The sequence below is a fragment of the Chiloscyllium punctatum genome, chromosome 27 (genome assembly GCF_047496795.1).
Source record: "Chiloscyllium punctatum isolate Juve2018m chromosome 27, sChiPun1.3, whole genome shotgun sequence".
In the NCBI taxonomy this organism is placed as follows: domain Eukaryota; kingdom Metazoa; phylum Chordata; class Chondrichthyes; order Orectolobiformes; family Hemiscylliidae; genus Chiloscyllium; species Chiloscyllium punctatum.
In genome coordinates, this window is record NC_092765.1 from 27,021,401 (window position 1) to 27,093,489 (window position 72,089).

Consider the following 72,089-nt stretch of genomic DNA (forward strand, 5'->3'; position numbering starts at 1 on the left):
TCACCAGTGAGGAGATGTGTCACTGGGGGCAGGAATACTTCCCGTTTGACTTCAGGTAACCTGGCAGACAAGTTAAACCTCAACAGGTCCACAGTTTGGGAGGGTAGGAGAGGTGGGAAACCTCACAATCTTTAAATAGTGTGTGGCGAAGCCATTGAAGTGTCACCACATTCAAGGCTGTGGGCCAACTGCTGGAAAGTGGGATTGGTGGAGATAGATCGGCACAGACTATACAGGCCAGAGGGTCTTTTCTGTGCTGCATGACTCTATGAGTTTTCCTTAACACATTATGCTCTCCTAAACCTTGGCCTTACTGCTTTGCACTTGTTTGAGTGAGATGTGGTCCGTTGAGAACAATTTGGAGGTGTTGGTGTTGGACTGGGGCGTACAAAGTTAAAAATCATACAATACCAGATTATAGTCCAACAGGTTTATTTGGAAGCACTAGCTTTCAGAGCGCTGCTCCTTCATCAGATGGTTGTCCAATATAATTCATAATGGACACAACCACCTGATGAAGGAGCAGCGCTCCAAAAGCTAGTGCTTCCAAATAGACCTGTTGGACTATAACCTGGTATTGTGTGATTTTTAACTCTGGTAGAGAAGGGTGCATGCACTCTACTACAGGTAGAACAGAAAATTACAGCTGCCTGAAGGTTTCTCAATAGTTGGAACTGCAGACGTTTAATGATGGTTTGTGGTTTTTTTCCATTACAAACAATCAACTTCCAGTACTTAATGCGAACGTGAATAATTCAACACCCATGCAAGGTGAGGGGACTGCTCCTGCTGATAGTCTCCAAGTGGAGGTGATGGCCTATTGGTGCTATCACTGGGCTGTTGACCCAGATACTGTTCTGGGGACCTGGGTTTGAATCCTGCCATGACAACTGATGGATTTGAATTCAATAAAAGTCTGGAATTAGGAGCCTATTGGTGACAATGTATCCATTATCAGGAGAAAACCTATTTGGTTCATGAATAGCCTTCAGGGAAAGAAGCTGCCTTTTTTACCTGGTCTGGTCCACATGTGACTCCAGACCCACAGCAAAGTGGTTGACTCTTATCTGCCTTTTGGGCAATTTAGGATGGGGAACGAAACTGGCCTAGCCAGTGACACCCGCGTCCTGTGAATGAATAACTTAAAAAATGTTGACTCTTTCAGGAAAGGAAAGAATGATGCATGTGTTATCATGTCTAGTATTTTGCCCTATATCAAACTGATGCCAGTACATGTCCAAAGTATCATTTAATGATCAAGATAATATTCCAGCAACATTCATTCTGGTTTCTTTGATAATCTACATTATCACTTTCAGTGAAATGAACCTTCCAGCTCAGCGAGCAAACCTACATCCAAAACCTCAACTTGAGCTACAAATCTTCTCAAAACTCGCTAAGACATATGGGCGCAAAATGCTAAAACAGGCCCGAAAATGGGAAACGAATGCCATCCGACAGAGTGCCACCCGCAAACAGCTGTACATCCTGCACAAATGCCAAAGGAAACGGGTACTACCTAAATGTCTTCAATGAAAACCTCCCCTTAACACCTGACTAGCCATAAGAATAGCAGAGCAAAACAGCTGCAGAATGCTTCAAGAAATGATTAATGATGCCCACAACAGACTTGGTAAATACAACCGGGAAATTTTGCGTCGAAAAATCTTTACTCAGTCATGCAACAGACCATGAATGGGTATACACAGTACAAGCCATAGATATTAGACAACGACAAATTCAGAAAATGAAAAAACTAGACCTGCAGAAAAACTAGACAAATTTACACGAAGTAATAACACTGACAACACAGAAGCATGGATTAAAAACCTTATCTGACCGAACCTTAACAGACACTGAAAAAGCTGTCTTAGTAAGAGAATAAAATTACTACTTCCAGGATGCGGACAAGAAAGATTTCTTAGCAGCATTAGAAACAACACTAGAAGACAACCAACTCTCAGAAGAAACCCAACAATCCATCAGACAGGTAGTCGCACTAACATTAAGCAGAAAAAAGGAAGGAAACACACTCAATACACAAGAAAGGAAGGCACTGGAAAGACTAAAAAAAGATAAAAACATTGTTACCCTACCTGCAGACAAAGGATGCTTGACAGTTATTCTAAATCAAAGAGACTACATTGAAAAAGCAAACGCAATACTTACAGATACCAACACTTACCAAGTGGTGATAGACCCAACCCAACCGCTAGAGAACCGAATCACAGCCCTACTCAAACAACTTCAGAAATCTGGACAAATAAATAAGACCGACCTCCAAAATAACTGAAACCAGACAGATCCAACATACCACGCTTCTACGGATTACCCAAAATTCACAAACCAGGAGTCCCCCTCAGACCCATAGTCTCACTACCTGGAAACACCAACCTACAGACTGGCCAAGGAGCTACACCAAAGACTAAAACACTTAATAGAAGACTCACACCACTCCATCCAAGAATTTGTGAAGACCAAAGACACTAAGAGAGAAGAGGATGAAATAATGGTCCTCTTTGATGTGACAGCCCTGTTTACTTCAATCAACATTAACCTGGCCAAGGAAACACTGACTACACTATTAGAAGACCCAAAGACACATACACCATACACCACTAACTTCATCAGCAAGGACAGTATTGTCAAGTTAGTGGACCTATGCCTTACCACCCACTTCACCTTCAACAACAAAACTTACAGACAAATCAATGGAACACCCATGGGACCTCCGATATCAGGGTTCTGAGCAGAGGCAGTAATGCAGAGACCTGAGCAAACAGCTCTGCCAACCATCCAACCCAAACTCTGGGTCCGCTATGTGGATGACACCTTTGTCATCACTAAACGGAACAAGTTAGAGGAAACCTTCAAGACCATCAATAATACCCTTACTGGCATAAAATTCACTAAAGAGGAGGAAAACCACAACAAACCGCCATTCCTAGATGTCACAGTAGACCAAACAGCCAATGGGGAACTTCAAACCAGCATCGAAAGAAAAACAACCCATACAGACCAAATATTGAACTACAGGAGCAATCATCCCAACATCCACAAACGAAGCTGCACCAGAACATTACTCCAATGAGCCACCACATACTGCAGCACAGAGGAACTATGCAGAGCAGAGAAAAATCACCTATACCGTGTATTCAAAATGAATGGGTACCCTATGAACACAGTCCGCCGATTTCTCAGCAACAAACCCAAACAAGCAGACAAAACACGTCTCTCCCCTACACTCTCCCCTACATCAAAGACATCTCAGAAATGACTGCCAGACTACTCAGACCCACAAACCCACCAACACACTAAAACAGCAGCTAATGAACTTGAAAGACCCTGTACAGACAATGAGCAAAACTAATGTCATTTACCAAAATACCATGCAAGGACTATAACAAACACTACATTGGCCAAACAGGCAGAAAACTAGCCACCAGGATACATGAACACCAACGAGCCACAAAAAGACATGACCCTCTCTCTAGTATCTTCTCATATGGATGAGGGAAGGACACCACTTTGACTGGGACAATACATCCATCCTAGGACAAGCCAAATAAAGACATGCACAAGAATTCCTACAAACATGGCATTCCAACCAGAACTCTATCAGCAAACACATCGAGTTCGACCCCATCTACCACCTCCTGAGAAAAGGAACAGGAAGTTACTTCACCACAGGAAATGACATCACCAACCCAAAGAAACCCAAACATATAAATAGAAAGCAGGAATTTTCAGTATTGCTTCACATGAGGTCTACTGAAGATGTTACCTAGTAAGGTAACAAAATGTCTGGAAATGGACCTTTCAGCTCAGCGAGAAACCTACATCCAGTGCAGATATATATTTGGTAGTGCCAAGAAACATTAGATTGCATAAATAACCAGTTGCATTGGAAGACTGAGGGTATTTTAAGACATTCTATTTTTGATGAATGCCATTTGTCATAATGAAATAGTATTATCACACACGAAAGTGGCAGGACCTATCACATTGTTAGAAAGACTGCCCTCTGCTGGCTGACCATAAAATCTCATTGATAGTGACCATGAAGAACCATTTTCAAACTGGTCAGAGTGGGTTAGCTAATCTCAGCACAGAGTTTAAATAAAATGGAGAAATAATGAGCAGGAACAACTCGACATGTTTGCTTCGGCCAGACAGCTGTGGTGATTGAAATCAATCAGGAGAAATCAGAGAAAACGTTTTCACCATAAATACTTCTTACACGAAAGCTAGGCTGAATTTTAGGTGCCTACACTGGGTAGGTTTTTGGTGGGTTGGCAGGGACACCAACTAGCTAGCTCACCTTCTGTGCACACCCAAGATCCCCCCATAATATGACAAGTGGGCCTGCCATTCTTAATTTAATAAATCAAGAGCCATTGGAGTTGTTTAACAAGGCATTTGACCTGAATAACACATTGCCTGTGCTAAAATACAATCCCCGATGAAGGGCTTATACCTGAAATGTCAACTCTCCTGTTCCTTGGATGCTGCCTGACCTGCTGTGCTTTTCCAGCACCACACTGTTCGACTCTAACTGTCCGACATTTTTCAGTCCTCACTTTCTCCAAAATACAATTGGTATGGGTGGAATGGGCAGGAGTAGGCAAACTATCTTTAATAGCACAGGTGAGAAATGGCAGGAGGCAGGTGGCTCCTCATTCAGGACCCAACTGCCAAGCCGTTCACCCCCTCCCTGGGTCCCCCAGGATTTACCTTCCAGAGCCATGATCCTTTTTGGGCCTCTGCCTGCGTTCCCAGCAACACCCAATGCTAAGCTCTGGCAATGCAAGGAGTGATGGAGCGAGGGTGGATGTTTCGTTTGAGAGAGGGGTAGGATTCCCGCTGACAACCAATTTCACTTTCCCGCAGCATGTTGCAGCCGCAGGATGGACTTGTCAAGAGTGAATCGGCTCATGGTCAACTTTCCTGCTGGGAGATGGTGAGCAGTTTACCCTCCCCCACCCCACTCCACCCCAGTTAAATGCAGCCCACTGCACATCGATTGTATTGATCACTTTTGTGTCAGTGCTTCTGATAAACTGAATTCACAGAAGATATTTATTCCCATGACAGGAAGTTGCATTCCATCAGGTTATAACAACTCAGATACAAATGACTTACTACCGGTTTCGACTCTTTCATTTGACACTTGATAACACTTAACAACTGGGCATCTACTCAGAGAGATCTATCACAATGACATTCGAAGGCTCAAACATCTCATTATTGTGTGATGTCCTTGTCATTAGCAGGATGTTAATGATTCTATATTTCCTTCTTCTATACCAATGCATGAAAGTGAGAGAGCAAGACAATAACCAAAAAAATCAATTATCTCCATTATCAGTTGAATTTCTGATGTGTATTGATAGTGATGTTTTTTAAAACAATAGGAGTAAGTATTTAATTATAAAAATTATTTTAGCATCCTTTTGTTTCATTACCTATTTGTTTCAATTATATTCTTAAACTAAATGAATGTTGAATTGAGGGAATGAAGCTTGGCAGGTGGACAGAGTAACAGTGAGAGAGGATGGATTTGTGGGAATGATAACAGAGCTCAATGCTCAAGCCCTTGCCTTTTTGTAGTTTATGTTAATGATTTAGACTCCACTATAGGGGGCATGATGTTTGTAGATGATTGATAGATCAAAGGCTTGGTTGGTTAGACAGGAAAGTGGATTTTCATCTGGGAGACATGAGGTGATGCATTTTGGGAGCTGTAACAAGACAAAGAGTACACAATACACAAGCTGGTACTGAGAAGTGTGAAGAAACATTGAACTGATTGTCCACAGATCCAGGAAATTAACTGGACAAGTCGATAAGGAAGTTAAGATGACATAAGACATGCTTTAATTTATAAACCAAAATAGAGAAAATAAAAGAATTGTGATTATGCTAGAACTTTATTAAACATTCTTTCAAACACAACTCGATTTCAACAGACAGTTATGGTCATCGTCTTATTGGAAAGACTACAGAGTGTTCTAAAGAGACTGACAAGAATGTTGCCAGGACTGGAAACAATTAGCCCCAAGGAGAAAAGATTGATTTAGACTCGGGCTGTTTTTCTTGGAACAGAAGAGGCTGAGAATGGCTTGATTGAGGTCTATAAAGTTATGTGAGGCCTAAATAGAGTAAATTGGAATGCACAGCAGTCAAAAACTAAGGGGCATGGATTTAAAATAATTGATAGAAAATGAGAGGTGAGATCAGGAAATATTTTCTTAAGGTAGAGGGTGGTAAAGAAGTTCCTGACATTGACAGTATGAGAAAGGTGAACTATCAATAAATATGCAATAAATCCAAAATAATGCATGGCCTTCCATTTGCAACCATTCAATTCCCTCCCATTGTTCAGTTGAAACTTATTATCCCCCAGAAAATCATTAAAAACCATATTGATATTTCAAAGAGCTATTACCATCAAACACCTACTGCTTGTCTTGACAGCAATGTTTATATTTTAAAATGAAAACATAGATAGAATCATGTATAGATCAAGAATGTTTGTTTCTACAATTGGAAAATCAAAATTAATACAGACTTAACCCATTTTTAATTCAATTTAGTGCTTAGTGCTGGAAATTCTTAATGCTGGTGAGGTTGGCATTTTACACATTGATTTATTTATGCTATTATTAAAATGTAATATAGGACTGAACATGAAACTGGGAAATTGTGGATTATTGTTCTCTAAAGCTGAATAGTAAGCATACAATCTGGATACAGTGAGAAATGCAAAAGTATCTCTTTCCTCAATTTTCCTCAGAAACAGTTTCCTCTGAAGAATCTTCAAAATGTAACTTTTACATGAAAGGCACAGTGAATTCACTTTGTAAGCAATGGACTACAAGGAACAGGAAACTGATGATACATGTCATAAGCCCTTTTCTTAGGTATAGGAGCAGATTTAAGACATTCAGCCCATCTAATCTGCTCTACTATTCAATCAGAGCTGATATATTTTGCGACTCTGTTCTCCTGCCTTCTCTCTGTCATCTTTTGATCCCCATTCTAATCAAGAACGTATCTATCTTGTTTTAAATACAGTCAATGACTTGGTCTCCACAGGCTTTTGTGACAGTGAGTTCCACAGATTGACCAGCACCTGGCTGATGAAATTCCTCAGCATCTCAGTTCAAAAGGGTCGTACCTTCATTCTGAGGCTGTGCCATAGGTCCTGGTCTCTACTACTGGTGGAAACATCTTCTCCATTTTATTCAGACTTCTCAATATTCTGTAAGCTTCAATAATATACTCTGCCTCCTTCTAAACTCCATCGAGAACAGACAAAGGATCCTCAACCATTCCTCACATGACAAACTCTTCACCTCCAGGATCATTCTTGTGAACCTTCTCTGGACCCCCTCCAATGCGAGCACATCCTTTCTTAGATAGAGGCCCAAAACTGCTCACAATATTCCAAATGCAGTCTGATGAGAGCTTCATACACCACCAGGACATCTCTGTTCTTATATTCTAGCCTTCTCAAAATAAATGCTAACATTGCATTTGCCTTTATAACTGCCAACTGAACCATGTTAACCTTAAGAAAATCCTAAATCCCTTTGTGTTTCAGATTTCTGAAGCCTTTCCCCATTTAGAAAATAGACGTTTCTATTCTTCCTACCAAAGTGCATAACCTCACACTTTCCCACATTGTATCCCATTGCCTGTCCAAGTCCTTCAGCAGCCTTCCTTCCTCCCCAAAACTACCTAACACCACCTTCCCCGCCTCCCCCCTCCCCACCAGCCCACACCTATTTTTGTGTCATCTGCAAATTTAGTGACAAGGCCCTCTGTTCCTTTGTCCAAAATGAACGTACTTTTTAAACAATCTAAAACATACATAAAGTTTATGTCATAAGTAAATCATGACTTTTTAAAAATATTTAAATCCCTTTCTCTTGCTCCACTGGGTTTGTACCTTCCCTTTCTGCCACTTACTGATTTTCACTTTTAATTAAGCATTTTCACCACAATGTTGGAAAGTAAATTCCAAATTGCTTGTCTCCTAATTTACCACAGACTTAGAGATTAAGCACTTTGTAAAATCTCCAGCCTTAGAACAGCAAGTGGATTTTTTAGTTCCTCAAATAGCGTCTCCTTTACGCTGAAAGCATTGTTAATTTTCTAATTAATTTTAAATAAAAACAAGATGGATAATATTGAAGAAAAACATCTGGTAATTGCCAACAATTTGCTTACATCAAGAATTTGCTTATCAGGATTGCACAAAAGGTGAATTAATTTTGTGTTTCAGGAATTTACAGTCTCAATTAATTTGGCAAAATGTCTCATCTAAATTTAACAGATGGTCAAAAGACCATAAAAGACTGACATAAATACCAAATTGTCCTCGGAATGACAAAGTGTTGGCTTTGGCCCAGTTACATTCTCAGCAGAAACAAGCAGCTGCTTTCCGAAACAGTGCCAATAACAGAAGTTCTGAGACTCACAGGTCAATGACAGGCAGTTTGAAAACTTCAAGTGCTTTGTCATTTGATCTGGAGCTGCCCATTTCCACAGGAGATTTAGTAGTGCCTAATGTGAATGAATAACAGAGCAAGTGATTAAGATGCCAAATCTCACCTCATGACATAGCGGGAATAAAATGTGACCGTCAATTGAGAACTAATCATACAATTATTTTTCTTAATTTTTCCTGGGATGCAGGAATCACTGGCAAGGCCAGGATTTGTAGCCCATCCCCAGTTTCCCATGAACTGAATAGCTTGCTCGACCACTTCAGAGGGCAGTTGGAGAGCTGGGCTGAGGAGTGGCAGATGGAGTTCAACCCTGCCAAGTGTGAGGTTGTCCATTTTGGAAGAACAAATAAGAATGCGGAATACAGGGTTAATGGTAGGGTTCTTGGTCAGGTGGAGGAACAGAGGGATCTTGGGGTCTATGTACATAGATCTTTGAAGGTTGCCACTCAGGTGGATAGAGTTTGTAAGAAGGCCTATGGAGTATTATCGTTCATTAGCAGAGGGATTGAATTCAAGAGTCGTGAGGTGATGTTGCAGCTGTACAGGACTTTGGTTAGGCCACATTTGGAGTACTGTGTGCAGTTCTGGTCGCCTCACTTTAGGAAAGATGTGGAAGCTTTGGAGAGGGTGCAGAGAAGATTTACCAGGATGTTGCCTGGAATGGAGAGTAGGTCATACGAGGATAGGTTGAGAGTTCTCGGCCTTTTCTCGTTGGAACGGCGAAGGATGAGGGGTGACTTGATAGAGGTTTATAAGATGATCAGAGGAATAGATAGAGTAGACAGTCAGAAACTTTTTCCCCGGGTACAACAGAGTGTTACAAGGGGACATAAATTTAAGGTGAAGGGTGGAAGGTATAGGGGAGATGTCAGGGGTGGGTTCTTCACCCAGAGAGTGGTGGGGGCATGGAATGCGCTGCCCGTGGGAGTGGTAGAGTCAGATTCATTGGCGACCTTTAAGCGGCATTTGGATAGGTACATGGATGGGTGCTTAATCTAGGATAGAAGTTCGGCACAACATCGTGGGCCGAAGGGCCTGTTCTGTGCTGTATTGTTCTATGTTCTATGTTCTATGTTCTATGTTCTATTTTTTTTGTGGATCTGCAAACACATGACCAGATAAAGACAGCAGATATGCTTGCCTAAAAGACATCAGAGAAATAGATAGGTTTATTTTTACAACAATCAACAATAGTTTGATGGTCACCATTCCTGAGACCAGCTTTATGTTGTATTGACTGAATTTGAATTCCACCTGCTGTCTTAGAAAGAAAAAATGAAAGTACATGATATAAGGTAAGAAGATCAATAAGATTATATTTAACATTATCTGTAGCAAAATGCCCATTTTTCTCCACTTTATAACTTTTAAATAAAAATATAATTGCGATGTCATACAGGCAGAGCAGAGCTATCCCCTTTGAGGGAAGATCATATCAATAAGGAATTGGGTAAAATAATGAAGTTGTCTCACTGCTCCTATAAAAGAAAATAAGTTTCCAGTCATCTATGCTATCACGTTCTACTCTTCTCATTTGGAAACTGGCAGGATCCCAAGAGTCCAGGCTATTCAAGAAACAACGCTGATTATAACCAGAAGTGGAAATTGCGATATTTCTCCACCAACACCGACACAGAACACCAATACCATTTACAGCCTGAGTGGGCTCTCTCTGAATTAGCAAATACATCACACCCTGAAAATCACATTGTGTAATTCTTTGAAATACAATATAACCTTCTAATTGCATATACATGCTTTCACAAAGGTCACTATACCCATCTCTGTAACATTGCCCTACTCTACCCCTGCCTTAGCTCATCCATGCTATCTTTAGACCAGACTGTTCTAATGCACTCATAGCTGGCCTACAACATCCTACCTTCTAGTGCTTGAGATTATCCAAAATTTGATCTGTTTACTCCACCCATCATCTGACTCATAAAGTATAATAACTTAATAGCTCCCACTTAAGCACATCTCAATTTTAAAATGTTTACCCTTGCTTGCAAATCCCTCGGTGGCCTCATCCCTCTCTAGTTCTGCAATCTCTTGAAAACATGCATGTCTATATTTCAGGAATTTTGGCCTCTCGAGCATTTCTCCACCCGTGGTCAATTGTGCCTTCAGCTGCCAAGATCATAAGATTTGAAATTTCCTTCCTACATGGTTCCACTTCTTATAATCTCATTCCTCATTTGGGATATTCATTAAGACTTATCTCAATGACCCCACTTTTACTCTTCTCTCCCAAAGTATCATTGTGGCTTTGTCCAGTTTTATTGGATAACGCTCCTGTGAAGTATCTTGAGACTTGTTGCTATGCTAAGGATGTTGTACAAGATTTTTGTTCCTGTTATAGTGTATTTAGAAACTCACCATAATCCCATTACTTCTTAACAAAGAAAAAGTAGTTTTAGAAGATTTGGTAGTGAATAAAAGAGGTTTGAAATAGTTAAGTAACTTTCTGTTCTTGCAATTTGTGGCTGAAGGTCAGATTGCCATGTTGTCACTCAACATTTTGCATTCAAAGACCTTGTCTGGTTGTATCACATAAGTCCTGGTGAAAGAATAATTTGTCCTTCCAAATTAGAAATTAATTTATCAAGGTTGAACTGTTGAAGGATATTGTTACAATAATTCAAAGACGTGCAGTCAATAGTGTCCTGACCATGGACCATAACTAGATCACTTATAGACACACTGAACTTTTAATTACAACATGTGCTGGTTAAATAAAAGGATATCCAGCCAAAAGATGATTGCAACTGCAAAATCAGTGGCTGTGTAAAGGGCTCTGAAATGTACCTGATGAGGTGTCAAGAAAGCTTCAAAGCGACAGACTTAAAAGGGAAAAATACATTACAAACTGATCTGTAACATCCTGGGAATTATTTCAGACAGTTAACATGATGGGAGAGAAGACAGTCAATCTTTAGAGTGTTACACTTTGAAGAGTACATGAAAACCAGTCTGTGTGTGCTAATGGAAGGAAGTGTGTCAGTGAACTGAGGTATCTCTATGTAGCAGAGTGGGTTCAGACACTACAGTGCTGTGAAAGTCACAGTTGAAAAACCATCCACTAGACATCCTGCATTGCAGATAAAAGACTCTGTCACTCCGAGTGTTAGAAGCTAACTAGCCAGCAAGCCAGTCAAAAGGAAACAGGGCAAAGGACGGATTATTTCAGTCTGACTGCTGCCAACCAGCCATTGTTGAAAAGAATCACAACAATTTCAATCAACTAGCAAAGTCAAAAATCTTGAAATTGACTGCTCAACTATCAATGTTCCACTATTTACTTTACATGAATGACATCAATTATCTTTCCTTCAATTTCATCATTCACACATATTAGATTTTCTGACCAGATGATTGCAATGTATTAACTTAACTGCACTCTTATCACTTGGAACAGAACAGTGAATACAAATTTCATGCTCATAATTAATCTTGGAATATTTCTGAATGTAAATTTGCATCAGGGTACCACTATTCTCCCCGTGTTGGTGTGGGTTTCCTTCAGGTGCTCTGGTTTCCTCCCACAGTCCAAAGATATGCAGGAAAGGTGAATTGGCCAATCTAAATTGTCCATCGTGCTAGGTGCATTAGTCAGAGGGAAATGGTTCTGGGTGGGTTACTCTTCGGAGGGTCAGTGTGGACTGGTTGGGCCAAAGGGTCTGTTTCCACACTGTAGGGAATCTAATCTAAATTAATCTATTTATTAGATTTTAGATGCATACTGAAATATATTTTCTTAGTATTTCAGCAAAACATTAATCCAAAGCATCGGTGTGACTGACTCAACACCTCCATATTGTACATATTATATAAAGAGAAAATATTTTTAACTTGCATTGTGTTTGATACATTGTAAACAAAGGAAGACTTTTTATAACTTAAACAAATTAAAAATAAATATTCCTACATCATCATTTAAGTCTAAATTACTTCAGGCAGTTGATCTTATGAAAACATTTTCAAAGATTATAAAGAAGACATGGTTGATATAAAGCAGCACTTTAAGGACTTAAAATGAAGTGTGGTAACTTACTAAGCAAAACCTTAGTAAGTTCATGAGAAATGGTACTAGGTAGTCAGTGAAGATTGAAGCTTTGGTGTTGAGAGTTGTGGGAGTATTAAATATGATCAGCCAAATGTAGAGCTTGCTGCAATACCACATTACCTTTCCAGCTAGAAGAATATTTCTAGTGTTTGTTTTTGATACTAGAATCCAAATCCATACTGCCATAAGAAAATGTAGGCAGAGCTTTTTAAACTCCCAATCATGTCATTTGGAAAGTTCTTTTGCAAGTAAAGGTATACATCATACCAAACTTGACCTGCAAATGCGCAATGATTTTAGAGAAAGATTTCTGTCATCGATCATTGTTTTTTCAAGGGAGGGAGGGAGTGTGTGTGTGTGAGAGAGAGAGAGAGAGAGCGACATGGATAGAAAGAAAATAGGAAAAATACTAAAGTGAAAATTACTTTTTAGAACAAAAGTGATTAGCACAATAAACGGAGAAAACATTTGGGATAAAATGTTGAGAAAGGGATAAAATGCTGAATGCAAGTTTGAAAAAAATAAGCTTCGCAAATACATCATGAAACATTGCAAAAGCTAAGAATGAAAAATGTTTTGTGAACAACCTGCACATACCACTTAACTTGTACATCATTAATTTCTGTAGGCTCTCTCTTCAGACTGCATACTTCTGTGGCAGAAACTTGGCAAGGACGTACTGTAGGTATTTTGCCACTTGGGTCAGAAATGTCACTGCTCAAAAGGTTTGTTCAAAATAAAATTAAGTCATCCTGGTCAAGGGTTAATTTTTGTTCTATACTTCTATGTCACAAGATTAGGACAGCTGGCTTCTCCTCATCAAGAAAGTCAAAGAGTCCAAGGTTTTTTAAGAAATGCTCTGAAACTCTAGGAAGAAACATAATGAACATTATGTTCTCAGTGAAACAGATTCAAGCTGTTCTCGACTGCAGAGTAACAATAATGAGTAAAGCCACCGCAGAGATCATTTTTAACCACAAAACTATTTTGCAGCAACTTTAAACTGAACTAGAAATGTTATTTAATACTTTAATAACTGACAATTGATAGATAATTAACTCATTACTGGTTTCATATGGCATTTTATCATTGATGCCACAATTCTAGTTACTATTATTAAACCACAGAATATCACATAGCACAACTCCCTTAGTAAGTTTACATTTTCAATTCACTATCAATCTAGGAAAGACAACCGTTATCTCACCAAAATCAAATGAAGCTCATATAGTCTGTATGTTTTGAAAAAAAATTCAAACTTTTTTTTGTAGATCTCTGCAATATAACATAGTTATATTCATCATAATTGAAAAGTGGGTCAGAGCCCTCTGTACACATGCAACTGTAATTCAGTCAGGACTATCAACAACAATACCAGGCAAAAGGCAAGATTTACATAGATTGCCACAATATATGAATTTTATTGATTTTTATAATGCCATTCTTCCTCTGCCACCTATTTAAATGGTGGTAAGAAAACTATATTCTGTGCACATTGAGGATTGTTAAAACAATGTAAGAAATCAGAATTCACATGTAGGAGAAGTTACATGAAGATTGAAGTTCAGAGATGTGAGACATTAATCTCTGCACTTCAAAATTGTGAATGCCCTGTTGTATATTCAATTAAAATGAGGTGTTTATTATATTCTAATATTTATGCCTTTACAAATGCTACTATAGAATTGGATAGTAATAGATTTTAGTTCAAGGACTTGAAGACACTAGTGATAATAGAAAATAGTGCATTTACACAATAGCCAAATGGAATTTCTTCCTTTTTAAAGGGGAAAGAATCCTAGTCAGATTCTGGAAGAGCAATTCTTAAGCACTAAAATGTAGACTGTGCATGCTACATTGTACAAATACGACTAGACCATTCTCTACGTGATTTTGTTTGCAATCATACATCCGTCTTCCAGCAGGGAAGTACTCCTGCTGACAATTATCTTACAATCTCCAGGCAGTACCTGAGGATTGGAGAATTGCAAACATCATATCCTTCCCAGAAAAAGGTCAGAAAGATCAGTCCAACAACTACACAGTAATCAGTTTAACTTCAGTGGTGGCGAAACTTCTCAAAACATATGCTCAGGATAGAATTAGCAGTCACATGGAAGAATGTGAATTGTTTCAGAAGAGTCAGTATGGGTTTATTAAGTGAAAATTATGTCATATCTAACTTGCTGGAGTTTTGTGAAACACTACTGAGAGATTTGATGAAAGAAAGACTGTTCATATGGCATACAGGAAATTCCAAAAAAGTTTGATACAGTGCCATACAAAAGAAATTTATAGGCCACGGAATAAAAGGGACATTGGCAACATGAATATAAAAGTAGATGAAGTATAGGAAACAGACAGAAATGGATAATGAGTGCTTTCATACTGGAAAAGGATTTGTAGCGGAATTCCCAGGGGTCGGTATCAGGACCCTCACTTTTCCTGATAGATGTTAATGATTTTGAACTTGGTATGGCAAGGTATTTTACTTTGCAGATGACACAAAACTTGGAAGAATTGTAAACTGAGGAAAACAGTATAAAACTTCAAAAAGGCATTGACAAGTTGGTGGAGTAGGTAAACAGATGGAGTTCAATGCAGGGGTGGGGGGCATTGTATTATTGAAAAAGGAAACCATCACCACAGTAAGGAGGGAGGATGTCTTAGAAGCCTCATTTAAACAGCCTATCTGGACACAGCTTAGATATGAAATAAGTGTAATCACAGCAAATGATTGCCCCTGTTATAATATTTGTTGGGATTATAGGCCTCCCAACAGTCAGAGGGACATAGAGGAGCAGATCTATAGGCAAATCACTGAAAGGCGAGAGACAAATACGATAATAGTTGCAGAGATTTCAACTTTGGTGACATTATCTAATTGTTTCTCTGTGATCCAAGTTAATGTGGAATTTTTAAAGATGGGGCAGTGGTAGACCTAATCGTAGGGAGTCAAGTCAGTGGTTGAAATGTCAGTGGGCAAACAGTTTGGGGATAGTGACCATTATGTAAATCAATCAGATAGCGCAAAATTTTAGCACCTACATTGAAATTGGCCTTCCACCAATACCATTAGAGACAGGATCCAGCAAATAAATTGGGAACAGATATTCCTGATGAAGGGCTTTTGCCCGAAACGTTGATTTTGCTGCTCCTTGGATGCTGCCTGAACTGCTGTGCTCTTCCAGCACCACTCTAATCTAGAATCTGGTTTCCAGCATCTGCAGTCATTGCTTTTACCTATTTGCAGGTAAGTGTACATTTGGAAAATGAGAGTCTCTTAAAAGTAGTAGAGTGAAAGTTCGGGCCAACATGTTCCTGTAAGATTAAAGGACAAGTGTAGCAAATCCAGGAAACCCTGGATATCACAGAATATAGAGTTTGGTAAAGAAAAGGGAAGCACATGTTAGAACCAGAGCATTAAAGACAAGGGAGATCCTTCACAAGTATAGTGTAGGCTGTGCTTAAAAATGAAATTAGGAAGGCAAAGAGGGGCCCAAAATATCTTTGGTAGACAGGATCAACAAAAACCATAAGTACATTAAGAGTAAGAAGATACCAGAGAAAGTGAGGAGCCTATTAGAGACCAAAGGGACAACCTTTATTGGAGCCAGAGGATGTGGGTGAGGTGATAAATATTTCTCATCTGGATTAACAAAGGAGAAAAACATTGTGGCCAGGGATTTCAGCTGGGCATTTTAATAACGAGGAGGTACTAGATGTTGTAGTGGGATAAAGTGCATTAAGGGCCTGATGCGATGTATCCCAGGTTGCTATGGGAAGTAAGGGAGGAGATTGCTGGAGTTCTAGCAGAAATACTGAATACTTCGCTGGCAATAAGTCAAGTGGCAGATGACTGGAGGTTAGCTAATATGTTCCTTTGTTCAAGAAGGGCAGCAAGGATAGACCAGTTAGTCTGATGTCAGTGATAAGAAAACATTGAGGGACATGATTAATCAACACTTTGAAAGGAAAGGATTGATTGGGGCTAGTTAGCACAGGTCTGTAAGAGGGAGATCCAATCTGATTAAGTTCTTTTTTAAAAAAAAACAAGTGCCAAACTACATTGAGGAGGGTGATGCGGCTTGTGAGATTTACATGGATTACAGCAAGGTCTTTGACAAGATCCCACATGGAAGGCTGGTCCAAGAAGTAAGAGCCTATGGGATCTTGGGCAAGTTGGCAAACTGGATCCAAAATTGACTAACAGAGTGACAGTGGAGGGCGTTTTTGTAATTGGAAGCCTGTGACAAAGTATACAAAATTATGAGGGGCATAGACAGGGCAGATTGAGAGAATCTTTTCCATAGCAAGGCATTTGTAAGACCAGAGGGACTAAGTTTAAGGTGAGGACTAAGTGGCTTAGAAGAGATCAGAGGAAAAATGTTTCACCTAGAGGGTGGTATAAAGCTGGAATACTGCCTGAGACAGTGGAGGACATAGATACTCTTACAACATTGAAGAAACATACACATTTCAAATCCCCAAGGCATAGTAAGTGGACCAAGTGCAAGTAAATGGGATAAGTAGTTTGGTGTTTGATAGTCAGCATAGACATGGTGGGCTGAAGGGCCTGTTTCTATGACACCTCTGACCTTATGGATGAAGGGTCATTGAAACAGCTGAAAACAGTCTGGCATAGCATATTTCCCTGAGGAATTAGGGCTCTTATGGGATAGTGGTAATGTCTCTACCACTGAGCCAGGAGGGCCCAGTTTAAGTCCCATCTGCTCCAGAAGTGCATAATAGCATTTTTGATCAGGTAGATTAGAAAACAACTACCCTGAGCCATTATGGGCTCTTGTGGCGTGGTGCAAGTATATCATAACAGTTTGAACAGATTGTTTAGAAAAACACGTATCCTGAGGAATCCACTTTATTGCCAACACTCTGCATAGTCATTAGCCAACTGAGCTAACCAACCCCACATTTTAAAAGGATTGCTGTCTCATTAAACAGAGATAACTGGTAACGGTTTAACCGGAGAATCACCACACCTCAGACAAGGACGGGGAGTCGAGGAGAGTGCTTCATGGTAACCTCAGTCATTGCAGAAATGTAACACTCTCTCAAACCAGACATCTAGCCAACTGAGATAACTGACCTCGCCACATAGGTGCTGCCAGACCTGCTGACCTTATCTGGTATTGTTCAGTTTAGCAGAGTGTTGCTGGATGTAGTGGAAGAGGAGACTAATGAGCAGTCAACATTAGATTAAAAGGGCAACTCAAATGCAGAGGAGAAATATTTTAAAAAAACAACTTTTATTACTCTGAAACATTTCAAAGAGAAACCAACAATACTTCCTTAGTATGGGTCATTGTTATATACAGTTACAATGAAATAAATCTTTGAGCTCATAATCACAAATGATCAACCACATTAGAAATACATTTTAATATTCAAACTCCAGTTTTGAGTTATTGTTCACTGGAGATGGACTTTCCTACATAACCATTTTTTAAGAATTTAAAACACAAAGTAGACAATGGCACCACACTAGACCTACACCTATTCTCATCACTCTACTATTCTCGACTTTATACAGAAATAATTTCAGACCATCAAGCCTGTTTTGGGCAAGCAAACCGCCTTCTGAAGTATTTACAATCTTTATATACTTCTTTACACGACCCTAGGACATCTCAGAGCACTTTACAGCCAGTGAAGTATTTCTGAAGTGCAGCTACTGTTGTAATGAATTAAACACAGCATAAATTTGTATATGGCAAGGTCACACAAAAGAGAAGTAAGGTAATGACCAGATAATCTGTTTTATTGTTGCCGGATGGGGGAATAAATAAGACACTGGAGAATGTGACTTCTTGTTTAATTAGGGCCCGGGGATCTTTATTGCTCATCTGACAGGGCAGATGAAGCCTCAGCCTAATGTCTCATTCCAAAAGGCACCACCTACAACAGTTAGCATATTCTTGTAACAGAGGAGTATTAGCTAAGATGTTGCATTCAAGTCTCTGAAGCACAAAACACACGGCAAGAAATTAATCATTTGCCTGAAGTAAATCTAAGAGATATTGAATGCTGGCAAACCACAATACTTCTTCCCACAAATCATTTAATTTAGTGCTTCCTTCTTCAATAAACTCATGTTCTGTTCTGGTACTGCAAATAATTTCAGTACTCATTTCAATAATTGAGAAAAGTGTTAGAAGCTCTAAATCATATGTATATTCACATGGATGACAGAATAAATCTGAAATTTTAATGTACACAGCAAAGCCAGTGATTTCCTAACTTCTGAAGTGCATCAAGTTAAGGAAGGTAAAAAAAAAATACACTATTTTTAAAGGTTTATAAGAAGGGGCTCACTCTATAAAGTGGGATTACTAAACCTATAAGAATCTAGGTTAGTTAGTTAAATGTTGTGTTCATGTTTGAACATGCAATTTCTGGAAATGGTTATAAGCACTATTTATTAAAATGATGCCAGGGTTGATTTAAATACAGAGCAGTTCGAAGGAAACTGAGCCATTTTCAACAGTACAGAAAAAGCAGAGAAAAGGGAATTTGAAATTCCAGATTATGAACAGCTTTGATAAATCAAATCAGAAAAAGAATGTTGGTTGGCAAGTGATAAAATCATTTTTTTAAAAAAATGAGGGAGAGTGGTTAGCACACTATTTCAAATGCAGAATGTTTAAAACATGAATCACCAACACCAAACCTCAACCTCATTCCCATACCAGAAGCTGTGAAGATACCTATCAGAAAAAGCATTAGAAGAATCGGTTCTGATGAATTGATGAGAAATCTGAACTCTTTCTATCCACAGATGCTGCCTTGACAGCTGAATACTTGCACCATTCTGCTTTGTTTCAGATTTCCAGCAAACACAGTAGTCTGCTTTGTGCATTGTAGTGTTGAAGCTGAATTTAGAACAGATACATTTGAAAAAATTAGAAGTCTTGTGAAGTTATTGTAAAATGCAAAGCTCTGGAGGAAAAGTTCCAGCACTGCAAAACTGATTGAGTCACTATCTCACAGCACCAGGCACGCGAGGTCGATTCCACCTCTATGTGTGGAGTTCTCCTAATAGCTGCATGGATTTCCTCTGGGCACTCAATTTCCTCCTCCAGTCCGAAGAAGTGTACGTTAGGTGGATCGGCTATGGGAAATGCAGGGTTATAGGGATAGGGTAGGATGCTCTTTGGAGACAGATGGGCCGAATGACCTGCTTCCACACTTTAGGGATTCTAGGATTCACTAACATCTTACAAAGAAAAATCATCAGAGTGATAAAACAAAATCTCTGGTGATTTTAAAGCGGAATGGACTGGTAGGATATTTGCTCAGTTTATTTGTTTGAGAGATTTAGTAATATTACCAGCCACACTAAGTTTGCCCTGCATTTCTAGGCAGTCCATTGGCACTTCAGTTACATTTTAGTGCCCAAACTGTCCTTTGTCTAGCTGCCATTTAACACAGCATGGATGATACAAAGCAATGCTGCAAAAAATATTGATTTAACATCATATTAGCAAATAGATCTGCAAGAAAATGCATTCCATCATCTGGATGAGATCAGATGACACCCAACTCCAAAATAGCTCCATGAAACTAGCAAGCAACCAGCAATAATTTAGTAAAGACAATAGAAAGATCAGATTCAGCAGTGGGGGTCATCATATTCAGTCTGTTAACCCAATATATTGGCTATACAGATTTTAAATAATGATAGCACATTCATGAATTTATCCTTGAAAATGCTGCAACAGCTGCACGACTCAAGGAATAAATAAAGGAAAGCTACCAGTATTCATCACATCGTTAATTTGGCAAGACCATAAGACAAGCTCTGTTTAAATAAGAAAGTTTGTACTATTCATTCACTCCTCACTCGAGGTTGAGCCAGGTAAGATATTAAACAATTACAATAGAAGCTTCTTTAAATCAGTTCAGCATTAAAACGATTTAAAGTTAAAAACACTGATACCTTGAAACAGCCAAACAGTTTTGAGAACAAAAAACACAGCAAGTTTCAAGAATGAATTGAATTCAAAATGACCCGTTTTGTCATGACGACATTTTCAATTTTGTTATTTATATTTTCAATAACAAGTTTCCAGTCAATTTACTTTATCCTGTTTTTAGAGAGAGGACATGAGGTGACTGCAGTACAAGTCACGCAGTTTTTCCCCAAAATAATCTGTATCTTTATAAGCTTCACAGCTCTTCCACCAAGAGTGCGGGATATTATCTTTTCCATAATAAGCCCCAGCAATTGCTCCAGCCATAGTAGCAATCGTATCAGTGTCTCCACCAAGTGAAATGCTGTAGATTATTGTCCTTTCAAGTCCATTGTAGTTTTCTGGAATTTCAGGATCAGGGTCCATGCATCGCAAAAAGGAATAAATAGCAGTTGGCACAGATTCAAAAGCGGCTATTCCATTCCCTAAAAGTAAGCAAAAGAAAGGATTTAAATTTTATTTTGATTTAGATATTATTGTCACCTGTACTTCTGTACTTGAGCACAGAAGTATAATGAAAAAAGTGTCTAATGGCACCCCACACAGCACCATCTTGGGTGCGAAAAACTCAGGTACAAGCAGTAAAAGAAACAAAAAATTAAAAAGTTAAGCATTACAAACATTCAAATCATATCAACCATGTAAGCTCCACAGATAGATATGGTATCCATGGATAGACATTAAGAGTACATAACTCATAGCACTGTACATCGTATACCCAAGTGTAATACTGCTGGTTATTTAAAGAAGTTAAATTTGAAAATTCCATGAGAATTATAAAAGGATTTTATGCCACAGCTTAAAGAGAAGTGATTTTTTTTTGTCAAACCATTATTCCTATTGCAGCATGACTTTTTGGAAGAAAATGAATATCTCAGAGCATATTGAAAAAGCGAGTACAAAAGTTTAACATAAAAGATATTATAAATAACAGCCCAAAAAAAAGAGGGACGATATATTTACTGAATAGTTTCTACATGAATGAATATTGATATTCAGATATTTTTCTTTTTCTCCTCAATCATAAAGAAATAATGGAATTAGACTAGAGCTGATTAGCTAGGAAGGACTTAAAAAGAGAGTTAAGAAAAGCAAGGAGGGGACATGAGCAGTCTTTAGCAGGTATAATAAAAGGAGAAACTTAAAGCTTTCTACGTGAGGAATAAAAGGATGACTAGGGTAAGAAAAGGGCCAGTCAGAGACAGAAGTGGCAAGTTGTGTGTGGACCCTGTGGAGATCAGAGAGGTGCTAAACGAATATTTCTCATCTGTTTTCACCCAGGAAAAGGAAAATATTTTAGAGGAGAAGATTTGGATACAGGCTATTAGACTAGAAAGGATGGAGGTTAACAAGGAGGATGTATTATCAATTTGAGAAGGTGTGAAAGTAGGTAAGTCCCCTGGGCCAGATGGGATTTATCTAAGGATTCTCTGGGAAGCTAGGGAGGAGATGGCTGACCTTTGGTCTTGATCTTTGAGTCATCATTGTCTACAGATTTAGTACCAGAGGACTGGAGGATTGCAAACGTTGTGACTTGTTCAAGAAGGGCAGTAGAGATGACCCAGGTAATTATAGACCAGTGAGCCTTACGTCTGTTGGAGTAGTAGGTTTGGAAAGGATTAAGAGATAGGATTTATAACCATCTAGCAAAGCAACAATTTGATTGAAGATAGTCAACAGTTTCATCAAGGGCAGGTCGTGTCTCACAAACTTCATTGCATTTTTTTTTGAGAGGGTCACCAATTATGTGGATGAGGGTAGGACAGTTGACATGCCGTACATAGACTTCAGTAAAGTCTTTGATAAGGTTCCACATTATAGGCCTTTGGAGAAAATGCAGAGACATGGGATTGAGTGTGATTTAGCAGTTTGGATTAGAAACTGGCTTTCTATAAGGCGGCGGTGAGTGGTAATTGGTGGAAAATATTCAGCCTGCAATCCAGTTACTAGTGGTGAACCACAAAGATCTGTTTTGGGACCACCACTTTTATAAATTACTTGGATGCAGGCTTAGGTGGATGGGTTAGTAAGTTTGCAGATAACATTAAAGTCGGTAGAGTGGTGTATAGTGTGGAAGAATGTTGCAGGTTACATGGGGACTTGGATAAACTGCAAAATTGGGCTGAGAGGTGGCAAGTGGAGTTCAATGCAGATAAATGAGGTGATTCACTTTGCTACTGCCCAAGTCATGAAGCGTGCAAGCACAGACTGCTTCATTATATGAAGAATAACATGAAGGCAGATTACTGGGTCAATGGAAAGATTCATAGCAGTGTGGATGTGCAGAGGGATTTTGTGTCCATGTACATAGATCCCTGAAAGTTGCCACCCAGGTTGATAGTACTTGTATTAGGTCTTATTGGTAGATGGATTGAGTTCTGGAGCAGAGATGTCATGCTGCAACTGTACAAAACGCTAGTGCAGCCACACTTGAAATGTTGTGTACAGTTCTGGTCACCCCATTACAGGAATGGAAGCCATGGAAAAGGTGCAGAGATTTACCAGGATGTTGCCTGGTCTGGAGGGAAGGTCTTATCAGGATTGGCTGAGGGACTTGGGTTTGTTCTCATCGAAGAGAAGGCGGCTAAGAAGGGATTTAATAGAGACATACAAGATGATCAGAGGATTAGATAGGGTGGACAGTGAGAGTCTTTTCCTAGGATGTTGTCTTGTACAAGGGGGCATAGCTACAAATTGAGGGGCGATAGATTTAAGACAGTTGTTAGAGGCAGGTTCTTTACTCAGAGAATGATAAGAGCGTTGAATGCCCTGCCTGCCAATGTAGTTAACTCAGCTACATGAGGGGCATTTAAAAAATCCTTGGATAAGCATATGGATGATAATAGGATAATGTCAGGGGATGGGCTTAGATTAGCTCACAGGTCAGCGCAACAGAGGGCTGAAGGGCCTGTTCAATGTTCAACGCAACTGTTGCTATTAGGAATTTTGTGGCTGACTTCAGTAAAATTTCACTTCAATGGTAACTTCCAGAATGTTGAAAGTGGGATTTCAGTGAAGCAAATGTTATTGAATATCAAATGGACATGGTTAAACTCTTTGTCAGAATGATCCTTACCTGGCAATGTGGCATAAATGTTACTTGCTACTGTCCAAGTCATGAAGCGTGCAAACACAGACTGCTTCATTATATGAGGAATGCCAAACAGAACTGGTTTGAGAGATTGACAGTGAACATCCCCACTTCTTACCTGAAGTAGGTGAAGTGGTCATTCATGAAGCAGAAGATAGTTCTGCTAAGGACATTAACTTAATAAAGTCTTTGGACTCTTGTAGTGCAACAGCAGAATCGGAGACAGAACGCCTGGGTTCAAGACCTGCCTGCTCCAGTTGGTGTGTCATACCTTCTCTGAACAGATGATTAGAAAATATCAACTCCGAGAAACTCAGGACACTGGCTCAGTCCCTATGTCAGAGGTAGTGCCATTGAGTCTAACATCAGCCATGATTGTATCCAGTGGCATGATTCTTGTTTAGAGTTTCATCAAGGGTTTAGATTAGATTAGATTAGATTACTTACAGTGTGGAAACAGGCCCTTCGGCCCAACAAGTCCACACCGCCCCACCGAAGGGTAACCCACCCATACCCCTACATCTACATCTACCCCTTACCTAACACTACGGGCAATTTTAGCATAGCCAATTCACCTGACCTGCACATTTTTGGACTGTGGGAGGAAACCCACGCAGACACGGGGAGAACGTGCAAACTCCACACAGTCAGTCGCCTGAGGCGGGAATTGAACCTGGGTCTCCGGCGCTGTGAGGCAGCAGTGCTAACCACTGTGCCACCGTGCGCCCATAGATTCTAGATTCAAATCCAAGAAAAATATTCAGGGTGTGGGATGAGGCTGGAGAATGAAATTCACCAATTCATTCTTTGCCTCATTAGGCACAGGCACTGGCACTAATGAATCAAATACCTTCCTTATTAGATGTTTTAATAACCTTTATGCCAGATAATGACATCATCCAGTGGAGAGCTTTGCCCGAGTTCCACTGATTCCAACTTCACTAGGCCTTCTTGCCTTAAAGTCAAAGCAATTATCCTCAACTCGACTCAGCAATTCAACTGTTCTATCCATGTTTGGATCAAGGCTGTAATGAGAACTGGAACCAAGTGAAGTCAATAAATAGGTGAAAGTTGAATAATTCATTTAAATGCTGCTTTCAAATGCTGAAGAGACAGACACAGACATCAGCAGGAAACAGCTTCTATCCTGAACTCCTGGTACAAATGATCTTTCTTCCAACTGGCACAGTTCTCTTTCCTCTCATTTAACACTATCAAAGTTAAACAGGCTGTCCAAAAAATAATGAAAATTAAGGCTCAATACAGAACAATGTCAAGGAAATAGAAAAATCAACTCTTACCCAATTCATTAACCACCTCTTCCTTTGAAACATCTCTTCGAGTTAAAAATGCTTTCATTTTCTTTAGTCGACTGCAATAAGGGAACTCTTGAAAGCTGAAAAAGGAAGAAGATCTTTTAATATTAAAAAAAGGAATCCAGTAGGGAAAATTCAATTATTCAGACTGAAATTCAGGCAAGCCCAGCTTGACTGTTTTGTACAAGTACTGTACTGTATTTAAATGTCAACTTTCTGCCCCACAAGTATTTAGACTCAGCACAGAACACAAGAACATAACTAGGAGGAATAGCCCCTTGAGTTTGTTCTGCCATTCAATACCATCATGGCTATTTAATCTTGGCCTCGACTCCACTTTAGCAAAGACAGCAAAAACGTAAATGCAGTACAGCAATTGTAATGTTATTTTTAAAATGTAGAACTAAAATGATCACTGACCTACTTTTAAATCAGGCCTCCTAGTTGTCACTTCATTGTTACAACTTCACGTTTAAAATGCCTGCAGAATGCAGTCAGTAATCGTATATAAAACTCCTTAAATGTTAATTTCATGAAAGGGTGACATTCCACTTGTGACAAACACTCCAAGTTAAGTACATTATTGGAACACCTCTTTCATGTCAAAGCAAAAGAAGAATATACCACAAACTACAAAGGAATTTAACACATCTACGTAGTACAGGGTTAAGGCAGGCCCCAATAGCTATGCAGAGATCCCTCTTTCTAACACCTTGGACTAAACAGCAAATCAGGTTGAACAGTGCTGCTTTGAGCACAATAACATTCCACAAATAATCCAAAGATGCTTTTGCCAGCTTTTCAAGGTTGCCATTTTAAAAGTCAAACTTTTAAATCTGGAATAATCTGTCATATAACATAAAATATAATTTTAGACATTGTGTTACATCAAGATAAAAGATACAAAAGCTGTGATTTGAAGTGCTTCTGAATCTGTTACCAAACATACACCACATCCACTCTCAAAACCAAAAATACCATGTACCAGGTACTGTACTGCATGAATCCACTCTACAAACGTAAACATAGCAAATAGGAGCAGGGGAAAGCCATTCAGCCCTTCAAGCCTGCTCCGCCATTCATCATGATCGTGACTGATCATCTGACCTAATAGTCTAATCCTGCTTTCATCCCAAGTGCTATATCTAGCCGCCTCTTGAGTACATTCAATGTTTTGGCATCAACTACTTCGTCTGGTAATGAATTCCCCAGGCTCACCACTCAGTGAAGAAATGTCTCATCTCCATCCTAAATGGTCTACCCAGAATCCTCAGACTGTGATCCCTGGTTCTGAACATCCTTTCTGCATCTTCCTTATCTAGTCCTGTTAAAATTTTAAAAGTCTCTATGAGATCACATGCATCATATCAGCCCACAGTTTAAACAGCACTTTATATTTGCACAACAGTGCTATGTCTTATTCTAGCCGTGTAAAATACAATAGGTCATTCAGACCTTCACAACTGCTCCACCATTTGATAAAATCAAAAAAAAATTCAATGGCCCTGCTTCCACAATTTAAAGAATTCCACCGTCTCATGACCCTCAAATATTTTCTCCATTTTTCAGTTGTAAATAGAAGACATTTTAAGCTGCGTTCAAAAAGTCTAATCAAGTCCCTTCAGTATTTTTGATACACTTAAGTGAATAGCATTTGTTTACCATTGTACAGGTTTTTAGGAAAATATTTTGCTGGAGGGAGGAAGAATCTAAAATGCAAAACAAATTTATCATCATGCCACAATCAGTTTTTGGGATCTTGCTCTGTAAATTATTCATGTCTCTGTTCCCACTCTATTCGAAAATATCATTTATTGCCATTGTTGAACATTTGGTAAAGTTGAATAAAGGTTAATTGCTTATTTAAAAACAATTTTGAAGAAGGACATCATGAAAAGTTAAACAAACACACATTTCGCAAACCATTTCTTCAAGGTTCTTCCAGAACTTTAACCCTGGAATGTTTTGAAAACAGTACATTCTCTTCTAAACATTGCTTTCCCCCCTCTCAAGACTGAATCTCAAAAACAAATTAAGTTTCTTTTCTTAAGAAGCCTTATCTTCAGAATTTCTGATGACCTTTAACTGTTCAAAATAATTCAACAGATTAAGATTCAAAATGAGTTTGAACTCAGATAAATCTGTTTCCCTACTTCCATGTCATATAACCATCCCTGCCTCTTAGGACAAATTAAAGACTATTGCTAACATCATTCTCTCTTCTATCAGTGATCATGCCCTCTTCTGTACATATAACAAGCAGGAATACAGGTTTGCACCCATTAAAACATACGATCTTTATCCAAACTGCAAATGTGTTGCTAGAAAAGCGCAGCAGGTCAGGCAGCATCCAAGGAGCAGGAGAATCGACATTTCGGGCATGAGCCCTTCTTCAGGAGGGCTCATGCCCGAAATGTCGATTCTCCTGCTCCTTGGATGCTGCCTGACCTGCTGCGCTTCTCCAGCAACACATTTGCAGCTCTGATCTCCAGCATCTGCAGTCCTCACTTTCTCCTAGATCTTTATCCAAAATAAGGGACCTCGATACATACAACTCTATCTAGCTTATCTTGCAACAATTAGGTGCAGCAATCACCAGTACGTACTTTAATTTTCATTTGAGTTAATGGTTTGGACAATCGAGAGCATTAGGTAAAATTAGTTACATGCATTGCCCAAGGATATAGTTAAAAATACCAGAACTGTGAAATCTTACGTATGCTATTTGGGACCCAATTCGTGCAGCTAAAGACAGTACAGCAAGCTTAGAGAAGATGATAAATGAGTTTACTGGCAATCCATTTTCCAGAATCAGACTAGACCTTTAATTTGAAAAAAAATCAAGACAGTCTTTTTTAAAAAAATATATTATATTCATATAGAAGACATGGACGAAATTGACTGGACTTCCATTCGTTGACTATCTGTTATTGCCTTGAATCGAGCACTTACTAGGCCATTTCAGAAGTCAGAGGTCAATTCAAAAAAAGTCATATTATTGCAGAACAGGAGTCACATGTAGATTTATTTCCTTTCAGAGCACTACTTCATCAGATGGGTATTTACAATGAACAAGACTAGTATTAATTCTGGATTTTTATCGTATTCAAATTTACTATTCATCATGATAGCATTCAGAACGCTGCCCCTACAACATATATCTACAGCTCTGGTTTATAGCCCAGTATCATTACAGCCACACCACTACATTCTTAGGAAGGAATTAAAGTTCATTACAAATTATGAGTTTTTGGAAAATTTTCATACACATTTTGGGGACAATCCAGAATAAAAAAATTACAATATTTATTTTTCATAACACATTTTTGGATTTGACAACAATGGCAATTTAAAGAGCTACATGTGCAGTAAAACAAAAATAAAACTGTATATTTTCAAAAGACCTGCTACATTCACAAGCTTATCTTCGGTTGGCACAGAGATTCAAGGATCCAGGTTTGATTCCACCCTTGGGTGACTGTCTGTGTGGAGTTTGCACAGAGTCTACCAGTGTCCACATGGGTTTTCTCTGGGTGCTCTAATTTTGTTCCACAGTCCAAAGATGTGCAGGTTAGGTGGATTAGCCATGTGAAATACAGAGTTATAGGGCAAGGGGGTGGGTTTGGAGTGGGACAATCTTCAGAGGTTCAGTATGGCCTTGATGGGCTCAACAGCTTGCTTCCATACTGTAGGAGTTCTAAGATTTGTTTATGCCTCAATGATATCCCCACCAACCAACCAACAGTAAGTTGCACATATTGGAAAAGAATACACACAATCTCAGCATTCCATAGGAAGGCTCTTTTTAAAAAAAAACATTTGAATCTTAACGCAAATTGACATACAGTTGTAAAAACAAAACATCAGATATCCCAGTAAAATTCACAATCTGACAGAAAATTAGTGTTAATTCCTCCCTTAATGCTAAATTGACAAAATTAATAGTGGCCAAGTCTCTTCTGAGCTCAGACAAGCTGAGCAGTCAAAGGCACTATAGAGAAAGGTTAATCCAGCAGATGCAGCATAAACAAAGTATGCCATTTTACAGGACACAGCAACTAAAAAAACATTTTAGCAAAACAATTTACTTTCTTTTTCAACACATTTCAGCTATACAAAATCTTTTGCATTAGCTGAGCAAAAGTGGGAAAATCAAAGACTCAACATTAAACTTTGCCAGTCTTCTCGCACTCAAAACAAAAAGGATTTTAAAATGACATTTAAAAAGTCCTTAATAAACTTCAACTTAAATTAGAATTTCCAAGTTTGATTTCCAGCACGCGCAGAGTTAAATGAATCCAGGTTCTGTATGATAATATAGCACAGAATGGAAGCCATTCAACCAAGAGTCTGGGCTGATCAAATTGTAAGACAGGTTGCTACAATTGACTGAGACATTCTGGGTTACAGGGCAAATGGAGCGAGGTGTCTTGAACACACTACAGTAAATTATACACCCCATTACATTCCAATAACTTGTCAATATTTGTTGCCTAAAATTATATATGGAAGGCTTCATCACTAGAATGAAGCACCGGTGAGGGAGGAAATGCGGGAGCAGAGGGTGCATACATGAGGATCAGTGGTTGGCACAACATCGTGGGCTGAAGGGCCTGCTCTGTGCTATACTGTTCTATGAGAAGTGAAGAGAAAAAAATGCTTGCTAGAGAGTAAACATCAAATGACATATCTTTCATGATTCTCACTCAGTATGAAATTTATGAGCTGATAGAAATCTAAGTTAACTAGAGAAAAATTATGGTAATAAATATCTTCTACTTTATCTTACAGTCTTTAGTAGCAGAAACAATATTTCATCTTAGCACCTTAATATTCGATGTTATACAAGTAGAATATAATTAAAAGGTCAATTCTTGTAACATATCGATAAATATATACATGGATAAAACCATAAGATTTTCATATCAAGTTATCAAAAGATATGAAGCCATTAGCCACCAGAGGCCACCAGAGGCCTGTACTCACTCTCGTGCATCTGACAGAGATTTTTCATCATTCTCCAGCAACTGCATTTCTCCAATGAGGTAATCCAAATAGTTGTCCTTCTGTAACTCCCCTTGTAGAGCGTGATGAACAGCAAGGGCTTGCAAGATAGCACCGTTATAACCCAGTGAGGAAGCATGCGTCACTTCAGCATTTTTCTTTGCAAACTATTATTAAAAAAAATTAAAGTTAGCATAGACAGATTATAATAACATTCTTCTTTAGCTGATGAAGTTCATGTATACACAGATTGTATTTTGAATTAAAATACTGAGCTGATATTGTACTAATGTGTCTCTGGCCAATAATAATTGTATAGCTAACTAAATACTGAACATTTGTTCCCTACACTTTAACTTTCAACACCTCATCAAATCGTCAAAAATATAACCCTTTGATAGTAGTTTTCCAAATGCAATCCCTCTGTTTGAGGCGCTAAAAAAAAATACATTTTACTGGACTCAAGTTTGGAACTTAGCTTTTTGACATGTTTTCAATTTAGCTGAATATATAATACAAATTAAGTCAATCTTTCACTAGCATTTAGAGGTTATTTTAAGTTAGGATGTACTATTCAAACGTTCACCTCAAATCATTAAATGAATGACAATGTGTTGGCTGTGAAAAAAAAACTGACTAGTATTTTGTATTTGAAAACAAAGTGCTCCTTTTAATAGCATAGAAATATTTGTTTAAATATAGCTGGTTCCATTCTGAACATCATGTTTGGGATTCTTCAGTGTTACTATTCATGAGTTGAATAGCCAAAAATAAAAAGAACCGTCAACTATTTGGAGCTGAAACACTATTGTCACCATGATTTGAGCTTACAAGTATATAGTGTTCCAGGTAGGGACTCCTGTCTTTCCCTTTAAGATGACCAGTAGTATTCATCTGTCATGTTCACTACAGTGCGCACCCAAAATTCCCAAGAATAAAAAGCTGAATTATGTTATTTCCACACCCCTCCCCATGTAATATTTCTGTATAATTTAAATATTATGTTACCAGATGTATACCTATTTTTAAATTTTCTAGAGTTATTTCAACAAACCTGCAATCAAAGATCTTAATTGAAAGAAAGCGGACTTTAATAAGGTCAAATATGGTTTGGGCAGACTAGACTGGGAACCTGAAAGTATGTCTTGGAATAGTGGGATGTATTCAAGATGGAAATAAGGAGAGTATGGGCCAACAGGTTACAATAGAGAAAGAGGGTGGGACCATCAAATCCTGTGAACCCTAGATAGGGTGTTATACAGCAGTGGATTAAGAGAAAAGGGGAAGCTTACGGTAAATGGAGGGTTCAAATAGCAGAGGTTCCAGAGGAATGTAGAATGTGCAAGCGGGAACTTAAAAAGAGAGCCAAAACAGGAAAGGATACTAGTGGGTAAAATAAAAGGAAAGGCCGTATGGTTTTAGAGAAGTATTAAAGGCAAAAGGATAAGGGAAGAGTATGGCACATTAAGGATCACAGTGGAAATTAGTGGATGGAACTAGATGTAGGTGGGTTCTAAATGAATACTCGTGAGGGGGACAATATGGGTATAGAAATCAAGGAGAAGCTCTGTGAAAACAATTTTAACATGTGCAGAGATAGAGGTGGTTCCGAGGGGTCTGGCAGGCTTAAAGGTAGATAAGCATCCAGGACGAGATGAAATGTATCCTAGGTTGTTGGATGAGGCAAGGAAGGAAACAGCAGAGACATTTGCAAAAATTTTCAATTCCTCAGGCCACAGGAGATGTGCTGGAGTACTGAAGGACAGCCAATGTGGTACCATTATTCAAGAAGGGAGCAAAGGATAAATGAGGAAACTACAAGCCAGTCTAACCTCAGTAATGGGGAAACTATTGGAAGCAATTCTGAGGGGCAGAATTAATCTGTATTTTAATCAAGAATAGCCAGCATGGTTTTGTTAAGGGGAGGTCACGTCTGACCAACTTGACTGAATTTTTCACAGAAGTGATCAGATGTGTAGATGAAGGTAATGCTTTTGATAAGGTCAACTTGGACTTCAGCAAGGTTTTCAATAAAGTGCTACACATGGGAGACTGAAGCAAAGATAAGAGCTCATGGGATTCAAAAAAAATTGTCATAGTGGATCCACAATTAGATGAGCGGCAGGAAACAGCGGCAGGGGTTTTTTTCCAAATGGAGTTACGACTCCAGTGCAGTCCCTGAGGGATCATAACTGGGGACCTTGCTGTTTGTGGTTTAAATAAAAATGATTTAGACCTGAATGTAAAGAGGGTTGATCAATAAATTTACAGATGATACAAAAATTGGTGTAAGGAATAAATAGTGAGGCGGAGAGCCTTAGATTGCAGGAGGATATAGATGGGCTGATCAGTGATAAATGGAATTTGATCTGGATAAATGTGAGATAATTGACTTGGGCAAGGCAAGACTTCAAATATATGATGAACTGTAGGGCCCATGTAAGCACCGAGGATCAGAGGAACCTTGGTGTGGATGCATACTAGTATCTCCCCCCCCCCAACCCCAAGGAATCAGGGCAAATGGATAAAGCGGTTAAGGTGGCATATGGTATACTTGCCTTTATTAGCTAAGGCATAGGACTTTAAAAGCAGGGTGGTTAAGCTGGAACCATAAAGTGCTAGTTAAGCTATAGCTAGAGTATTGCATGCAGTTCTGAAATCCACATTATTGGAATGTGACAGTACTGGAGAGGGTGCAGAAGACAGTATGCTGCCTGGGATGGAGAGTTTCACTTGTGGATAATTGGACAGACAAGGAATAAACAAAGAACTGTGAACGTTGAAAGTCTGAAACAAAAACAGAAATTGCTGGAAAAACTCAGCAGATCTTGCAGCATCTGGGGACAGAAAGCAGAGCTAACTTTTCAGGTCCATGAGGGTGAACAGGCTGGGGCTGTTTTCCCTGGAGCATCAGAAGCTGAGGGGTGATGTTCTGGAGGTTTATAAAATTGTGAGGGACATGGATAGGGTAAATAGACAAGGTCTTTTCCCTGAGGTGGGGGAGTCCAGAACTAGAGGGCATAGGTTTAGGATGAGATGGGAAAAACTTAAAAGGGACATAAGGGGAATCTTTTTCACACAGAAGGTGATATGCATATGAGCTGCCAGAGGAAGTGGTGGAGGCTGGTACAATTACAACATTTAAAAGACATCTGAATGGGTATAAGGTTTAGAGGGATATGGACCCACTGCTGGCAAATGGGACTAGATTAGGTTAGGATATCTGGTCAGCATGGACGAGTTGGACTGAAGGATCGGTTTCCGTGCTGAACATCTCTATAACTCTATGCTTCCACATCTGGTGAGTTTCTCCAGTAATTTCTGTTTTTGTTTTGTACAGACTAGGATTGTTTTTCCTTAGAGCAGAGAAATTTGAGGTGGGACACGATTGAGATGTATGAAATTACAAGGGACATAGACAGGTTAGGCAGGAAGAAACTTTTCCCCTTGATGGAGGACTCAATGACTGGGCATAGAGTAAAATAGGGACAGGAGGTTTAGAGGAGAGGCATGGAAAAACTTTCACCCAGAGGGTGATGGGAATCTGGAACTCACTACCTGTAAAGGGTAGTACAGGCAGAAATTCTCATTTAAGAAATATTTTAGATGTGCAACTCCAAAGAATACAAGGCTATGGGAAACAAAAGAAATTGCTTCAAAACCTCAGCAGATGTGGCAGGCACCATCTGTGGAGAGAAAGCAGAGTTCAAGTTTTGGTTCCAGTGATCCTTCTTCAGAGGTTGGATCTTTGTTTTTGACCAGCGCAGACATATTGGGCTGAGATGCCCTTTTCTGTGCTGTAGACTTCGATGACTGTGTATCATTGCAATCACTAAACGGACAGGTAAACTAGTGATATATTAAAATCAGTGAATCTCTCAAGAAGTTGCTTAAGGCACATCAGGAAAAAAAAAGTACTATAGCAAGCAACGCACATTAAGGATCTATGACAAACTGGACAAATGTAACAATATCAAGTTCTCTATAAAACAACTGAAAAACTAAGATAAGGGCTGCTAAGAGCTAATCAGTCTAGACAAAACATGAAAACTGTAGTCTTTTACAATCCGTGGATTTAATTCTGGCTAGCCGACGAATCACAAACTTTTTCGGTTGATGCTGATGCCGTTCCCCTCAACAAGACCGGATCTATATTCTTCAATAAAAACCAACTATGTACCCACTTTTGACCTACACTATATTTTTTTCTCTGCGCCCACTAACACTCCTTTTGCCTTTTATTTTGTGTCAGTTCTTCTTTAATCCCCCTCACCCTCTCTTCATCCTGACCTTTCCTTCACTTCCACTTGCCCCTCTACATCACTTCCTACAATATCAAATCCATCACATTTCAATCTGTTTTCGCTTCCAAATGGTCAGATTGGACTTGAGAATATTAACTCTGTGTCGCTGCATGGACGTAACAAGAGCTACTGGTTTCTCCAGCACTATGTTTCAATACTGTCTAAATTTTTGCAAGAGAAAAAAGGTATATCATTCAGAACTCAAGGTTGTGAAGATTGCTATGTAAATACAATTTTTCTTCCTTTGTTTTGATTAGGAAGCTCCACTGAACTCTCATTAGCCTTTGCTCCATTGCTTGGAGTTCGCAGATAATATACAGGAGGTGATAAGTTGCCTTTGTTCTTTGATGCATAGGTTTTGTACAAGATTGTTGCCTGGCTTCATACTTCCTCCTAAGAGCTTTCAGCTATCTCAGCCTGGGTTGATACCCTGACAGAAGTACTGAAGTTAAAACATACTGCTGTGGAATTTAAGTACAGGAACTGATTTTGTTTCTTAAGTATGTGGAACAAAGATAGATAAAGTATTAACATGAACTTTTTAGGATTAGTTCTCTTAGTAAATATTAATCCTGCTTTTGCTTTCCAAGACTTCAGCAAATCAAATTTTAATAGCTCCCAGTTATCTATTTATATAACTAGCAATTGTTTAGTTACAGAACTCAAAAGTTGCTAAAAAGAGACAATGAGGTTAAGCTGTTTGTCTTGCAATATGACAAACAGCAGACTGAGTAAAAAGGGACAACTGAAGATGTCAGTCAGGTTTGCATTATGATTCAATTGCACTTGCTAGAAGTTACATATATTAACACACAGGACCCTGTTTAAGTAAGTAAAAGGAATTTGTACAGTGTAGAATTTTCATGAAATAAAAAGGATCACGGACACTGCCAATCTTTATTGTATCCCATGGCAACACCCTAACCAATCAGAATCTACATGTCTGTTCTGAGAATTAAAATTGACAGTTAACTGCTCTTCTGCAATTCAATGTCAACGATGGCCTAACATCTGTGCATCCTGTGGATATAGGAGCCCCTTCTCCCCATCCACCAAAAGTCTTTAGTGACTGCATGACAGAAAGCTGAAGACTTATTGCCTTCTTTTAGCAATGTTTAAGTTATCCATTAACATGGGGCTACTTGTATTCAGTTTTCCAGAAAATCAAATCACTAACTTTATTGTCAGTGGTCAGATCCAACAAACTTCTCAAACTCAAACTATGAACGTGCTCCTCTCCCTGTAGCTTCTGTCCATTTCACCAGCACCACCTCTAATTCACTATTAGCAAAAACCTGTCAAATTCATGGATATATAAAAGTACAGCTTGGTTCATATCTGTCACAAAGCCAAGATCAGAGTGTGTTACAAACATAGAACAACTTTTAAATTTTGAGTGTTGCTGGCCCGGAATAAATAAGTTCAAAGCATTTCCTAATCTGCAATTATAAATTCAAAAGGAATTTGCAATTTTTAAAATCGACAGTGGCACTAAACAGCAATTAGACTTAGCATCACAAAGCTCCTTCTTATGTTAGTACTTTGGGTATTACATAAAATAATGTTCCTAATCCTCAAAAGACAGACCACCATCTAACTTCCCATAAGCAATGCCCCAGGTAATCCACTGGTCTAGATAAACTCTGGCAAGCGAACAAATGCATAAGGGTACAATTAGTTCAAGATTAATTGTAAAAGGTCAACCAAAGGAGTTTCACTCTTTTCCTGCAGCTGCCACTCCACCATACGTGGCTTCCATAATTGTCTCAATCTCATAATATGTTACAGGCTGATTGACTAAATCCAAATTGTACCAATAATTAACTAAGAGATGAGTGGCAGGTGTGAGAAGAAAGCAGAGTTAATGCTTCAAGTCCAGTGCCACTTCATCAGAGCCATTAGTATCTAGCTGAAAGGGAAAAGAGCTAAGAGTGAGCATGTGCTGAATGCAACCCATATAATGTGATAGTGAGCTTAGGAGTAATTGGGAATGGAGACTGTGTTAAAAGCAACCCATGTCATAACAGGACAGTGAGAGAGATTGGCCCAAAAAAACATGTGGAAGGATGGAATCAGGCTCTGACGTTACTGTATTCAACGCTGAGTCCTAGACGCTGCAGGATCCCCAAACAGAAAATGAGATGCTGTTCGAGCTGGCGCTGAGGCTAGCTGGAACACTTTGGCAGGTTTGCTACAAATATTAGGAGAAAGTGAGGACTGCAGATGCTGGAGACCAGAGTAGAAGAGTGTGGTGCCAGATTATGGTGCTACATTTGTAGCAAGAAAAGCACAGCCGGTCAGCCAGCATTCAAGGAGCAAAAGAATCAGGAATCCTGATGAAGGGCTTATGCTCAAAACTTTGATGCTCCTGCTCCTTGGATGCTGCCTGACCGGCTGTGGTTTTCTTGCTACAAATGTTGACATGGGAACACAGTGGAATATTGAAGTGCAGGCAATTGGAAACTTAGGGTCATTTTTGCATAAAATGGGCTGGACGAGTGCTTGACAGAATGCCTGCGCCCTGTCCATCAAAATGACCCCAAGCTTCCAGTTGCCACCGCTTCAACACACCACCTTGTTCCCACGCCAACGTTTTCTAACTCATAGCTCTTACTATCACTTATTCAGCCTTTCTGCTGTCCTGGACTACTAACTATTGCTTCCTTGTTTACCTACCCCTTTTATCTCTCTCTCTGGGTTTTGATCCATCTCCATCTCCATTCACCCTCCCCCAAAACTACCAAAACTTCTCTTGAAGAGTCACCAGCTCAAAAATACTCACTCTGGTTTCTTCCCACAGCTGCTTGCCAGTTTCTCCAGCAATTTCTGTTTTTGTTTTAAATCGAGAAAAGTAGAATTATCAAGTGAACAGACACTTGGAGGCCAAGGAAGATTGTGCGGTCATGATAGAGAAATGATGGGAAAAATATTTAAACAATGAATCTTTATGCTCTAAAAGATGGACTATTAATATTAAGGGGGCAGTGGATGGAAGGAATAGAAAGTAAAAATCAATAATAAAATCTCTTATTTGAACAAAACTAAATTACAAAAGCTCCATCAATCTGACCTTTTTAACATCCTGAACATCAGGATATGCCAGTGCTATTGGGGCAATCCTCATCGCACCTCCATTTCCGTAAGAACCCTTTCCTTTAAACTGTTCCCTTGCTGGTTTAAAGACATCGTTACAGTTTGGATTTAGAAGTTTCTTAAATACACGAATGACACCATTTCCATACCCACGGTCCGGCTGTTCTTTGTATTCTTCAGCAAACCTAAGGTAGTAAAGACAAAAGTAATGCGTTCCTTAATTTTTTTTCATAAACTTCAAACAGTATCTCATTCGTTATTGAAAAAAAAATCAAAATATATATTCATCAATAAACGCTTTTTCAAATCTCATCTCGAAGAGGGATAATCAGAACTGGCAATGCTCGAACTTTCTCAACCAAAAAGTACTGGAAAACTTCAACAGGACTGGGACCATCTAAGGACAGCAAAACAGTTAACATTGAGTCTCAGTGAGACTCAATGAGACCGAGTTACTTCTTCATTCTAACAGTTTTGGTTTTTATTTCACATCTCCAACATCTGCAATTTCTGCTTTTATATCACATACTTTTCTTAGATCATCACCATATCAATTTACAGTACACTTACCTAAACAGCAAAATTATCTTCCTAAAAGTTCACTCCAATAGTATTTACCTTGTACGGCTACCTCAGACAAAGAATCCTGTATCCAGCCTCCTGATAGAAACCAATTTTCTTTTATTATCAGGATGAAAAGTGATAAACTGATGCAGAGTGCTTTAGCTGGTCCCATCTTTCATCCACTTGCAATATGACTGAACGGTTCATGCTTGTTATTCCTGCTTTATGTGGAACATGCCCGACTAGAGGGGATCATTATAGCCATAATAACAAGTTAGTACTTAATCTTCATTTTAACTGCCCATAAGCAAGAGTTACTTACATGCAGCTGCTCTAAAATGACATTCTTGGCTACTAAGTAACTGCCAGATCGTAGAACTAGACCATTCAGTTTAGGCCTGTACTTATACTTCACATGAGCAAATTGTTCTAATCAGAATTATTGTCCTGTTGCCAAATCACTTCATTAACTACCTGATCTAATCTTGAATATTAAATGGCTCCTGCAGCAAATACCAACTCTGGACATGATTTCAACAGCCTTGCAACTATTAAAGAAATTTATCTTAACCAATCTTAAAAATATCTTAAATCTGTGGCCTTTGATGTTAGATCGGTCAACAACTGAAAATTATTTATTCACTCTATCCCATCCTTTATATAAACATTCATCTGTCATTCACCTAGTAAACTGCATTATCCTGAACCAAAAAGGACCCAATTTTGCAAGTCTGCTTTCCTATTTTTATTTTCTACATCAGGTAACAACTTAATATTCTGCAAATTCACTAAAGTTTGACAACCTACCTATAATGTGGAGCCCAATAATGCATGCAACACAGATCTTAAGATTTTTAAAGCTCATCATTGATTGCCTCTTGGCTTTTATATTCTATGCCCATTGATAAAATCTAATATTCAGTTTGTATTAACAGCCTTATCAATGCAAGGGAATGACCTTAATGTACTCTAAACATGAACAAGCAAATTCCTTGTTTGCATATACTGTTCTTTCCACTATATAAAGTTTGTTTCAATTCACAGAATACCACCTGTTATTTTTTCCTGTTCAAACATTATTAGCATTGAGTTCTATTTTCACGTTTTTCACCCATTCCTAGATAGTCAAAAATCTTGCACAGCTTCCTTTCATCACCTAAGAAAAGATTATACCTATGCTTGTATCATTGCAAATACTGACATTATTCCTCTACAGTGTGTAGCCAAACCACTGAAAAAATTATTTTAACTGATTTCTCAGTTCTCAATCCTATATGCAATCCCAGACAATTCAATACTGCAAACCTTTCTTGTAATTTCTTGGATCGCACTTTACCATCCACGACATATTCAAAGCAATTCCCCTATCTACAACATTGATCATTTCTTCACTGAAGTTCAATCATATCACCTAAAATTCACACTGATTGCTAACCATTGTTTTCATATGCTAGATACACGGGAATTTCAAGTTTATCTAAACTCTAAAACTTACTCTATCACTAATATTAAAAACTAACTGGCCGGTAATTGACTATATTAACTCAGTCTCTCCAAAGATCATGTACTAGATTAGCCATTCCTTAACACACCCATACAAAGCCCTGAGATTATGATTTCTTGCTTCATTTCCCTTCAGATTGAAAAATATTTTCCACTAAGTCCTAGCACAGTAGCTTCTCTAGATGATTCATCTTTTCTATATTGCTCATCATACTCTCAAGATTCAATTCTCTCTAATATCTTTCCTTTTTTAAGCGAGAGATGTGAAATACTTCAATACTATTCCATTTTATGTACAAAATTGACAATTTTTCTTTCTCCTGAATACAACTGATAATTGATAATTCCATTTTTTAAGCTGATATAATTGGAAGTTACTTTTCTGTTTTTTAAGACAATTCCTGAATTATTTCTCAACTTGCCTTATCTTCTATTTTCAAATTATTTTTCTAATCTCTATAGATTTATTGTTCCAAATAAACTTAGCTTCTAACCTCTAACAAAGGCAGTGGACCCAGCAGCAAACCTTGTGGCACACCACTGGTCATGGTGGAAAGTTTTCTCGCTTAAAACTGAGAATTATAATGTTAAATGCTGCGCCTCCACAAATCTTTTATTCAATTTAAAAACTCCACTGTCACTCTACAGTCAAATACCAAGCTTAGCTTCCATCTCACTGAACTCATTCCTCACCAATCTAACATTTGTCTCAATACTATTTCATGCTGTAGTTTGTGTTATGGATTTCCCTGTCTAAAAATGGATAATTGCCTCATGTCACTCGTCAGTTTCCTGTTTAAACAACCTCCTTATTCTCCTATGTAATCATTTTAGTTGTACAGTGTTAACCTCAGTCCAGATGTAACCAATCCTTGAAGAATGACTGCCATCTGTTTCAAAGTCAATGTCACTATCCAAAGTGGAATCCCTTTTCTGACATCACAAAGTCATCTTAAATAGATTTCTATGATCTTTCTATCTATTCTAGCACATGGCTGGGCAGGAAATCCTTAGTTTACAACCTGTAAAATCCTGTGCCTGAACTCATTTAGTTGGGCTTATTTGATTGTCCAGAACCCCTCAGATTGCAAAGGCTTCAAATCAGAGAGAGTGTATGCATCTCTAGCCACTCTTAACATAACTCTCACTTCCCATCTTTCTGTATCCTCACAGTCATCCATTTACCTTCCTCTCCTGTCTCTTACTTGTGTGATTATACTTGAACTCGTTACAAAAACACTCCCGCCCCCATAATACCACATAGTCTTCATCCTCTTCACAGATTCTGACAGCTTGGGATTGAGCAATTGAGCAAACTTCCCAGGAACAGTTTGCTTGAGTCAACAGTTATTACTAAAAACACACAATGAAATTCTCTTCCAGTATTGCCTCTTTTAACCTGTTCTTGGAATACAGGGATAATTGGATATTTGGATACAGAACTGGCCTAAAAGGTAGGAGACAGAGGGTGGTGGTGGAAGGTTGCTTTTTAGACTGGAGGCCCGTGACCAGTGGCGTGCCACAATGATCGATGCTGGGTCTGCTGCCTCTTATACCTCAGAGTATAACGAGACCTTGATCAGATAGGCCAAGGAGTGGCAGATAGAGTTTCATTTAGATAAATGCAAGGTACTGCATTTTGGAAAGACAAATCAGGGCAGGATTCATACACTTAGTGGCAAGGTCCTGGGGAGTGTTGCTGAACAAAGAAATCTTGGAGCCCAAGTTCATTGTTCCTTGAAAGTGGAGTTGCAGGTAGACAGGGTAGTGATAAAAAGCGGTGTATGCTTGCCTTTATTGGTCAGTTCATTGAAGAGAGGTCATGTTGTGGCTGTCCAGGACATTGGTAGGCCACTTGCAGTTCTGATCTCCTTGTTATAGAAAAGATGTTGTGAAACTTGAAAGGGTCAAAAAAAATTTACAAGGATTTTTTTTGGGGTGGGGGGGGGGGGGGGGAAAGAGAAGCTGTTGGCCTCTAGAGAGGCTGAATAAGCTGGGACTACTTTCTCTGGAACGTTGGAGTCTGACCTTACAGAAGTTTAAGGTCGCGAGGGGCACATGTAGGGTGAATAGTCAAGATCTTTCCCTCAGTGTAGGAGAGTCCAAAACTAGAGGGCATAGGTTTATGGTGAGAGGGAAAAGCTTTAAAAGAGATCTAAAGGGACAACTTTATCACGCAGAGGGTGGTGCGAGTATGGAATGAGCTGCCTAAGGAAGTGTTGGATGCTACTGCAATTACAACATTTAAGAGGCAAATGGATGGGTACATGAATTGGAAGGATTTAGAGGGACATGGGCCAAGTGTTGGCAAATAACTAGATTAATTTAGGATATCTGGTCAACATGCGCAAGATCGACTGAAGGGTCTTTTACCACGCTGGACATCTCATTGACTCTAGAACACTTCTTTAACCAATAAAGCGTATTACCCTGCCCTCCCACATCTATACCGTTCCCATTCTAAAAGTTCCAACATGTTGTCATCTGTCACTTAATCTATTATCAGGTCACTATGACATGCTTTGTCCTACACTCCAGAATGGCCTGCATATAATCAGTTGTTTCATTACCCTTGCTTCTGTGATATAAATCAATTGTCTCCCATGCAACATGCTTCATGTACAGTACTTAATCATTGTTAATAATAGAACACTAGGACCTAGTTCTAAGCCACATGAGAAATAGGTTATAGTCAGGGGTATTTTGCAGAAAGAATTTTACCTAGTTTCTCTGTAAAAAAGCCAAAAGCAATGTAGACCCAAGTTTTTGTTTTAAGTATCCTAATGGCTTTATATTCTAAAATGTAAAATTAAATCGAGGGGAACATCATTGAACAGCCACCAACTTACCTCCAGAAAAAAACTAGCAAAATAAAATAATTAAACAGAAGCTTATGCTTACTTTTTTTGAAAACCGGACAATATTGTAATGCATATTTTTAAGTGTAAAATTTGAGGAAGGAGTTAGAAAAGAAAGTGAGGATATAGCTGTGGGACAGTTTTCTGTCATGAATCAGACATTCAGGAATACAAGTCCCACTTGAGAAATTGGAGCATAAAAATCTACACCAAAACCCCTTTATTTCCTCTCCCTACCCTATTCCACTAAAACAAAAAACGTTTTCTGCTTTGGGAAGAGTAAATAAACTGAAGAAGCCAGTGTAGAACGTCTCTGCATGGCTTATAGTAAATATTTTCACAGCCATTTCGCTAATCTTAACAGCCCATCCTAATCCTACAGCACAGCAAATCCAAGAATGATTAAGACTAGAAAAACACCTTCTAAAAGACCCGGGTCCTCCAAAAGAAAAAGTAGTTTCAGTTCATTAAATGTAGAAATATTAACAAATGCCTGCCTTTGTGATAAATGAAAGAAAATAAAAAAAGAGGTGACCGGTATCATCTTTGAGATTACTTAGTGTGGAAACAGGACTTTTCGGCCCAACAAGTCCACACTAACCCTCCGAACAGCAACCCACCCAGACCCTTCCCCTAACACTACGGGCAATTTTAGCATGGCCAATTCACCTAACCTGCACATTTTTGGACTGTGGGAGGAAACCCATGCAGACACGGGGAGAATGTACAAACTCCACACAGACAGTTGCCTGAGGTGGGAATTGAACCTGGGTCTCTGGAGCTGTGAGGCAGCAGTGCTAATCACTGTGCCACCATGCCACGTGCCCCCCTTCCCCACCAATTGTTTCATCAAAATATGGGGACTGCACTATGTAATAAAATTCTCTAAATCTCTGCTAGTTATCTGTAACTTTTAGTTATTGACCACAATGCCAATGGAATCAATTTCTTCCTAAATATTCTGACAAAATCCTTCTGCACAATGTCCTAATTCTTCAGTGTTAGGACCTATCTTGTACACTCAAACATATCTAATACGCTGGACACTGAAGTTGTTGACTTTCAATTCAACAGTTGGTACACTTCCAATGCAGAATAGGACTGAAAAAGAATGATCCAAAATTGTTTCTTCCATCACAAATATTCAGTGCAGATAATGGTCTCTGAAACGGTGACCAAAATGGTTCTTCAAAAAGAGTAGGTCTGAGGAGCAATTTTAAAGCGAGAGAGAAGTAGTGAGGCACAGACATTTAGGGAGGGAATTACAGAACTTAGGGCCTGGGCACCTGAGAGTATGACCAACAGTAGCAGAGTGAGGAATCCAGACATACAAGCACACAAAATATAAATACATGCAACAGGATAATGCAAAAAACTACTTTGTGTTAAGACAAACTGTCTTTCCACCAATATGTTTTCAAGTCCTTTCTACATAAAAGATTATAAATTTCCAAGATCATAATGTCATAGTAAGTAAATCAGAGCAATAAGCAAAGTATCACAGAAAATAATGAAGGGGATGCAAAGAGTTCGGTATGTTTGCAATGAATTTAGGTTTAAGTCATAACACTTTCATAGACAATTTAACAAGATCTCCACTGTACGGTACTTTAACCCTTTAAATTGAATCTATTACCTTTTAGCCATATCAATTTCATCAAAGTCTTGTTTTATAATCAGCGACTGTGCCACACACCTCGTCATTGCTGTGTCATCTGAATACATTAAAGAGCCTGAAAAATAAATTCATTGTCTAAAATAATACACTGTGATAAACCAAAACATAGAAAATACATAAATATAACAAATAGCTAAAATCAAGCATTAGCCTCAGGGTACTGTAGCAGTGAATACTTGGCCACAAAACAAAAACATTCACCATATCCATATAAATAGCAACTAACACTTGAAGCATTCATGCAGGCTGACAAGCACAATTGCAAGAAAGCATTTTGCTTAATGTATTGTGTTACTAAATAAAACAGAAGTCAAGCAACAATCTAAAACAATAATTCTGCTCCATTCAATCTTCAGGTGCTACCGGAGGTACTGAATATTTCCCACATGGCATTGTGTTAAAAGCATTACAACCCTGTTCGATTTCAAATACCAACACATGATGGTGGCATTCTAAGCAGAAGAAAAGCAAGACTGCCTTGTTTGGTTCTCAAGGTCAAGAAGCTAAGCATCGGAGATCAGTATCCACGACCCACATTATTAATGTATTTGCTGGTCTATAGTAAACTCAAGGATATTGATGGTAGGAGATTCAATGATGGACATGCCACTGACAAGCGCAGCACGTGGTCAAATTTACTTTTTTTTGGAGATGGTCATTATCTGATAGTTGCATGGCATAAATGTTACTTGCTACTTATTACCCCAAGCTTAAAAATGTGTTGCTGGAAAGCGCAGGTCAGGCAGCATCAAAGGAGAAGGAGAATCGACGTTTTGGGCATAAGCCCTTCTTCAGGAATGAGGAGGGTGTGCCAAGCAGGCTAAGATAAAACCTCCCTCCTCCTTTGGCACACCTTCTCATTCCTGAAGAAGGGCTTATGCCCGAAACGTCGATTCTCCTTCTCCTTTGATGTTACCTGACCTGCTGCGCTTTTCCAGCAACACATTTTTAAGCTCTGATCCCCAGCATCTGCAGTTCTCACTTTCTCCTACTTATTACCCCAAGCCCAAATACTGCGCAGGTCATGTCACATGTGGATGTGGACTATTTTGTTATACAATGCTGTACAATCAAACAACACCAGTTTTGACATGATAATGGAAGGTACATTATAAATGAAGTAGTTGAAGATGGTATAGCTGCAGGAGTGGCTCTGGGCTACATCCTAATGATGACTGACATTCGTCAAACACAAACATCTGCCTTTGTGTTAGACTTGACTCTGACCAACTGAATATTCACCCCAACTCTCATTCACTTCAATTTTATCTGATGCCAGAATTGGTCACAAATTGTTTTTGACAGCACGAGTCATTCTCTCCTCACCTATATGATTCAATTCTTCTGTCCATATTTGGAGCAAGGCTGTAAATGCAGTTTGGAGCCAAGTGATCTAGATCAACCCAAGCTGACGTGATGAGTGACAAGCAAATTATTGGTACTTGCTGCTTGACAATAGCACTGAAAACATCTACTATCACTTCACCAATGAGCAAGTGCAGGCTGATGGAGTGGTAATTTGCTTATTTGGCTTTATGCAGCTTTTTGGGAATGGGGCAAACTGGGGTAATTTCCTATCAGGTCTAGTAGCTATACAAAAACAGTTGCCTTGAGGCACAGCTAATTCTGCAGGATGGCTCTTTAATACTACAAATGACAACAGGCCTTTGCTACATCTAATGTGCTCAACCAATTCTTTATATCACATGGCATGACTGGAGTTGCCTGATGAGGGACAACTGGGATTGAAGGAACTTCAGGAGAAGCCAAGATGGACCATTCACTTGACACACTGACTGCAGGTGGCTGAAATCATTTAGTTTTGTCTTTTGCACACACGGATCTGTGGTTAATTTTCCATCATTACTCAGGACTAATGCCTCCTCCGAGATGTGTGATCACACAGCAACCTAAAAGTTTTCAGAGAAGCCAAATAAGTCAGCTTGTTTCTAATACTGTATGTGTATGGTTGCACACTTAAATAAACCCAAACAGCTAGAAAAGAAAAGCACTTTATTTTTCAATTAAGTGCCATACAATCTTCTAGATTAAGTAATGAGTTCAACAAATCTAGACCATCACCTCTATCTCCAATTTTCTAGAAAGCATTTATTGGCTATTCTTCCATTTGTCTCCTCCATACACATCTGTTGTTCCTTTAATTTCCCCATTATCATTTAATCTTCCTCGTACCATTGTCCCTTTTATCATTTAGTCTCTCATCTTCAGGTCAGAGGACTTTTGTTGTATTCTGCCCCCTTTTCCAGACTGTGCACTTACATAAACCGTGTTGCCCTTCTAACCTTTTCCAGTTCCACTGAAAAGTCCTCAACCCCAAATATTAATTTTTTTTATTTTCCTATTCCCAAGCTCTGAAAACAAAGCAATGTCTTCACAGAAAACTTGCTGCTATTAAAATAATGCAGCATTTGCTTATGCCACAATAAAGTGGGGGGGGGGGGGAACCATTTAAAAATATTAAAGATAACCCTACATGGAGACTGCAAGTCAGTGTGGACATTCATTCCTACATTATTCCGATAAACAGGACAACGTCAGATACACAGAACATTTATCCCGCGATGAAGGCTACCACCTTTCCAAGCCGCCAGGCAAAAAGCAGACAGGGGCAGGGCAAGATTTGAATCCCATTATTTACTCCTCCGATGGAAATTGAACTGACACTATCAGTGGAAGTAGATTTTTAAAAAAAAAACACGGGATTTCCGGGAAAGGTTGCGTCCAGACTCCATAAAGAAAAATGGACCAGACAGTCCGAAAATAAACTCGGTAAAAGCAATGACCGCCGATGCTGGAAAGCAGACTCTGGGATTAGTGGTGCTGCCTGAACTGCTGTGCTTTTCCAGCACCATTAATCCAGTCCAAAAGTAAACATCAACCATCCCAATTAAACTTCACCCTAGAACCTGCTCGACAGCAACACATGGGATGCACAGCGAGGGGCAGCCGATGTGGGAATTGAGGCGGGGTTTGGGGATGGATGACAGGGTTTATTTTGTGTGGGAGAGGAGGTGGTTGGGCCCGGGGGGGGGGGGGCGGGGAGGTGTTGACATCAAAAGTGCGGTCGGTACTGATGGGCTTTCGGGCCATTACCTTCCTCCTGCCTGTGCTCCTCCAGGGCGCGGACGGCTCCGATCACGTCCTGCAGCCGAACGAGCTCCTTACCCTCGAACTCGCCGCCGATACAGTCCCCCAAGAGCGCGCCGGCCATGGCCCCGTGGAAACGGCACAGAGCGGGCGGGCTCAGCGCCTTGCTCACCGCCGACATGTTGGCTCGAGTGGGCAGGGGCGGGGCATGTGGGCGGGACGGGCGCGCGGTGAGCGCTGATTGACGGCGCCATGCCCAATCGCAAACCGTCGACGGACGTCACGGACGAACACCAGCCAATAGAAAGACGGTATTTGCCGCCTTTGGTTTGGAGGTGGTGGGGGGGAGGAGCTCTGAACTCGGTCCAATGGGATCGCGGAAAGGCAGAGGAGCTGACCAATCCGGTGGGAACACTCTCAGTCTCCTCGCAGCAAGGTGAGGCGGCCCTTCAGCCCCTCCGCTGGCTGCTGGTCATTTGTCCAAGGAGCAACTGACTGCCGATGCTGGCATCGGAACTGAAAACAAAACGTGCTGGAGATCACAGCGGGTCAGGCAGCATCCACGGAGACAGGGCAAGCTAACAATTCAAACCTGGATAACTCTTATTTATCTACCCGAGATGCATTTCCCTGCAATGTCTGGCATTTGCCTCCCAGAAGGAGAAACCAGCAAAACTTGCAACTGGTCCAACGTGTTTTGCATACCTTAGCACATTGCTCCAGTACCGCCAGTACATTCACTTCCCAGTACTACTGTTTTGTTTGCAAACCGCTGGGTTTCATTTAAATAGTCTTTAAACGTCTTGTTGACATGCGTGAATTTCGTTGCTCAAATCCCTTGTAAATGTCCTGACCCTTATCTTAAATATGTCCCCCCAGCTATTGACACCTCTACTAACATACGTTCCCGCAAAGCTGCGCGAGTCCACTCACGCCAGTTGCTGTGTTGACGGACTGATCTCCAATTTCGGAAGAGAAAAACAGCGGAAGTAAAGGGAACTGTTACTCAGCTGCCAAGTTTGCTACCAAGAAAGAGGTACCCTCTCTCTGTCCCTCATACTTCGTACACCTTAATCAGGAATTAGGTCACGTCTCAGTCTTCTCTGCTCTAAAGAAAACAAATCTTGTTCGATATCGTCTCTCTTAAGAGCTAAATCACTCCAGTCGAGGCAACATCCTGAATCCCAAGTCAGTTCTTTCTTCGTCAAATGGTGAGTGGATCCTCCACTGTAGCACTTCCATAGCCCGTGTCCTCCCATAATCTGAGTGTCCAATACATCAGGAAATTTGATGATTCATTTGAGCAGGTGCAGTGGAACATCAGAGCAGCAATGGTGCTGGGGAGCTTGTGCATAAAAAAGAGCTGAAAATGTGTTGCTGGAAAAGCGCAGCAGGTCAGGCAGCATCCAAGGAACAGGAGAATTGACGTTTCGGGCATAAGCCCTTCTTCAGGAATGAGGAAAGTGTGTCCAGCAGGCTAAGATAAAAGGTAGGGAGGAGGGACTTGGGGAAGGGGCGTTGGGAATGCGATAGGTGGAAGGAGGTCAAGGTGAGGGTGATAGGCTGGAGTGGGGTGGGAGCGGAGAGGTCAGGAAGAAGATTGCAGGTTAGGAAGGCGGTGCTGAGTTCGAGGGATTTGACTGAGCCAAGGTGGGGGGAGGGGAAATGAGGAAACTGGAGAAATCTGAGTTCATCCCTTGTGGTTGGAGGGTTCCTAGGCGGAAGATGAGGCACTCTTCCTCCAACTGTCGTGTTGCTATGGTCTGGCGATGGAGGAGGCCAAGGACCTGCATGTCCTTGGTGGAGTGGGAGGGAGAGTTGAAGGGTTGAGCCACGGGGTGGTTGGGTTGGTTGGTCCGGGTGTCCCAGAGGTGTTCTCTGAAACGTTCCGCCCAACCACCCCGTAGCTCAACACTTCAACTCCCCCTCCCACTCCACCAAGGACATGCAGGTCCTTGGACTCTTCCATCGCCAGACCATAGCAACACGACGGTTGGAGGAAGAGCGCCTCATCTTCCGCCTAGGAACCCTCCAACCACAAGGGATGAACTCAGATTTCTCCATATTCATCATTTCCCCTCCCCCCACCTTGTCTCAGTCAAATCCCTCAAACTCAGCACCACCTTCCTAACCTGCAATCTTCTTCCTGACCTATCCGCCCCCACCGCCACTCCGGCCAATCACCTTCACCTTGACCTCCTTTCCATCTATCGCATTTCCAACTCCCCTCCCCCAAGTCCCTCCTCCCTACCTTTTATCTTAGCCTGCTGGACACACTTTCCTCATTCCTGAAGAAGGCTTATGCCCGAAACGTTGATTCTCCTGTTCCTTGGATGCTGCCTGACCTGCTGCGCTTTTCCAGCAACACATTTTCAGCTCTGATCTCTAGCATCTGCAGTCCTCACTTTCTCCCCATATAAAGAAAGAGACTCACCATTTCTGGCAGCATCAGTGGAGAGAAAAGCCAATCTAATATTACAAATTCAATGACTTCTCTTGGGCTAGAGTATAGAGTCATAGTAATTTACAGCATTGAAACAGACCCTTCGGTCCAATCCGTCCATGCTGACCATATATCCCAATCCAATCTAGTCCCACCTGCCAGCACCCGGCCCATATCCCTCCAAACGCTTCCTGTTCATATACCCATCCAAATGCCTCTTAAATGTTATAATTGTACCAGCCTCCACCAATTCCTCTGACAGCTCAGAGTCATAGAGATGTACAGCACGGAAACAGACCCTTCGGTCCAACTCGTCCATGCCGACCAGACACCCAAGACCAACCTCGTCTCACCCTGCCAGCATCCAGTCCATATTCCTCCAAACCCTTCCTATTTATATACCCATCCAGATACCTCTTAAATGTTGCAATTGTACCAGTCTCCACCACTTACTCTGGCAGCTCATTCGATATACGTAACACCCTCTGAGTGAAAACGTTGCCGCTTAGGTCTTTTTTATATCTTTCCCCTCTGACCCTAAACCTATGGCCTCGAGTTCTGGGCTCCACCACCCCAGGAGAAAGTGACGACTGCAGATGCTGGAGATCAGAGCTGAAAATGTGTTGCTAGAAAGATGCAGCAGGTCAGGCAGCATCCAAGGAGCAGGAGAATCGACGTTTCAGGCATGAGCCCTTCTTCCTGAAGAAGGGCTCATGCCCGAAACGTCGATTCTCCTGCTCCTTGGATGCTGCCTGACCTGCAGCGCTTTTCCAGCAACACATTTTCAGCTCCACCACCCCAGGGAAAAGACTTTCTCTATTTACCCTATCCATGCCCCTCATGATTTTATAAACCTCTATAAACCTCAAAGCCTCCAACCCTGGCAACATCCTTGTAAATCTTTTCTGAACCTTTTCAAGTGTCACAACATCTTTCCAATAGAAAGGAGACCAGAACAGCACCTAATATTCCAAGAGTGGCTTAACCAATGTCCTGTACAGCCACAGCATGATCTCCCAACTCCTGTACTCAATACTCTGAGCTATAAAGGAAAGTATACCAAATGCCGCCTTCACTATCCTATCCACCTGTGACTCTACTTTCAAAGAGCTATGAACCTGCACTCCAAGGTCTCTTGATTCAGCAATACTCCCCAGGACCTTATCATTAAGTGTATAAATGCTGCAAAGATTTGTTTTCCCAAAATGCAGCACCTCACATTTATCTAAATTAAACTCCATCTGTCACTTCTCAGCCCATTGTCCCATCTGATCAAGATCCCATTGTAATATGAGATAAACTTTCTTCAGGAAGCATATTTTTAATTCCACTAGCTTTAGCAGGTCATGTTGCGGCTTTACAGGACATTGGTTAGGCCATTGTTGGAATATTGCGTGCAATTCTGGTCTCCTTCCTATTGGAAAGATGTTGTGAAACTTGAAAGGGTTCAGAAAAGATTTACAAGAATGTTGCCAGGGCTGGAGGATTTGAGCTATAGGGAGAGACTGAACAGGCTGGGGCTGTTTTCCCTGGAGCGTTGGAGGCTGAGGGGTGATCTTATAGAGGTTTACAAAATTATGAGGGGCATGGATAGGAAAAATAGGCAAAGTCTTTTCCCTGGGGTTGGGAAGTCCAGAACTAGAGGACATTGGTTTAGAGTGAGAGGGAAAAGATATAGAAGAGATCTAAGAGGCATCTTTTTCAAACAGAGGGTGGTACAGGTATGGAATGAGCTGCCAGAGGAAGTGGTGGAGGCTGGTACAATTGTAACATTTAAGAGGCATTTGGATGGGTATATGAATAGGAAGGGTTTGGAGGGATATGGGCTGGGTGCTGGCAGGTGGGACTAGATTGGGTTGGGATATCTGGTCAGCATGGATGGGTTGGACCGAAGAGTCTGTTTCCATGCTGTACATCTCTATGACTCTATGACTTTAAATGGCAGAAAAACACAATTTTCCAGCTCCTTTCAGTTCTGAAGAAGAGTCATACAGGACTTGAGATATTAACTCTGTTTCTCTCTTTACAGGTGTTGCCAGTTGTGTTGGGCTTCTCCAGCACTTTCTGCTTTTACTTCTAATCGGTGTTAGTCAACATTGCTGATGCCAAGTGGAAAAGGATACCCACACAAGGTCGTAGGCCACAGAAAGGCTCAGTCATGATAAACAGAATATGCTTATTACCTATTATTTAATAGTTATGTTACAACTGAGACACGTGACTGCCTCTTATAGAGTGATAGAGATGTACAGCATGGAAACAGACCCTTCGGTCCAACCTGTCCATGCCGACCAGATATCTCAACCCTATCTAGTCCCACCTGTCAGCACCTGGCCCATGTCCCTCCAAACCCTTCCTATTCATATACCCATCCAAAGATGTCAGATTAATTTAATGATTTGATGCACTTTACTGCTAATGAAACTTTCAAGGAACAACTAGCACTACATTCACAGAACACCAACAGCTCAAAAACTAGTTAGAACCTCACAGAAGCAGCTTGTTATGGGAACTTGTCACATTATGTCAGTTAATCCTTTTGGCTGCTAAATGCTGATGAGAGAGAGAACTTGGAGGCCAAGTAATTACCTGCACCAGACCTGCACATTGTAAGGAGAGCAGCAGAAAAGTAAAGACTCAACACTTAAAGAGCATTCAACAAACTCAAATCCAAAAAGGCTGATTCCAGGAAAAACAATAATGCTGAATTTCTCCTGCATTTTCAGTTTTTATTGAACCCAAATGGTACTGTATTTAGGAGTTACAGATTGTTGCATTACAGCCTTAGGTAAAACTAGATATAATTGATCTGTGTTCATTTACCACTTCAGGCCCATCTTTGGTCACTCCTATTATAAGCTTTTCTCCTCAAACCTTTTCAATGCCCCCAAAGGGTTGCCAACTATGATTTAGTGTAATCCTGGAGGTTGCATCACATGACTCATTTCCCTATTGATCATTAGTTGGTTACCACATTCATCTTTGTAACACACCACCTTCCTATCTCAATTGGAAATGAAAAAAACTCATTGGATGATGCATTTCTGTCAGTCAGACAGACTTTTTATCAAATAGAGAAATATTGAACATGAAAAAGAATCATGTTCAAAGAAATTGAAAATAATAATAAAAATCTGATGTTAATGTCGCTATGATGTTTCTCCAGGATTGCTTACAACAATATCCTGGACATTGATCTTAAATTCCTATAGTTTAGGCAAATTCTTCGGTGTTCTCAATCTTGTATTCAGTTAAAATGTCTTTGATATCCATCTGTGGAAAAATCTATCTCACATTCCCTTGCTACTATACTTTCAAAATTCCAGTGATTTAATCTTTGGTTCTACATTCATTACATCTTTGTAACCACTAATTTACTCACTGACAACTTCACCTCCACATTGATGTCCTAATCCCTAAAAAAAACCATAACTCTTCATACCCTGGCTGTCCCAGGGATAACAACCATCTCTGCTCCATTAGGTCAAGAGTCATAGATTTGATAAGTCACAGTGGCCAGCTGCTTTCACCACTCAGCTAGATCTAGCCGGACCTTATAAAGCACTTTTGGGGTTTGCTCTTGTCTCATAAAACTATTCATTCAACAATCAGCCTTGAATGCAATGATAACCTCAGTCCTCTTTTCTTCACTGTAAAAAATCTTCTGAAGGCTTTCATCGCATTTCCACTTCTAACAATAAGTGCAAAGAGCTCATAGACATCTTTGTCACGAAGCTCCAGAAAATCCCTCCAGCTGCCCTTGTCACATCATTCACTACCATTTGCCCTGCATTTGCCAGCAGTACTCACCTTCTCAAAAAATCACATGACCCCACCATCCTAGCAAACTATCATTCCATTTTCCGCCTCCCTTTCTTCTCCAATGTCTTTGAATATACTGCAACTTCGAAATCTTCAAATTCCAATCTATAGAACTCCATATTCGAATCTCTCCAATTGATTTTCCATCTTGGCCATTATGCTGAAGTAGCTCTTTTCAACATTACAAAAGCATCATATGTGATTGTGATCAGATAAACCAGTCTTTCTCATCTTTCAAAACCTGTCTACAACCTTTGACATAATTAAACACAACTCCTCCACCAACACCCTTCCATATCACCCAGCTGGATACATATGAACATGTGAATTAGTACCAAAAGTAGGGCCACTTCACCATTCAATTAGACTGACTGTGCTGGTGTGGCTGCATTTCTACCTTCTGGCTATTTCCAATAATCTTTGTTAGTTCAAAAATCTATGACCATGGGAATTGCTCTCACCAGATTTAATTCTTATCTACCTAATTGTGGGCAGGGAATCACTTGCAAGGCTTCTCTCCTTCCCCCACAATATTACATCTGGTATATTCCAAGGAATTACTCTTGCCTCCCACTGTTTCTTGTATTATGCCTCCCCTTTGGTGACATCATCTGAAGACATATCATTAGCTTTCATATGCACATTAACAACACCCAATGTTTTATCAGACTGCTTATTGAATATCAAGCACTGGATGAGCAGAAATTTCATCCAATTAAACAATGGGAAGTTGAAGTCTTTGTTTTCAGTCCCTGCTCCAAACTAGTGACTTCATCCCTCTCCTTGACAAAGTCCTGAGGCACCTTATCATTTTAAACCTGTTATATAAATATAAGTTGTTATAAGAGTGTACAAACTAGAGTTTGCCAGCAAAAAGAGAACTTCAGGGAGTAAAAGCAAGAGTAGCTTATAACATGTTCTTTAAAATAATGAATTATCCCAGTTACTTCACAGGAGCCATTGTAAATCAAGATAAGATGCTCAGTTCAAAAAGAGACAATGGGTCAAATGACTGGAAATTTGGTCAAAGATATTGGTTTCAAGAAGTCTATTGATGACCGGAAGTGAGATCGAAATGAGGAGTGATTTAAGGAAGAAATACTAAAACATGGAGCCTAGGCAACTGAAAGCACAGTCTCAAATAGTGGAATAAGACCTAATTGAAAGATCTTTATCTGAACATCCACAACATCATAAAAAAAGATAATGAATTGATAGAACAATTGAAACAAAATAGGGTCTGTCTTGACAGCCATTATAGAGATATGGCTGCAAGGTGATCAAATCTGGTATTGCGCATTCGAAGGATATTTTGAAGGATAGACAGAAAGAAAAAGTATGTGGGATAACACCTCTAGTTAAAGATGAGGTCAGTACGTAATGAGCAGTGACCTTGGTTTGGAAGGTGGAGATGTGGAATTAAATTCAGTGGAGATAAGAAATAGAACTAAAAATAAGTCATTGATGGGAGTGGTTCATAGACCTCCCAGGCATAACTACACTTTCGGACGGAATAGAAATCAATAAGTAATGGAGACTTGTAAGAAATATGCTGCAATAATTGTAGGTGACTTTAATCTTTGTGTCATTGGGACAAATCAGATCGACAAACATAGTCTTGAGGTTAAGTTCATTTGGTGCATTGGGGCAATTTCTTCGAACAATATCCTGTGGAATCAAACAGGAAACAGGTTATTTTAGACCTGATAAGGTGTAATGAAATTGGATTAATTAATGCTTTCAATGTAAAAAATCCTCTGGGAAACAGTGATCATAACATGTTGGATTTTCATACTCAATTTGAGGGTGAAAAACCTGAGTCGGAAAGTAATTTGTTGAAGCTAAATAGAGGTAATTATAAGGGTATGTATAAAGAATTAGATAAAGTCGTCTGAATCACAAAATGTTGGCATGTAGGTAAAGCAAGTAAGTAGAAAGACAAATGGAATGCTGACTTTTATAGCAAGGGTATTTATAAATACAGGGAACCCTTACTGTCACTGCATAGGATATTGTTAAGATTACACTTAGAATATGCAAATTATGTTGATCTGCTTATTTAAGGACGGACATACTTGTATAGTGTTAGTTCAGAAATAACTTATTAGGTTGATTCCTAAGATGAAGTTTTTCTCTTCTGAGGAAAGGTTGAGCAGATTGAGGCTATACTGTAGTAACTATGCAAAGACTAGTATTCTGTCATCAAGTAACCCTTTATTTACTCATGGAGAGTCCTTGACACCAGTCCAGTATCCTCAGAAGTAGACAGGCAAGAGGCTGGAAGAACACAGCAAGCCAGGCAGCATCAGGAGGTGGAGAAGTCAATGTTTCGGGTGTAACTCTTCTTCAGGACTCAGGCGTGAACAGAACCCCTGACACTCTGTTTATATCTGTCAGTCAGGGCTCCCTGATTGGACCAGATTAACACCTCCAAATCAGGGAACTCATATTCTATGAGGTCCACAAGGCTGCCCTTGTTACAGTCACTACATCTCTGAGTCTGAGGACATAGACCGGTCCTATGTTTTGTAGCTCCTCCTTGAGCTTTTTTGCACCAATATAGGGTTCTGGTTTGCAATCAGTAATTTTCTGAATTTTAAGTGTTTCAAATCATCCCCAGATCCCTGGTTCTAGACAATGGACTTATTTAGGGAACGTGAAATGAAGAGGGCAGTAGGCAGGTTTCTCAGGGCAGAAGAATCTGGGTGTTTATTTACAATACAAAAAGATAAGTATAATAAATGCAATAAACAGGGAAATTGACACAATCAAATCTACAGAGGACTAGATTAACAGAGATACTGGAGATTCAACTTCAATTGAAATCCTTTCACAGATATCTTTAATGACAGGAAAACCAATCAAATCCATGTTGTCTGTAGTGTTTCTATACTTCCTTCTAAAGTCTAGAAGCCGGGCACATTTTTCTCCCACGCCTTTTGCAAGTTTGCAGCTTTTATATGGTTCAAGTGCTCGCGCAGGACCACTGCACCTACCCAAACTTTATACGTCACTGGACCTGACTTTGCGTTGACCATGTCTCTTACCCATGCAGGGCCATTCCTGTGTCCCTACACCAAACTTTGTCCCTGAAGTAAATTGTCCCTTTCACTCAGTGGAGTCTTGTGTCCAGCATTGAGCTTCCTGAGGCTGTTTCACCCTCCTCCCCAGGTCTGGGAAGATCAGGTTTAACCTGGTGCAGAGTCTTCTCCCCATTAGCAACTCTGTTGGAGCTATCTCTGCAGTTACATCAGCGGTGGTCCTCTAATCAAATGGGAACCGGGACAGTTTGGTGTCTAGTGAATCTGGAGGCTGTTTCTTTAAGGTAAAAACAATGACTGCAGATGCTGGAAACCAGATTCTGGATTAGTGGTGCTGGAAGAGCACAGCAGTTCAGGCAGCATCCGAGGAGCAGCGAAATCGACGTTTCGGGCAAAAGCCCTTCATCAGGAATAAAGGCAGAAAGCCTGAAACGTGGAGAGATAAGCTAGAGGAGGGTGGGGGTGGGGAGAAAGTAGCATAGAGGACAATGGGTGAGTGGGGGAGGGGATGAAGGTGATGGGTCAGGGAGGAGAGGGTGGAGTGGATAGGTGGAAAAGGAGATAGGCAGGTAGGACAAGTCCGGACAAGTCACGGGGACAGTGCTGAGCTGGAAGTTTGGAACTAGGGTGAGGTGGGGGAAGGGGAAATGAGGAAACTGTTGAAGTCCACATTGATGCCCTGGGGTTGAAGTGTTCCAAGGCGGAAGATGAGGCGTTCTTCTTCCAGGCGTCTGGTGCTGAGGGAGCGGCGGTGAAGGAGGCCCAGGACCTCCATGTCATCGGCAGAGTGGGAGGGGGAGTTGAAATGTTGGGCCACGGGGCGGTGTGGTTGATTGGTGCGGGTGTCCTGGAGATGTTCCCTAAAGCGCTCTGCTTGGAGGCGCCCAGTCTCCCCAATGTAGAGGAGACCACATCGGGAGCAACGGATCCACTGATATCATTTATTGTATCCGTTCCAAACCCTAGTTCCAAACTTCCAGCTCAGCACTGTCCTCATGACTTGTCTGGACTTGTCCTACCTGCCTATCTCCTTTTCCACCTATCCACTCCACCCTCCTCCCTGACCTATCACCTTCATCCCCTCCCCCACTCACCTATTGTACTCTATGCTACTTTCTCCCCACCCCCACCCTCCTCTATCTTATCTCTCCACCCTTCAGGCTCACTGCCTTTATTCCTGATGAAGGGCTTTTGCCCGAAACGTCGATTTTACTGCTCCTCGGATGCTGCCTGAACTGCTGTGTTCTTCCAGCACCACTAATCCAGAATCTGTGCTATTAAAATCACTAGTTGTCTGGATACAGACAAAGGAGAGTAATAGGTCCACTTGGAACTTTATATATCTAATATATTAAATCATTATTGAATTTCTGTTACCTCTCTCCCAAGGAAATATCCTCCACCCCACAAGCTCTGTCCCAGTTTGATACAGATGCTTCATTAATCTTTCTCAAACCATGGAAGATGAGAATTTGCAATGTATCTGGCAGATTAATTTTGTCAAATAATTTGTGTTTTGACTTTGCCCTATCATAGAAATTGTACTAAACTTGGCTTTTTTAAAATATATTAGTAGCATGGATAAGTGATTTATTGGAGGATGAACATAAAAGCACAAAGAAGCTATCAATATCAATATAAATTCAATCCCATTTTGTGCTCCATCTGTTCATGCTGTGATTGAAACAGATAACTACCACATAGCTCAACTACAAGGTGTTTGCACAGTTCAGCGTTTCAGTACTAACTCAGCATTACATTGGTGACAGCTTTGGTGACAGGAGCTTGGACACATTTCTTTCCCAAATTGTACTATTGCACAGAGTTAGCTAAAGTACATTTGTTAGAACCAAGAATAACATAGTGGTGTAGTTGTGTTGGCCCTCAAATGTTTTTCAATAATTTGTGTTACACAACAAATTAAAAAACATGATCAAAGCAGGATGGATGTCTCACTGTCCTCTTCCCTCTGGGAATTGCAGAGTCATGGGATGTAAATATTGTCTCTGTCACATTCAAAGTTCCTACATGGGCTCAAAGAGAATCAAAGGATTCAAGAATCAAGCAGGTGTAACAGCTTAGGAAGCCTAACTGGAAAGGAACATCATTTATTATTGAAACAATAGAGCCACTACTCAAGGCATACTTAGGTTCCTCCCAGCCTGGGACAGACAGTTCTACAGACCCATTCCTGGATCTGCTTTATAAAGGGCTCAGTTGAAAAGTTACCATGGGAACTCATACTCAACAAGCTCCACAGGGAGATTAATTAGTGATTCCCCATGGACCTTTTAAGGGTTATCAGGAAAGCGGACCGGTCAAAGATCAGTCGCAATCTTGTTGAGTCACAAAGCAGGCTGGAGAGGCCGAATGGTCTATTCCTGCTCCTATTTCTTGCATCCTTTTGTGTCATGAGATAACAATTCTGCATCTCAGTTCCAAATGGATACACATTTAGTGCATTAAATTTCTACCTATAGTTTTATGCCTGAAATTTAGCATTCATAAAGTAACCATTAAGATGCACAATACTTTCCTGAGTTGGGATTAAGATGTGTTTCTGAAACAGAACAGATAAAGTTGATTCAAATTAAATCCTACTTAAAGCTGACTTTTGATGAACATGCTCCTCCTTAAGAAAGGAGTGCTGGAGCAGGGTGTCTTCAAGGGCCAAGGACAGAATTTATTTAGTTAGAATTAACAAAACAATAGAAGGGCCATTGCATTATCACATGTATTCTGTAGGCCAACAAGCAGTATGAAATATGTAAAGGAGCAAATTTGCAGTGAAATAGCAGAGAGGAGGAAGAATAGTTGAGAAAATATAGAACTTAAATATTTTAATTTAAACTAAAGATAATAAGAGTTAAAGACTAAAAGGTGTAAAGGTTCTGAAGTATGTTCAGAAGAGTTTTCTTGTTAGTACACTTTGACCTTCAGTTAGAAATCATTGCTGGATCTGATTCTGGGGAAATGGTGTGTCAAATGGATTAAGTGTCCAAAAAGGGACATTTTGGATGGACAGATGATTGTATCTTTTTTAGATTAACTTTGGATAAGTACCAGAGCAATCAAGAGTATAAATACTTAATTGCCAGAGAAAAAATCTAATGGGCTGAGAACAGACCTTTCTCAGGTAATTTGGAGTCAAAGAGGGACTGGCAAAACTTTCACAAAACAATGGACTGCATTTAATAAGGAGATGATGCAGGTACAATTGGGTACAGTATGAGTGATGTCAGGTTGATAATATAAATGGGATCCAAGTAAGTTTAGAAAGTTCCAAGGGGAATTGAGAAAGGAAATAAAAGAGGTAAAGAAAAAAAAACGAGGAAAAACTGGTAGTTAATATGAAAGAGAATCCAAAAGTCTTCTTTTGGTAAATAGATGGTTAACATGTAGTTGGGGAAAGTGTAGAATGACTGGGGACCAAAGAAGTACAAGAAGACCAAAGAAGACCAAGAAAGTAGAAGACTGAATTGAGGTACTGAGTAAGTACTTTTAATTTGCTTTTGCAATGAAGAAGACATTGCCAATATCATAATGAAAGAGGGAGCAGTTGCAGTGCTGAATGAGCAAAAAATTGATAAAGAGTATGTATTAGAAAATCTACCTGTACTTGAACATGATAAATTAGCAAGATCGGATGAATCAGTGGATGCTGAGAGTTAATGATGGAAATTACAGAGGTACTGGCATTCATTTTCCAACCCTTTTTTATACATCGAAGTATTGCAAGAGCCTGGAGAATCCTTACTCAAAACATTGTATGAGGAGACCTCAGTAAACACAGGCCAATCAGTTTAGCCTTGATAGTGGGAAAATATTTAAAAATAATAATCTGTGATAGAATTAACAGTCACTGGACAAGTACAGACAATTAAGAAAAATCAACATGGATTTGTTAAATGCAAATTTTGTTTGATGAACTTGATTGATTTTTTTTGGTGAGCAAACAGAGAGAGTTGGTGAAGTTAATTTGCTAGAAGGGTAATTATTGGCTTCAGAAAGGATGTTAGTAAGTGTCACATCATAAGCTTACCAGAAAGTTGAAGCTTGTTACATCAAAGAGATAGTGTGAGCATGGATACAAAGTGAAGGGAGTATCAGGGAAGAGTTTTGGTGAATGGCTGTTTTTCGGACTGTAAAAAGTTATATAGTAGGGATCCCCATGATTCTGTTCCAGAACTGTTATCTTTTATGATATTAATAATTGCTCCAGACTCAGTTGTATAGGACATAATTCCAAAATTTGTAGATATGACAAAAATTCTAAACTACTGTGAAATGTGAGGATGATTATATTAAACTTCAACACGATGAACAGTGGAATGGATAGACCTTGCAGATGAATTTTTAGATGTGTTAAGTGATAAGTTTTGGTAGGAAGAACAAGGAAAAGTAACATAAAACAAAGGGTACAAACCTAAAAGTGGTGCAGGAACCAAGGACCCTGGTAGTGTATGTACAGTAATCATTGAAAATGTCAGGGCAGGTTGACAAAGTAGTTAAAAAGACATTTGGGATCCTGTGTTTTATAAATGGGGCCATGCAGTACAAACCAAAGAATCTATTATGGATTTTGAAAATATAAAACAGAGGTTCAGTCTCAAATGAAATAAAGGGGTGAATTTTACAGCACCCTCCCCCTCCCCCCCCCCGCCACCAGTCTGTTTAAAGATGGTAAGGAATATAAAGTAAGATCAGTGATAGCCCACTACTTTCCCAGCTCAGGGTCAAAGCTAGGAAGGGAGAGTGCAAGTCCTTCAGATGTGGGGTTTCCTGTGTCAGTCGGGGACATCCTTCCCCAAGATGGTCATCCCATTGCAACTTCCCTGCCCTGCCCCCGAGGAAAAAAAAGCCCTCCTCGCTGCAGTTCCCAATCCCTGCCTGAACAAAAATCCTACACTAACCTTCCAGTCCAGTGTCCACGGATCTTCTCTGGTGTCTAGAAGAATGCAATGACATCTGACTGAGGTATGGAAGATGCGAAAGGGGATTGACAAAGGTAGAGAGTTGTTTCCTCACAGGCAATCTAGAACATGAGATCATAGTTTTAGGGTAAGGAGTAGCAGATTTCAAACAGAAATGAGGAAAAAATACTTCTCAGAGTGTGGTGAATACTAGACATTGGGTAGATTTAAGGCAGATTTTTAATTACTCGTGGTTTGAAGGGTTATGGAGAGTGGCACGAAAATGGAGTTGAGACTGAGATGAGATCAGCCATTATCAAATCAAATAGTGCAACAGGCTCAAGGGGCTGAATTGCCTACTTGTGCTTCTCATTCTTAAGTCTCCTCATATCTCCTTTGTAGTCCCAGAAGCTGCCACTACTGCATTCTGGCTCTACTAGGGTGACTCAGTTGTTGGCCAAATGAATAGGCCAATACACTGGAGGAAAGGGATTCCTATCCCTGAGGTGTGGAAGTCCCACTCTTACCTTGTTAAGACTTCATTCTAGATATTTTTAATCAAGCTGTTTAGATGTGTTATGACAAACCCCTGGAACAGGTGGTCTTTGAATCCAGGCCTTCTGGATTACAAGTAGGGACACTACCATCTGTGTCACAGTCACCAAGGTTCCCATTTTAAAGTCAGCAAGTTGCCGACTGACTTCAATTCTGGGCACCGCACTTTAGGAAGGATGTGAAAGCTTTCAAATGGGTGTGGAGATTTAAGAGAATGGTTTCAGGAATAAGGAAATTAAGTTGCTCTTCTCTTTAGAAATGACTGAGAGGAGATTTGATAGAGGTGTTCAAAATTGCAAAAAGTTCAGAGAAAGTTGTTCAAAATAAACCATTCCCATTGGTGGAAGGGATGCGAACCAGAGGGCAAAAGTTGCAAGTGCTTGGCTGAGGAACTGGAGGTGACGTAAGGGAAAATATTTTGTGCAGCAAGTAGTTGTGATCTGGAATTCAATGCCTAAAAGGGTTGTTGAAGCAAATCAAACATAGCTTTCAGAAAGGATTTAGACAAAGCATCTGAAGAGAAAACATGTGTAAGGATCCCAGGAAAGGGCAGGGTAGTAAAATTAGCTAACTTGCTCTTGCGGAATGCCAGCATTAACTCAAAAGGCCAAATGGCCTCCTTCTGTGCCATAACTATTCAATGAGTCTATGAAGCAATACATCTTAACTATAATAAATCTGCCAAATAGTATTTTTTACAGTTTCCCTATATTACACTTAGCAACCTGTTCCTAATAATACAAAAATGCAGCTCCAATGAATACCACACAAGTGACCTTACACGCTTTGATATATCCATTTTCTTTCCAAAACAATGCAATACAGAGCATGGAAACATTCAGACACTGTTTCCAAAATAAATTGTAATCGGTTGATTCACTTTTTCCAAGAATAATTCCTTCCTGTCAGCTGATTTAAATTCAACAATTTCCTGGATGGAAAGAAATCATTTCCAATGGCTAAAGAGTTGGTAACAAGAGGTCGTAAATTCAATGACATTGACAAGAATCCACGCTGACATGAAGAAAACTGCTTTTACACAATTCCTTGGTCAGATGTAGATTGCCCAGCTTGATTCAATATCTGCCTTCACAAGGGAATTCAATGAAAGTTATTGGGGAGATTCATGAAGTGGTAGACTTTGAAAAAGCCTGCACGTCCAATGGGCCAAATGGCCTTACTCTGTGCTGTAGAATTTTGATTTTGTAAAGAATATTGCTTCAGTTATTATTTATTATTCAATGTTTCTTAAGAAAACAAGATGAAAAGGAAGTCTTGCACAGTGCTTTTCACAGCTACTGGATATCTCAAATCACTTTGAGCCATGAATTTTTTTTTATTCATTCGCAGGATAGGGCATCTCTGGCGAGGCCAGCATTCATAGACCATCCCTAATTCTCCAGAAGGCAGTTACGAGTCAACCACGTCATTGTGGATCTGGAGTTACATTTAGGCCAGACCAGGTAAGTTTCCTTCCCTCAAGGTCATTAGTAAATCAGATAGGTGTTTACCTGACAATTGATAATGGATTCATGGTCATCATTGGACTCTTAATTCCAGATTTTTATTGGATTCAAATTCCACCATCTGTTGTGGTGGGATTTGAACCTTGGCCCCCAGCACATTAGTGGGGTCTCTGGATTAATAGTCTTATGATAATACCATAGCCCAGTGCCTCTCCTAAAGCACATTCATTATTGTATGGTTAGAAACGCAGCACCTAATTTGCAGTCAGCAATTTCACACAACAGCAATGTCATAATGTCCAGCTAATCTGTTTTCTGTGACATTGATTGAGGGATAAACATCAGTTAGAAGAATGCTCTTCTTTTGAAATGGATCTGTGGGATCATTTATATTCACTTAAGCAAACAGATGAGGTCTCCTATTAATGTTTCAATCAAAAAAATTGCACCTCCAACATAGCAATGCTCCTTCAGTACTGAACTGGAGTCTCAACTTTGATTTTTATGCTCAGGCTCTGTAGGGGATTTGAACCTGCAGCCTTATGTCAGAGATATTATCAACAATGTCAGAAGATATTGTTTGACATTCCTTAGATTTACATTTTCATAGTACATGCTGCACAGTGGATGTTTTTCCTTTGTATCATTGGGATCATCTGATAACATGGTGTACCATGGCTTGCTATTTAGCCCTTTAGAAATACAGCCAAAACCAAATTGAACAGCTGTACAAAAACTAAAATGGCCTCAATGTTACAAACTGACCTTACATCTTGCCAAGTTTCTGTGGGATGGATACGAAAGTTGCAATTAGAAAAATGCAAGTGTGTGCTTTAATTTGCTGATTGCATTCTGAGTAATGACCAGTCAAATATTACTGAGTCAGATTCTGACAATGGGCCACAATGATTCATTAAGTTGTTGTGTGCACATTACATAAATTCTACTAACGTTCTGACATAAGGCAAACAGTTTGCAATGTGATTCAAAGTGTTACTGAAGACATTAGCAAAAAGGCAGTAAATCTAGCCAAGGTCGCAGCCTTCCAAAGTTCTGCAATAAAGCTGTGAAACCATTCAACATGCAACGTAAGCAAGCAAAGTTGGGGACAAGGATAAGTTCAACTTAATACGTGAGATGTTATACAGATAATGTGATCTTGCCAGAGATGCACTTGGAACATTGCTCGTCATTTAATGTGCATGCTTGTGGTGTGTCTTACGATCTTGCACTATAATGTGGGGCAAGTCCGTTGTAATAAATACTTACTACTTCCAGTGATGAAAGTATGACAAGCATGGATCATCATGGAGTGCAGAGGCAGCTTAGAGGATAACAACAGCTCTTAAAGGTCTGCTGTTAATGCTGATAGAAATTCTGCAACAAACAAAGAAAAATGACTGAGGCAGGCAGAAGAAACGGGCTGGACCATTTAATGCTTGAGTTTTAAAGGTCATTTAGAGATTGTTTGACAAAAATGCCAGAGCAAAACCTTCCTCCTTGCCCTGTTGATGTGAGAGTTATTATTCAGCTACTAACGTTGCTGTGCTCAATGGATGGAAGCCGATTACTGGCCATTTAAGGATTCAACTGGCAGGCAATCCGGTTCGCTCGCAAATATGTAAAGATTTTAGATCCAAATCATGGGACGAAGTCTTAACTTAAAAGAATAATCTGAAATTGTCCTCGGCAGCTATCGGGATTGTAGATGGGTTTCCCTTTTAGCTGGGTGGAGGGGTTAGCTGTAATCACAATACCTTGCAAATTCTTGCTCTATATGTCTGGCTCATGTAAGTTTTTGGTTAGTGTTAACCCCAGAATATTGATGATGGGGAAATCCAGTAAGGCTATTGAACATCAAAAGGGTGAAAGTTGGATTATGTCTTGTTGGAGAGGTCATTGATGCTCATGTCTATGCTGTGAATACTGTGTTACTTATGAGCTCAAACCTGAATGTTGTCCAAGTCCTGCTGCATGTAGCCATGGAAAATATGAATGTGATACAGAGGAATTATAAATATTGGCAATAGTATTTATGAGCGGATGTGGGAGACAGTTTAATGGTCACTATACAGGAACCACCTTGCGAATGAAAAGAGTTGAGTGCACAGGGCCACCTAACTTTGTAAGTATTAAAACACCTAGGCAATGTCTGCAGTGAAAACATTGAAAAAGATGAAGAAGAATGTAAGCATGTGATAGAATAGATACAAACCAGGCTGAAACACTGTGAGTCGCAGTGAGAAGAAGAGTTTACAAATATGGGTAGATGTAAAAAAATGTTACAATTATGTCTCATACTCCATGTAAGTTATATTACTACTGAGAATGTAATAAACACTCAAATGGTTCTTTCCCCGGTGAGACCAGCACAATAACTTTGATAATTTCATTTGATATTTCTCATAGTACTTTTCATATTTTTCAGGTAAATTATCTTTTCTTCTCCTTTTGACATCTTTAGATTCACTTCAAACTCTTAAATTTACCAGGGGGCAGAAAGATCTGTTTAACATTCTCTACTGCAAATATTGCTCAGTAACCAGGTAGAGGCTGGTAGCACTATCCTCAATGGACCGAATTCGTCTAGTATGGAATCATAATTGCAAAATGTGCATCCACCCTATGGCTAATAGCAGATAAACGTCCTCATTTAATCACACAATTTCAGTCGTAGGATCTACTGTTCATTTATAACTTCTTTATTTTAGCACATTTATATTAGCTGCCAGAGTAATCAATATAAACTATGCAATCTAAATATCAGCATGTGCTTCTATGCATAGTGCATTGAACTGGATAATAAGTAGATGACTAATGCTAAAACTAAGACATGTTCACCATGCATAAATAGAGAAATCTCACCAACTATTGGGAATTATTGAATCTGAACAGTTAGTATGGTCTTATGTAAAGTGAAACATATATTTGGAACTCCTGTCACCAGAGATATTGTTCTGTGGGGCTGATTGATCTTCAGATCCTACAGAGGCTGTTAAATTAATTCTTGAATGCTGCAGGCAACTGCCATCTGTTAAATGATTATTCACACATATATATATTATCAGTTTTATTTCTCCTTGCTTGAATTGACACTCCACTGGGCATTGTAAATAGCACACAGCCCTGCAAAATTAACTTTTTCTTCCCAATATTTGTGATTTATTCAATAAAGGACAGTTACACTAGGATTCGAATTAATCATGTTCCTGAGGAAAGGACATTTTTATAGTGCTTACATCTCACAGCATTTTACACCAACATGGAAGTCATTTATAGAATCAGTTCTTGCAGTAGCTTTTAACCTTGAAAACAATAAATACTTTTTTACAATACAGATATATAGCACAGAGCAGCTAGCATCCAGCTCATAGAGCAACAAATGCAGTTGTATGTTGAAAAAGCTGAAAATACAAGGTAAGAATAGAACATTCTAAAAATATACAACACATCAGAAGCCAAAAACAGGAAATCTTATAGAACTCCGAGTGGCATGGGTTATGGTGAGTTTGCTGCAGAATCAGGAGAGAATCCAGAAAGGCCTATCTTAACATCAGCAGCATCTGTTATGCTTTTGTTGAACGATGTGGTGAGATTCTCACTAGATAGTGCCAAGTTGCCAATTAAGGGGATTATAGCTTGTTAAATGCCTTATTATGCTGCAATTCACCTTATTGATATTCCGCCTCCTATCTGACCAATTACTCTGAACAAACCAGACATTGAGAATTATCAACATAGAGTTAGGAGCAACATTTAGTAACTTCAGTCCACCGCTGACTGCAACCAGAGTCCATGTTACTCAGTAGAAAACAGACTCTCAGAGATAATCCATGGCCAGCCAACCACATGAATTCCTCGTCCATGGACATTGGCATCTGACATTTGCTAATTACTCATGACCATCATGGTATCTCTCTAATCCACTTGCAGGTTGCTCAAAAAATGCAGATTTACAATGTAGGGCACACCAGCAACTAGCATTGAAAGGCTGCTGTAAGGGCACTCTGCACGGGGACAGTTACCCAGCTCACAACTGAACCATCTGCATCTCAGGGACTACTCAAACGCATTCTTATCACTGGCTCTCTTGAGAGTTTACCTGAGCTGAAGGTTATCAATACTGCTGTAGAGATGTGCTCTTTTGAGTTGACCCACACATGGGCTGCTGGTCATACTTGTCAGTAGGGATCTTTCTGTGGGAGGGGTGTGGAGTGATATCCTGTTGTATGGCACACCTAGACATCAATCAAACACTTACAACATGTGTCAGCTGCCTGCATGGCAAACTGCACTTTTATTCAACCCAATGGTCATATTGGAATGTGGGTGTTGGCTAGATCTTAGTCCAGTCAAAAGAGGGGGACATTGGGTCAGAGTCTTCTGGTGCCATCGGTCAGTGAGCAGACTAGACTAGTCCCAGTCAGGGAATCTGTCTGATGACTGTCCATGGAGTAGGCAGTGGTCAGCCCTGTTGAGCCAGCAGCAGCAATCAGGGCAATTGTGTATTATCAGTTGGGGAGCTGTAAAGACAGCAGTCAAGAGTGTGCTGCTGGAAAAGCACAGCAGGTCAGGCAGCATCCAAGGATCAGGAGAATTGATGTTTTGGGCCGGAGTCCTTCAGCATTCCTGACGAAGGGCTCCAGCCCGAAACGTCGATTCTCCTGATCCTTGGATGCTACCTGACCTGCTGTGCTTTTCCAGCAACACACTCTCAACTCTGGTCTCCAGCAGCTGCAGTCCTCACTTTCTCCCTGTAAAGACAGCAGCCAAGGCTCTGATCAGCCATGTCTGAGGGCTGCTGATTGATGTCCGCCAGAGGTTTGGGACAAATACAGTCCTGGTGGACCATTCATCCATCATTGAGGAGGGCACTCCTTGGCTCTGTAGGGGTAGCTGGGATCACTAGCAAAAGGGACAGGAGACTAAATGCTGGGGACTCAGAACAGAGTCATTTGTGGAGGTGAGAACATGAACCAATCTAGGAGGGAGCGCAAGGTGTTTGGAATGTATGTGGAACAGCGTCAGAGGACAAGGTTTGCTATGGGAGGGGTTTATTGGCAATGATCACTATTATGGCCTCCGTAAGAGATATGGAGCTGTGCAAGGATGGCATTACTAAGGTGTAATGCCAGCAAGGACAGTGGAAGTGTGGTCAAGCAAGCACAGGCCCAAAATTGAGCATTCTATATTAACCTACAGCTGGAAAAACCAGGTCTGACAGAAAACTGGCCCAACTAAATTAAACAGCAGCAAGCAGCTATTGGCTACGGAGATCAGTGGAAACCAAGATCAAAGAGGTTACAAAGGTCCTTGGGGAACCAGTTACAACCAGTCCAAGGATTGTGTATTGAAGAAGAATCAATTAAATGTTCTGGCAAATTGACAGATTGAGTATGTACATCACCCAGCATGGCAGCAGTAATGCGACCCAACTGAATTATTTGAAGCCAGCCATGACCCCATTTCCAGAACATTCTGGAAGGTCAGGGGAAGATAAGGACACACACCTGGAAGCCAGCCCCTCAGTGAAGACTCAGCGAAGACTCAGACTCAGTGATGACCGTGAAGGTTCAGTGAAGACTCATTCTGGCCCAGCAATGGAACTCCAACCACCTAGAGAGAGAGAAGATCTGCCCCAATCCCTGCGAGATTCACCCTTGTGGAAAAGGGGCAGACCTATAACACAGAGGAAAGAGATTCCAACATCCCAGCTCAAACACATGGACAGTTGCAGATAATATCCTTTCTCAGACAGGTAGAGCTAGACAGAGATGAAATATATACTGGATTAGTGGTGTTGGAAGATCACAGCAGTTCAGGCAGCATCCAACGAGCAGCGAAATCGACGTTTCAGGCAAAAGCCCTTCATCAGTCGATTTCGCTGCTCGTTGGATGCTGCCTGAACTGCTGTGCTCTTCCAGCACCACTAATCCAGTATTTGCTTTCCAGCATCTGCAGTCATTGTTTTTACCTCCGAGATGAAATATAGTGGGAATCTGGGAAATGCTCACCTAAGTAATATTTTGTTGATAAAATTGAGCTGAACCACAAACCAAATTCTGTGTCCCTCGCTGACACAAGCATTTGGGTAAAGTGTTTTAAAAACATAAACTGATTGAAATGCACAAAACACAGACAATAGAAGTGATGTTTATTGTGGTGGGGCTCCACACTGGGGAGATTGGATGGAAATGGATCTGTAGGTTACCTAGCAGTCAGGCGCAGCTCAGTGCTGACAGGATCCACCACCATCACTTACTGTTCTGCAGATGTGAAACACAACTTCAAAATGGCTTGGACAACTCCCACTGTGAGCAGAATCAGTGTTGCTGTGATTTACAAAAGCTTGGGTTCCACATCTGCCGGACACTAAGACACAGGTTTTTACAAGGTGGCTGTTTAGCTCAGTTAGCTGGTCAGCTGGTTTGCAATGTGAATGGCACCAAACGGATGGGTTTAATTCCCACACAAGCTGAGGTTATCACCGAGGACTGTGTCCTTCGGAAAGTGTCAAAGGAGCTTAGGGGCAGCATAGTGGCTCAGTGCCAGGGATATGGGTTCGATTCCACCCTTGGGTCTGTATGGAGTTTGCACACTCTGTGTGTACTCCCTCTGGGTGCTCCAGTTTCCTCCAAAAATCCAAAGATGTTCAGGTTAAGTGAATTGCCCATGCTAAGTTGCCCATAGTGTCCAGGGATGTGCAGGATAGATGGATTAGCCATGGGGAATGCAGGGTTACTGGGATAGGGTGGGGGTGAGTCTAGATCGGATGCTCTTCAGAGGGTTGGTGTGGACTTGATGGGCCAAATGACCTGCTTTCACACTGTAGTGATTCTATTTCATTTTATGACAAAGCACAGCTACATTTTATTTGCAAACATCTCTTCGCACATTTGTAATGCATGCGGAGTGAAGGTGCTTATACATTAAATGTTGGTCAAAGGCCGATTGTACCAGACCACTTATATTTGCAAATCAAATATTGTCATCTCAGTGAGACAGGAGTTAGTGGCAACGGTTTAAAAGGAGATGAATACTAGATAAAAGCTTCCCATCATTTGTGGAATGTCCAAGGGTGTGGAGTGAAGAGAATATCGCTGCATCGCATGTCATGGAAGTATGCCGTTGAGCTCTAATTAGTTCAATGACAAGTTTCGTGGTTGAGGTGGGTCTGGGATGGGAAGGGGGTCAGATATCAGCAGGCACTCCCTTTGAATGTAATATGTCAATTGCTCAGTTGGTATGGCATGTTCAGCAAGTTAGTGCACATACTGAGACCAAGGCTGTGGGATGGTAGATGATAGGGGTACTGAAGACCCAGATAAGCAGCTTGCAGCAATCTGAAGGAGTCGTCCTATGCAATCCAGACCACCCTGGCAACTGTCCTCTTCCCAACTGGTGCAGGCAATGAGGTGATGTGATAGACGCTGAGGAATAGTTGCTTTGAGCTGGAGATAATTCTCCTTGTGGATGACAGAGCTTAGCTCCGTTGGACATTACAAGGCAGACAGGAGCTGAATGATACCCAGTTCCAGTGGATGTGAGTTGAGTCAAGCGGATCATTATGGAAAGTCAAATAGTCGTTGGTCATAATGAGAGTGCATTGTGGGGGTGAAATGGAGCCTTATCTTGTTTAGGTTCACCCCTGCTGACTGTATCTAAAAGCTCACGTTTGGAATAGTCCGATTTCTTGATTATCTGTGATATTTCCCTACTGGACAATGATGGTGCAGTTGTCCACTGGGTACAGGGGGTAGAGTAGTGGTGACCTAGAGAGGGTGTTTTTAGCTATAATGTAGCTAAGGGCAGAGAAACTATATGACCTGGTGAGTAAACAGCAACAAAGTTTAGGTCAGATGGAGCGTCAGCCGTGCTGACTATGTGCCATCAGCAGTGTGGCTGCTGTGCCATCACATTGCCAGTGATGAGCAATGCCAGATTGCCAATGCCCACCTGGGTGCACAACAGCCTGTTCAAGATGGCATGGACATAAGTGATATCTTTCAGAAGATATCTGGTGAGTGGCGAGTTGTTCTGGGAATGATGCGTGGTGTGAGGGGAGAGGATCAGGCATGAAGATACCATAAGGATAAGGTCAGTTGTTAACAAAGTGCGTTTGGTAAAATACAGTGAGAAATCTCACTGAATCTCACAACAGGAATCCCTCTAAAATTCATACTTGGCCAAAAAGACTTCAAGATGACGGTTACTGTTGTTTAGAAGTAGCATTGCATTCAGTGGAGTAATCACAGAGTGTTTAGATTTACTTTGTCCAACAGAGGAACTCGGTGTGGAAAAAATAGATCCTCCACAAATAAATCATTTTACAGGATGCTTTTACCAGCTTTGCAAACAGACCTGCACACAACATCAACACCAAATAAGTATTCATTCATACTTGTTTTTGGGAGTAGGTAGAAAAGTAAAATTGGGGCAACAATCAAATCAGTAATAATCGTATTAAATGGTGCAGCACTGCCAAAAGAGCTGAATAGCTTAATTCTGCTCCAGTTTTTAGATTAGATTCCCTGCAGTATGGAAACAGGCCCTTCAGCCCAACAAGTCCACACCAACCCTCAGAAGAGTAACCCTACCAGACCCATTCCCCTACATTCACCTCTGAATGATGCACCTAGCACTATGGGCAATTTAGCATGGCCAATTCACCTGACCTGCACAGCTTTGGACTGTAGGAGGAAACCGGAGCACCCGGAGGAAACCCACGCAGACACGGGGAGAATGTGCAAACTCCAC

At 40.2% G+C, this 72,089-nt stretch overlaps 1 protein-coding gene across 1 annotated transcript; it reads right to left on the reverse strand.

Annotated features, from left to right (window-relative positions):
* Nucleotides 1-17,830: 17,830 nt before the first annotated feature.
* Nucleotides 17,831-47,285, reverse strand: adprs (ADP-ribosylserine hydrolase). Its single transcript, XM_072548378.1, has 6 exons — nt 47,099-47,285; nt 43,943-44,039; nt 37,359-37,566; nt 29,967-30,151; nt 24,966-25,060; nt 17,831-20,998 (listed from the first exon to the last, which is right to left on the reverse strand). The coding sequence occupies exons 1-6, from the start codon at nt 47,271-47,273 to the stop codon at nt 20,694-20,696; spliced, it is 1,065 nt and encodes a 354-aa protein (XP_072404479.1). The 5' UTR covers nt 47,274-47,285; the 3' UTR covers nt 17,831-20,693.
* Nucleotides 47,286-72,089: the final 24,804 nt, after the last annotated feature.

Bases quoted from the DNA above. Each gene is read 5' to 3' on its own strand.
- adprs (XM_072548378.1), bottom strand. From the start codon at position 47,273: ATGTCGGCGGTGAGCAAGGCGCTGAGCCCGCCCGCTCTGTGCCGTTTC. The intron at 30,152-37,358 runs GTCAGATTGATG...TTTTAATAATAG, and splicing joins ATGTTCAGGATGTTAAAAAG to TTTGCAAAGAAAAATGCTGA. The intron at 20,999-24,965 runs GTAAGAGTTGAT...GCTTACTTTTAG, and splicing joins AGAGGTGGTTAATGAATTGG to GGAATGGAATAGCCGCTTTT.